We start from the raw sequence: 68,334 nt of genomic DNA, 5'->3' as shown, positions 1-68,334 counted from the left end.
CCTCCCTTTTGCCCCCTCCGGCTCCGAGCGCAGTACAGGCTGCTTTCGGCCCCAGCTGGCTGTGAAGGAAAAAATATAGACAGAGGCGGAGCAAAAGGAAATACAAGTTACAGAACTGAAATTACGTTTGCAAAGCTTAACTGTCCAGTAAGACCCAACAGTGTGCCTTTGTGACCCTGGAGTCGGAAGCCACAGGCAGCCGACCTGGACTGGAATCTCTGAAAGAGACGCCGCAGGAGATTCCAGGGTGTAAGAGAACAGCCCTCCCAAGAGCAGAAGCATGTTGGAAATTCTGGACAAGCTGTATACAGGATAATCTCCCTTCCACCTCTCCCCCTCCTCTGAACATTACACACAGAAGTGGCCAGTCGGGACGTACCTGTGTAAGTATGAAAGGAGCTTCGGGCTTGGGGCATTAATATTTTCCTGAGTGATGTGGGAGCGTTCCCAGCACTCTCCATTGTTGTTTTATTATTTTATTAATGAAGCTTTAAAATTCAGTCATATGGTGTGTTTTCTTTATCTTCCCCCAGCGATCCTGTAGTGTCAGCCTGATCACCTGACACGAGGGATAGATTGGTAACAGAAATTTGTCACAGTTTGGTGAGCAATTTAGAAGGGGGGAGCACTGCAGAATTTACACCATCTATTTGTTTTACCCTTGTTATTTTGTGTTTGCTTTGGTTGGTACTGTTGGTGCTATATGTTGAGAATTGCATGAGTAAAAGTATGCCTTAATAGGATAAGGAAACGCTATTTGGTTCTGGTTCTGTTCTGTTTAACCGGTTACTGTTGTTTTTCTGCTCTGTATACATTTGGGCGTTAGGAGTGTGGGCGGAACTGAACCTCTCGTTCGTAATTCCTTGGAGTGGAAGCCAAGAGTGCGAGGAAGCTCTGAGGTTGAATTGAGATCCTTCTGTCCCGTCCCCTGTAGCGGACAGTGTATAGAAGTGGGAAAGTCTGACTTAGACTGTAATTCCCTCTGCGCTCTGTGTAATTTCTTTTTTCTGTTTAAGTGTCAGCAGACAGATGGGTGGGTCTCTAGGTAAACTCTCTAAAGGGGTTTGGATTTTTGTTCAGGTGGCAAGCCTCATGAAGGAGGACTCGGGTAGTCTTGTGAGTAAGAAGGTTTAAGAAAAAAGACCAGGAGGGGTGGGGGCTAGTTAAAAAGCCCACCCTCCTAGCTAAACTAGTAGTGGAACAAGTTGGTGCCCATGGAAGGGACGGTTCAGCAAGAAAAGCAGGAACGGGCCCAGGCAGGCAGGCAACAGAGAGAGAGATTGGAAAGCAGGTTGGAAAACTTTACGGGTGTAGTGGAAGGAAGGAGTCAGTAAGTGTAAGCATGGGGATTTCAAATACCCAGGACTTACTTGGAATGGTGATTTAAGTTGATAAAAGTGGCTGTTGGGAGACAAGCAAGTGATTTAAGGGAGAGTGAGAAGTTAACTCTCTAGTTGCTGGAGGAAACAGCAGTTGAACTTTGTAAAAATGCTAAAGAAAAGGGCTCTTGGTGTCTGCGAAATGTTTGTAAATAAATTTGGGCAAAGAAATTATTGGATTGCTATTATTTGGTTTGGCTATGAACAATTTAGTTAAATTAGCTGAAGAATGTATACAGTGTTATGTAATTAAAAACCTAGGCTGCTTATGAAACAAATATAAGAAAATATGGGGTAATTCCTCTGTTCTTGCCTGAAGTCAACAAGGGTATTTGTATATTTCAAGCGATGATTGTCTGCCCAGAAGGGGTGGGTAGACCTCTGTTTTTTGTCTTTCAGATAATCAAAGAAAACTAATGCCAGCTGAACAGCATTCAACGTATCATGCATTTACTGGCACAACAGGAATTATGTTTTGTGTTCTATGTCCTGTCTTGTGGTGTTTGTCTCGTGGCCAAAATTGTTGTGTTTAATATTTTCATAGGATAGTCTAGTTAAAATTAAATAAAAGGGTTAAATGCAGATACTTGTTTTATTCAACTTTGGAATACAAGGTGTTTGGATAAATCAGGAAAATGTAATACACTAAAGTCTAATGCATTTGCTTAAGTAAGAAAAAGAAGCTTCATTGGCCAAATTGTTAATTAAAGAAATTGTTGTTATAATTTGCATGCCAACGGTCTTTGAAAGCAAAGACATGAAAAGTTAACCCACTCCCCATATTGTACATGGGATCTTTCTGGCTGCCTCAAATTTCTAGCCAGAGGGCTGGGGATGGTGGAAGGCTATTGGACTAGAGGTTGAATTGAATGAACTCCTCAAAGTGGGTGTGCTTGTTCTAGCTCGTTGCTCCAAAGTTCTGTAATAAGGTTATTTTAGTAAAAAAGTATGTGTGGCATATATTAAATAATAAGACTAATGTACTGTATAATGGCAATGTTTACGTGTTCGTTGCTGGGAAAAGGTGTATAAGTAAAAAGTGAAAGTTTCCTTTGCAGGTTAAAGGAAGCCAAAAAGGGAGAAGAAAAAAAAAAAGAACAGAATGAGTTAACTAAAAAGAAAAAAGAAGCTAGGAGACTGTAGATAAGACACTGTCTCCATTCAAGGACACTGCTCACAGCTAAAACTTGGCTAATAACCAAGGAAAGGGGGGTGGGGCTTGAATGTGCCCAAGCAGCTATGAGATCTGCAAAACACTGCCAGGCACTAATGAAATGTGTTAAGTTTCTTTTCTCACAGGTAAAGAAGCGCTACCCAAAGACCGAATCAGCCCTTGCCTTCCCGGATGCCCTTCAACTAGCCCTGGCAGGCTTTGTGGGCTCCCTGTCCTATCATATTCAGAAAGATCCTCGCCTGCATGCCATTTGTCACATTCCCACTGTATTTTGTAATTTTTGCCAGCAAACCCCCATAATTGATGCGCTTACAGTATTCACTGATGGCTGTCCAACCCGTGGTGTTGTTTCTTGGTGTACTGCCACGCAATGGCACTCGTGGTTTACCACTCCTCAAACAAGCCCTCAACGGGCAAAACTTGCTACCCTTTGTTTAGCCTTTTCTCATTTTTCCATTGTCCCCCTTACTGTTATTACATATAGCCTTTATGTTGCTAACGTTGGTGCCGCTATAGCTGGAAGCTATGTAACCCCACTTATGAAATAACCACTTCTTGCCCTTTTTCTTACCCTCCAACAGCTTCTGAGCTCCCGGTCTCACCCATTTTTTATTGCACATATTCATAGCCATCTTCCCCTCCCCGGGGTTTTGTCTGAGGGCAACGCTTATGCTGATGCACAAGTGCGCATTTCCTGGGTTCACTCCCTTACCTCCAGCCACGCCTTTCATCATCAAAATGTTAAAGCCCTCGCCCGGGAGTTCTCCATTCCCTTGGATGAGGCTAAAGCTGTTGTTCAACAATGCCCACAATGTTCCTCTCTCCGCTCTTACCCCCCCACCGGCGTCAACCCCCGCGGTCTCGGCGCCAATCAGCTTTGGCAGATGGATGTCACACGTTTTCCCCCTTTTTCCCCTTGAAATTTTCTTCATGTTACTGTTGACACTTACTCAGGTTACCTTTGGGCCACACCCCACAAAGGAGAACGTGTTCGACACGTTATCCACCATTTTGTTCGTTGCTTTTCTGTTATGGGCATCCCGGCCAAGCTCAAAACAGATAATGGGCCAGCTTACTGCTCTCAACAAATTGCTGCCTTCTGCTCCCGTTGGGGCGGGCCAAGCTATCGTTGAGCGCGCAAATCGTACCCTCAAAACAGCTCTCCTCCAACAAAAAAACAAAAGGGGGAATCCCGCCCACGCTGCCCGACAAGGAGGTGTGGTTAGCACATGTTCTTTATACAATCAATTATTTAAATCTTGTTTTTGATGGTGCCCATTATATCTCCCATTTACAGAAACACTTTAGGTGCAAGGAAGAACTCCCCGCCCCTAAAGTAACGTATAGACAACTCCCTGGAACCTCGTGGAGTGCCCCAGTCCCCTTGATTACCTGGGAGCGGGGGTACGCAGCCGTTAACATACCTAAGGGGCCTGTGTGGGTCCCAGCCCGTTACATCCGTCCGTGAAAAGAGGACCCCACAGGCGGCCCGCAGCATGGCGTGGCACCAGGGTCTTAACAATCCCATTCCTGATTTCAATCAGTTATTAACAACAACAGTTACGCTGTCTCAAGAACGGCGCCGCAGTACTCCCAATGCACCAGTGACGTGGGTACAAACAAAGTCCCTCCCACAGCAAGCTGAGCGTCTGCTGGAACAGCAAGAAAAGGAGAAAACCCCAAAGAATTTGTTAACTGCTTTTATTGCTTGCCTAAATGCTAAATTTTGTGTGATGTTATGTATAATGCCTTGGCCACCTCCTTGGTTGGCATACCTGGCTTAATAATTAGTAATAGTAAAAATCTTAATTGGTTAGCTTGCTCAGCGGTTAAAGCTCTTAATGCCACGTCTATTGCAGTGGCATTGCTTAATGAGGAGCAAACAGAGCTGCGTCATGGATTTTTGCAAAATAGAGCTGCTATTGATTATCTTTTGCTTCTGCATCATTATGGTTGTGAAAAAGTTAATGATATGTGTTGCTTTAATATTTCTGATCATTTTCATGCTATTGACAATCAATTAGCCATTATTAAGAATCTTACTGCTCAGATTCAAATTGACAGTGACCCCTTTTCATCCTGGTGGAACTGGCTATCTAGCTGGCTGCCGGGATGGGGTTGGCTACATCAGCTAATAACCTATGGAGGACTCTGCCTCTTATTCCTCGTACTCGCCTGCTGTGGCATTCAGTGCATTCCCTCCTTAATTTCATTGTGCACCCAAGGGTGCCCATGGTCCAAACAAAAGCCTGCCTTTTCCTTTTAAAAGAAAAGGGGCAGATGTAGGGATCGGTCCTGGCTGGCAGGCCACCAGAAACTGCCCCCTGCAAAACCCCCTTTTTGCCACGGAATGCTGACTCCATATTATCACAAGATTAGAAGAGCACAGCACGTTCTGCCTACATGCAGCGGGTGAAGGGAAAAGGGGAAGAAAGAGTCCTCCACCAATGCGAAACAAGTAAACAAGGCTGTAAGTTATGCATAACACTGTAACCGAAAGAATAAAAAGGCTGCCACGCCTTGCGACGGCGCGCCTTCCTGAGCAAACAAGCTGTCTGTGTCTGGTTCCTTCCCGCACCTGTTGGTCTTCAGCTTTGATCCAGTGCATGCCCTGCCACTGCGGGGGGGTGACTGCACCTGGACTCCCCGGAGTCCTGCAGGCGAAGGGCCGAATGCCCACACGTGAAGTTGGGCACCTCACTCAGAGACCTGATGCCCAGAGGGGCTGGGCACACGCCCCTCACAGCATCTTCTTGGGAACGGCCGGCCCCTCTGGAGATCTGGCTATGGGTACCCAGGTGTGCAGCTGCCGGAGTCATGCTGCCAAGCTGGAAGTGTTGACCAGGAGCCCAGGTGCCAAGTTGGTGAGCCCTCTACTCCACACCAGGGGGCGCTGTTCCCCTGCTGGTCCCAGGCTGGCCGGGGAGCCATGCAAAGCGGGGCCTGCTCCCATCCGCTTCCCCCCCTGCTGCACCCTCGGGGCTCCTCATTGCCCCCAGCCCTGGCTGCAGGGGGAGTCAGCCCCAGCCCTGTTCGTTCGTGCGCCCCAGAGCTCCTCAGGCAGCCGCCAAGTCCCAGGCCTCAGTGCAGCTCCAGGGTGAACTGTGCCCCCTCTGCCCTCCGACGGCCTGAGAGACAAGGGGTCCCCAGGCACTGGCTCCTTGTGATGGAGTCGGCAACCGCTGGTGCCGGCCTAAGGCAGTGCAGCAGCCGGGGATTGCGTGGGCCCGTGGCACACACAGCATTGCAATGGGACTCCCGAAGAGCGGTGCCCGTGTTGCGTGTGTGTGTTGGTGAACGGGTGTGCATGTGAGCAGGTTAACAAGCGTGCACGTGCAGGGATGAGCACTCCATGGCTGAGTGAGCAGAGCTGAAGGCCACAGGTCGTAACCCTGGGGTCAGCGCTGGTCTGAGGAGAGCGGTTCATGGAGTGTGAGACAGGGACCCGGCTCCCTGGGCCTAGCTCGTTGCCTGGTAACATTCATCTGCTGCACCTTCCGCAGGCCTGTGGCTGGAGCTCTCAGACAGGGTTGCCACGCCTGGTGCCCTGTCCCTGGCTGCTCATGCTGCTTGCCCAGAGGCAGCGCCCGTGACCCAGCCAGTCACCCCAGAGCAAACATCCCCCAGACACGTCCTTAGCGCTGACAGGTGCAGTTTGACCATCATCTCATCTACAGCCAGGGGGTGTCAAGTGCCCAGCACTGATGCCTTCTTTGCAGCAGCCACCAGCCACAGGGAGGGGGTCCCAGAGCTGGCCTCCCCAAGCTGCCCAGCCCCGCTGCTTTCAGAGACACCCGCTGCTGGGAGTCATCCCAGTGCTGCAGCCAGCAACCCACCTGCAAGAGCCGCCGGGGAGCTGGGAATCCAGCGCGGCCGCATTGCCTTGGCTTTGCTGGGAGCAGCCAACTGGGACTGGGATCCCCTCTCCTTAGGGAGATGGACCTGTCGGACCCCACGCATGGCACAGCCAAGTGCAAACAGGGAACGAGCCCCGCACTGGGAATGCGTCTGGAGGGCACCCACTGCCAGTCTCTGGCTCCAGCCCGGGCTCTGAGGCCTGGCCCCCACTGCTGGCCCCAGCCTGGGCTCTGAGGCCTGGCCCCCCTGCTGGCCCCCAACCCCAGCCCAGGCTGTGAGGCCTGGCCCCCACTGCCGGCCCCCAGCCCCAGCCCGGGCTCTGAGGCCCACACCCCCCCGCCAACCCCCAGCCTGGGCTCTGAGGCCATGCACCCGCTGCCGGCCCCCGGCCCCAGCCTGCGCTCTGAGGCCTGGCACCCACTGCTGGCCCCCCAGGAGCCAAATTCCCCTTACAGCCTGCAGCAGAGTCCCTGCTGGGGGAAGCTCTGACATACAACAACCGGCCCTGCTGGCTGGGGCTGCACACGAAGTCCTGAAGCCTTGGAGAGTCAGCGGGTCAGGCCCCAGGCGGAGGGGGGGATTCAGAGTACCCCTCTTGCTCAGAGGCAGGGCTGTATTTTGAGGCATGCCTGGGCTGGCCAGCTCGGCCCTGCAGCTCAGGGAGTGCAGGCTGGCTCTGCTCCCCTCCACGGGAGTGGCTCTGGCGCCCCGTCTCACGCACCCCTGCCCTGCCATGGCCCCAAGGCTGGCTCTGCTCTGCCCCAGCCTTGGGCTCTGCCTGGCAGTGGTGTGAGAGCTGGGGGTGGCGTGTGCCCCACAGCCTGGGCTGAGGGTCTGGGACCCTGCCAGGAGCTCACACCTGAGCCAGCTGCAGGGCGGAAGGGGCTGCTCCTTGTGTGCCCAGCTGGGAGGGATGGAGCCATCCAGGCCTGCGCCTGCCTGCTCCAGTCCTGAGGTCTCTTTGTTGTGGTAATTGCAGGTTGCTGGATGAAAGCGTCTGGCCGGGCCTGGCTGGGCTCTCTGTGATCAGAGAGGGAGCGGAGCTGGCAGATCAGGCCTCATTTCCCTGCTTTTGCTGACTGTGCAGCAGCCCCATTCTTCCCGCCCTGGCCTAGCGTGTGATTCGCCCGGCCATGGGGCACTGACATGTACTGGGGGGGGGGGGTGTGTATGATACGCCTGACCTGGCCGTGGGGCGCTGACACGTACTGAGGGGGAGGGGGGAGAGAGTGTATGATACGCCTGGCCTGGCCGTGGGGCGCTGACACGTACTGGGGTGGGGGGGGAGAGTGTATGATACGCCTGGCCTGGCCGTGGGGCGCTGACACGTACTGGGGGGGGAGCGTGTATGATACGCCTGTCATGGCGGTGGGGCACTGACATGTACTGGGGGGAGGGGGGAGTGTGTATGATACGCCTGGCCTGGCCGTGGGGCGCTGACATGTACTGGGGGGGAGGGGGGGGAGTGTGTATGATACGCCTGGCCTGGCCGTGGGGCGCTGACACATACTAGGGGGGAGGGGGGAGTGTGTATGATACGCCTGGCCTGGCCGTGGGGCGCTGACACGTACTGGAGGCGGGGGAGCGTGTATGATATGCCTGTCACGGCGGTGGGGCACTGACATGTACTAGGGGAGAGTGGTGGAGTGTGTATGATACGCCTGGCCTGGCCGTGGGGCACTGACACGTACTGGGGGGGCGGGGGGAGTGTGTATGATACGCCTGTCACAGCGGTGGGGCACTTACATGTACTAGGGGAGAGTGGTGGAGTGTGTATGATACACCTGTCACGGCGGTGGGGCACTTACATGTACTAGGGGAGAGTGGGGGAGTGTGTATGATACGCCTGGCCTGGCCGTGGGGCGCTGACACATACTGGGGGAGAGGGGGGAGAGTGTGTATGATACACCTAGCCTGGCCGTGGGGCGCTGACACATACTGGGGGAGAGGGGGGAGAGTGTGTATGATACACCTAGCCTGGCCGTGGGGCGCTGACACGTACTGGGGGGGAGGGGGGAGTGTGTATGATACGCTTGGCCTGGCCATGAGGCTCTGAGGCGGCTGTGTCTGGGGTGGTGTGACTGGGCTGGAGTCCACCTGTATAGTGGAGGAGCCAGACAGACAACAGCCACCTGAGGGGCTGGACAGTTCACACCTAACAATGGGACACTGCACAGGCAGGTGGGCCAGTGAACTCAGCATAGCACAGGAGACTGGAGTAAGAGCCCAGCAGAGCCATGGGGCTAGGGGGAGCCCTGCCATGGGCCAGTCTGAACAGTCTCAACCTTGGCATCTCTGTGCTCCCTGAGGCCTGCTCGGGCTCTGTCCGGAGACTTACAACCCGACGGGCTGGAGCAGGCTGCCTGGTCTCACTGCAGACCCCTGTGGAGGTGCACGGATCCCTGGAGGGGAGTCGCTCAGCTGGGCAGAGCTAGGGCTGAAGCCCAGATGCGGGGAGGCTGCATGGGACTGCGGGGACTGGCACCGCCAAGCCACAGTTCAGTAGCCTTGTGGCACTGGTCCCTGTGTAGCCATAGCTGCCAGTTCTCATGGCCACCCAAGCTGCCTGTCTCCTCAGGGTGCAGTGGGGAGGAGTGGAGCAGAGCGCCCCTGTGAACTGTGCGACAGCAGCACTGTGTCCCCGCATCCACACTGGCACTCAGGGGCAGGAACAGGGTCAGGAGGGTCCCAGGCCCTGAACTCCTGGCCTCTGGATCTGGGAATCCCAGAGATGGGGGAAGCAGCAGTGACTCTAAGGTCCCAGATGTGGTGCAGGGATGTCTGGCCCTCCCAGCACTGAGCCCCAGCACAAAGGGGATGGGTCTGTGCCTTGAGAGACCGTGCCCCAGGCCTGCTGAGCTGCAGTCAGCTGGAAGGGAGGGGGCCAGCCAGGCAGGGTCATGTTTGTGCTGGGTCTCTCCAGTCCTGCCCAAGGGCTGCAGCCCAGCCTCTATGATCCAGCAGCTGCCTGTTTTACGGCAGGAGAGACAAGGCGGGTGAGGTAATAAAGGCCCAGAAAAAGATCATCCTCGTTGATGTCATGGTCTCCTTTGAGAACAGGACTCCGGCCTTTTGTGAAGCCCGAGCTCGTAAGCAGGATAAGTACATCCCCCTGGCCGACACGCTGAGACCAAAGGGATACGAGGTGCAGATGGACGCCCTGATTGTCGGAGCCCTGGCTGCCTGGGGCCCCTGCAACAAGCGTGTGCTGCGGAACTGCGGGATTGGTCGATGCTACGCATGGCACGTGCAGCGACTCATGGTCTCAGACACCATCTGATAGTCCAGGGACATCTACATCGAGCACATCACCTGCCACCGACAGTACCAGGAGGTGTGAGCCGGAGCGACATCGTTCTTCGACTATGAAAAAGAGACCAAGAGACTTTCTCCGTTGGATCATATGAACTGGAACCATAAACTCCCTGAACATTAAATCTCACCAAATGAGGGTCAATCCATCCACATAATCATATCCACTCATACTCCACACCTGAACATAGCCACTTTATGAACTTCATACCCTCATATCTCAATGTCTGTACTTTGACTCCTTAACCTTTTACCCCCAGTTGGGGATATTGCAGATTATGTATTCCTTCTGCTACTCAATCTTAAACTGTACTTCACACCCCTTGATAATCTGAACGTTATTCCTTAATAACCAGAAACTTCTATGCTTAAACTCTGTACCCTGCACTTTTTTTTTTTAAACATCATCTGCTATTGGACCAACTTCTGGTGGGGAGGCAGGAAGCTATGGAGCCATCCAGTGCTTCTCCAGGCTGGGGAGAGGTTCTCACAGCCTCTCACTTGGGAAAAGATGGGTTTGCAGAAGTAGTTAGCAAACTGTGGCCTGTTAACATCTCTGCAGTCAGAGGACAAAAAGGAGGGGTCAGTGGGCTACAGATCACGGTCAGAAGCCATAAATCCAGGATCTGTTCGGTCAGTAATTGTCTGTGTCTCGCCAAGGGATGACTTTGAGCCCCCAGGCTCGCCTTTGGAGAGTGTTGGGCAGGTTTCGGGGGTGGCTGAGGACTGAGTGGCAGACAGTCCTCGCTTTGGCTGCTTTCCCCACATAGTTAACATAAGAACGACCATACTGGGTCAGACCAAAGGTTCATCTAGCCCAGTATCCTGTCTGCCGACAGTGGCCAATGTCAGGTGCCCCGGAGGGAATGAGCAGAACATATAATCATCAAGTGATCCATCCCCTGTCACCCATTCCCAGCTTCTGGCAAACAGATGCTAAGGACACCATCCTTGCCCATCCTTGCTAATAGCCATTGATGGATCTATCCTCCATGAATTTATCTAGTTCTTTTATGAGCCCTGTTATAGTCTTGGCCTTCACAACATCCTCTGGCAAGGAGTTCCACAGGTTGACTGTGTATTGTGTGAAAAAATACTTCCTTTTGTTTCTTTTAAACCTGCTGTCTATTAATTTAATTTGATGATCCCTAGTTCTTGTGTTATGATGAGTAAATAACACATCCTCATTTACTATCTCTACATGAGTCCTGATTTTATAGACCTCTATCAAATCCCCCCTTAGTCATCTCTTTTCAAAGCTGAAAAGTCCCAGTCTTATTAATCTCTCCTCATATGGAAGCCGTTCCATTCCCTTAATCATTTTTGCTGCCCTTTTCTAACCTTTTCCAATACCAATACATCTTTTTTGAGATGGGGCGACCACATCTGCACCCCATATTCAAGTTGTTACACCTGGTGGTTAAGGAGGATGGGCATGGTGCGTCGGTGTACAGTGTTGGGGGGTTACATTAGAAGTCCAGGACTAGGCTCCACTCCCATTCCCAGGCAGGCTGCAGGCAGCGTGGGGCACTGGCAGGGGGAGGACAAGTACAAAGGGAGGAGCTTGGGGGGCAGACTGCCTAATGCTCCCCCAACCCACACCAGTGCCTGCGTGGGCAGAGGGGCCCAGAGCTGAACTCCCCTGTCCCCTGCCCTGCAGAGAGGGAAGGACTAAGGCTAAATAGGCAGCCCTAAGGGGTGAGAAGGCAGGTTCCAGGGGTGCACACCAGCATGGGCTCTGCCCGCTCTGCCGGACAGTGGGTGTGTAAGGATAAAACCCCCAGCTCCCTCCTCCCCAGGGCTGCTGGGAAACCTTCCCTGCTCAGCCTCACCCAGCCAAGTGCCACTGGAAGGACACGTGCCTGTTACCTCCTCTGTGGCTGGGGGCTGTGCAGCTTTCTGCAGCCACAGCTGGGGCTAGCGCCTGAGCTGCTGCCTTGCCAGCCCCTGCAGCGAGAGCTCCACAGCTGTGTTCGCCAGAGCCCGGACCGCCCCCGTCAGCCAGGAGCATCATTCTCAGCCAGTGTGACCTGCCTTCTGCAGGCCAGAGACCCCCATGCAGCGGGTCCTGCGCCCAGCCCAGAGCCTGTCATCTGCACACTTCGCCAGCTGTGGTTTTAGGTTTCCTTCCAGGTCATCCAGAAAAATAGTGACTAGCCCTGGACCAAGACCAGCCCCCCGCAGAGCCCTGCTAGCCATGACCAGACTGATGGTGAGTCCCCACTTACAATTACTTCTTGAGAAGTCAGCCAGTTCTCACTCCACTTAACATGGGCTGTATTGATTTTGTACCAGGCTAATTTTGTATTCAGTGTGTTGTGTGGCACCAAGACAGATGCCTGAAGGAACCCTAAGCAATCTTGTGCCAGCACAGTCTCCTTTAGTCCAATGTGTACTCTCATCAGAAAACAACAGCGGGTTTCTTTGACAAGCCGTGTTTTCTATAAAACCATGTCGAGTGGCATTCGTTGTGCTGCCATCCCGAGTGTGTCCCGTGTCAGTTCCACGCTCTGGGATCACTGTCACACTGGCTGGCTAGAATTACCCAGCTTGTCCCGTTAACCCTTTAGAAATATTGGCAGAGTCACTCCCTTCCCGTGTTGCAGGGCTTGTGAAGTCCTCCCAGCCTGGCTCAGAGAGGGACCGTGGGTATCCAGTCCTGCCGATCACAGCATGGTTAGCTTTAGTTGCTGCTGTTTAACATTCTGTCGGAACTGAGGGCCTTGCATTATCGCTGTAGTATGACACCCAGGACCTGCTCTTTGCAAAGCACATGGACAGACCCACCTGCTCACTCCTGTCCCAGGGGATTGCCCATCTCTCCTCCTCCCAGGGAACCTCAGCCCCCCCACCAGCCCAGGGGAGACAAGGGCCTTGTGAACTGCTCTGACTAGTTTGCTGCTCTGAGGGTGGTGCTGAGCAGGACTGATGGCCTACAGAGGGGCTGTTCTGGCAGCAAGTGGGGGAACTCTTTGCAAAGTCTGAGGAGCCAGGATGTCAGCAGGAGGCTCCCAGCCCCCTTAGATCATAAGTACCCGGATCCCCCCTGAGCCCCAGCAACACCCCCTGCCTCCTATCGGCCGCCATTACCACACTCCCCCCCACAACCATGCACTGGGCCCGTGGAGTCAGGACGCAGCCTGCAGCACATCTCGGCTGAGATCTTGCCAACTCAGCCAAATGGTTGGAGGTGGTTCAGCCTTCCCTACATAGAAACAAGGGATTCTGCACATTGCCACAAATGAGTCAGGGCAGCTGGGCTGGCTGGCTGCTCACTCCCCCAAAGCCAGAGCCAGGCTGGGACGGGGAGCCATTCCAGAGCAGCTGCAGGAATCTCCGTACCAGTCCTTTACCTCGCCTGATCCCAAGCGAACATGAACTCTGAGTCACAGGCCTCTGGGAGGCAGGACTCCCCCCAGGGCTGCAGAGGGAACGTCAGGGATGGTGGGATCCCTGGGTACGAGGCCTGTCTCTAACCACTAGACTGTGCTGCCTCCAATGGGCTCTGCAGGCAAAGCTATTTGCTAGAGGTGAGGGGCGGTGCTTTCGGCAGCCGCAGGGCCAGAGAACCAGAGCTGGAACATGAATTAGCTGGGAACAAGCCCCCCTGTGGAGGGAGCTGCCCGTAGGAGAGGGAAGCCCCAGCCTGCAGAGCAGTGGCTGGATTAACATGAACTAGCACAGGGCCCTGGGGGTGCCTGCCAGCTTTAAATGTCAAAAGGTGGGGGGACCGGAGCCAGCAGTGGGGTTCTCTGCTCAGTGTCCCCCTCTGGATCCCTAGTTCTGAACCTGTGACTTACACTCCCCTCCCTGTTATTCCTTAGTTGTCCCCTGTATTCATTTGGATCCCGAGTCCAGTGGTCCCTCCTGCAAGGCTGGGGAAGGGGCCTTTAAAAGCAGGTGAGCTTGTGCCCCCCTGCCACACAGCATTTCCAATAAGGGCTTGTGCACTACAGTCAGCCCAGAGGAGCCTACCCATGCCATGGCAAGTGGGAGGCTCTGGGATGCTGCCTGCCAGCCCCAAGGACCGGATGAGCTGGGCCTGGGCTCTGCTGCTCTGCAGCATGCAGGCTGGGGCCGCTCGGGGTTTCTTACCCGGCAGCTCTGCAGAGGGGTCAGCCAACTGCCCTGTGATGGACGTGCCCATATGCAGGCAGAGCCCTGGCACTGCAGTGACTGGTGCCAGGAGAGGGCCTAGCATGTAGGGTTTGTCCCTCCATCACCCTAAGCCAGAGCAGAGCCTGGGCTGTGCACATCTGGCCCAGCTGCTCCCCCGCCAGCTGCCTGGGAGAGTTCCTTCATTTCCCAGCTCTGCCCGGCCTGCTCCAGCTACACCAAGTGTCACAGGCACCCAACGGTGCCTGCTAGGAACAGGTTCTCCCTGACTCCACCCCGCAAGCCTCAGTGGTATCCCCCGTGAGCACACAACCCCCTGCACACCTTGCTCCCATTGCTGCCCTTGGAGTGGGCACTTCAGCCCTTTACCACCCATGTGGCCCAGTGCCAGAAGCCTCACCCCACCTCATATCCCCGCGTCCCCTGCCCCAGGGCTGCCTTTGCCCTGCTGCTCCCTGCTTTGTCCGCCATGCTGCTGGCTGCTCATAGTCTTAGGATTTAGGTAGAGGGTTTTCCTTACCACTGACGCTAAGAGACAGCGGATGGACCTGGCTCCAAGATCTGCCTCAGAGAGCCCCACGTGCTGCTCTGGCTCCAGGTCTCTGCACTGGGCCACACGCTCAGTGAAGGGCCAGGCTCTGTGGGGTAAATCTGGAAGAGCGAAGGCCTGAAGAGAGCACATGGCCTGCCTCTGCACACTCCCCCAGCTCCCTGTCCATCCTCCAACCCACTTCCTATCTCTAGAGCCATCGCTGGCTCGGGGCTGGTTGCCCCGAGACACCTAGAATCATAGAGCCATGGGGTTAGAAGGGACCATGGGGTCATCTAGTCTAGCCCCTGTCAAGATGCAGGATTTGTTGGTTCTAACCCATCCCAGACAGGTGGCTCCAGACATCTCCTTTTGAAAACCTCCAGTGAAGGAGTTTCCACAGCCTCCTTAGGCCTCTGTTCCATTGTTCCACTGTTCTTACAGTGGGGAAGTTTTCCCTGAGGGTATGTCTACATCTAAAATTTTGCAGCGCTGGTTGTTACAGCTGTATTAGTACAGCTGTATAGGGCCAGCGCTGCAGAGTGGCCACACTTACAGCAACCAGCGCTGCAAGTGGTGTTAGATGTGGCCATACTGCAGCGCTGTTGGGCGGCTTCAAGGGGGGTTCGGGGAACGCGAGAGCAAACCGGGGAAGGAGACCAGCTTCGCCGCGGTTTGCTCTCGCGTTCCCCGAACCCCCCTGCAAACCGCAGGGAAGGAGACCTGCTTGCACGGAGGTTCGGGGAACGCGAGAGCAAACTGGGGAAGGAGACCAGCTTTGCCGCGGTTTGCTCTCGCGTTCCCCGAACCCCCCTGCAAACCGCAGGGAAGGAGACCTGCTTGTTCGGGGAACGCGAGAGCAAACCGGGAAAGGAGACCAGCTTCGCCGCGGTTTGCTCTCGCGTTCCCGAACCCCCTGCAAACCGCAGGGAAGGAGACCTGCTTGCTCGGGGAACGCGAGAGCAAACCGCAGGGAAGGAGACCTGCTTGCTCGGGGTTCGGGGAACGCGAGAGCAAACCGGGGAAGGAGACCAGCTTGATTACCAGAGGCTTCCTCAGGTATGCTGGGATACCTGCTTATTCCACGGAGGTCAAGAAAAGCGCTGGCAAGTGTCTACACTTGATTACCAGCGCTGGATCCTCTACACCCGAGGCGCAACGGGTGTACGGCCAGCGCTGCAAACAGGGAGTTGCAGCGCTGGTGATGCCCTGCAGATGTGTACACCTCCTAAGTTGCAGCGCTGTAACCCCCTCACCAGCGCTGCAACTTTGTGATGTAGACAAGCCCTGAGATTTGATCTAAACCTGCTTTGCTGGAGTTTGAACCCACTGCCTCTTGTCACGCCCTCTGTGGCAAAAGAGAACACATTTCTCACTTTTCCATGGCAGCCTTTCAAGTAGCTGAAGACTGCTGTCATTTCTCCCCCTTAATCTCCTCTTTTCCAGACTGAACATACCCAGTTCCTTCAGCCTTTGCTCACATGGCTGCATTCCTTCCCTTTGGTCATCTTTGTCACTCGCCTCTGGATCCTTTCCAGTTTCTCCACGTCCTTTCTATACATTGGTGACCAATGTTGGACACAGTTCTCCAGCTGAGGCCTAACCAGCGACAACTAAAGCGGTACGATCACCTCCCGTGACTTGTGTGCTATCCTCTGTTAATGCAACTATAGATTGCCACTTATTTTTAGGGGCGAAAGAAAAATGCAGACCTGTTATTTACCAGGCTGCACGTGGCAATAGACTGTATAGGTAAGGGATGCAAGGAGGGTATGGGTCACGATGCAAACTGCAGGCACGCACACAACTAAAATTAATTAATTACAAGTTTTATTGGGGATAGTTACAAGGGGTAGGGGAGCAGCGTATGATTAGCTAATAGGGTTAATGGAACTTAAAACATACAATGGCTAAAGTATTTACTATTAAACAATATTTATAAACAAAGATACAGTAAACAATATTTATAAACACAGATGCAGCATTTAGTAATAACCAATACTTACGAATACAAACCAACTCATAACAACCGGCAAACGTAGAAACTCTGCTTAAAACACGTGAGCTGAGAGAGGCTTTGAGGTGATCAGGCTCGGTTACGGGTGTGCACAAGGTACACAGGATTCGTTTTTCTTTCGCCTCTTCTGCCTGCACATGGCAGACCAGCCTAAAATACCCACTATGACATCATAGAAGTGTCATAGGGGACGGGGCCCAAAAACTGTGTGTGTTCGTTTCTGATAGGTACAAGCAAAGTTTACACCAAGTAGGGGAGCAGGTGCCTAAAAGACTGGCTTCGCCCCAAAAGGTAAGGAAATGCATATAGTTCAGAATGCGTTTAACATTGAATGACAAAAGAAGAGGTCAGGGCAATACCGGTATGGGCAAGTTTTTAGGATGCAGACAGGAACTTATCTTAACAGCAACCTACAATTGCATTTGCTTTTTTTGCAACAGCATCGCATTGCTGACTCATGTTGAGGTTGTGATCCACCACAACTCCCAGATTTGAGCCAAGCCAGTTATCCCCCATTCTGTATTTCTGCGTTGGGTTTTTCTTCCCCCGAAGCGGAGCACCTCACGTTTGTCTTTGTTACATTTCATGTTGTTGTCAATAGCCCAGTTCTCCACTTTATCCAGATCTCTCTGAATTTTAGCTCTAACCTCCAAAGTATTGGCAACCCTCTCCCCACTTTGTGTCACCTGCAGCCTTAATCAGTGTGCTCGCTAGTCCTACATCCAGGTCATGAGTAAACATCTAACATAACACCAGACCCAGAACAGATCCCTGTGGAACCCCACTTGAGGCCTCTCTCCAACCTGACGTCATTCCATTAATAGTCACTCTTTGTCTGTGGTTGTTTAAACAATTACATGACCACTTACTGGTAGTTCTGTCCAGCCGCATTTCTCCAGCTTACTTATCAGAATGTCCTGTGGGACTGTGTCAAAAACCTGGCTGAAGCCCAGCCTCTGTCTTTCTGAACCACTAAGGCAGAGGGCTTTTGGTGGGGAAGCAGCTGTAGAACTCCCTGCCATTGGAGACCTGACTGGGCCAGAGCCTTGCAACCTCGGGTAGTCCATGCAAAACTCACCCCTGCCCTAACCTTCCCCCGTGCCAGACGCTGCCTGGGAGTGACACGGCCAAGGGGCTGTGCGACAAGCTGGAGCCAGGCTCTAGGGTGAGCCCCCTGGAGCTGCAGCAGCATCAGAGAGATGTTCAAGTGCCAGAGTGTTCACTGAACTCAGAATGGAAGTGAGGGACCTGCTAAACCAGTCACTCTGCCCTGTTCTTCATGACCTTCCAATCAGAGTATTTCACACTGGCCCCTGGCTCAGAGCTTTCTGCACACACCACCCACTGGCACACACAGTCTTCGCACCTGTAGAGATGCCTGGAGAAGCTTCCCAGTTAGAGAGATGGTTTCAGGCTCTCTGCAGACTCAGGCAGACTTCCCTCTATTGCTTATAAGTGGGTCATGCTTTTTAACTTTCCTTTGGAGCCACAAGGGCTAGAAATGCTGAAGAGCTTTTGGAGCTGACTGTGCTGCAGGGGGCGAGTGCCATGGGCATGGGGCCCCACGTGGAACCGGAGGGTTGGTGTTGCAGACTGTAAAAGGGCAGAGGGAGAATGACCCCTCCTTGCAAACACCAGCTGCGGCTCATGGGGTGGGCTGGGGTGAAGAGGCAGCCCCAGATGTCTCTGGAGGTAGAGGATGGGGCTGCTGGACCTGTCATGGAGTGACATGGTGGGATAGCTCAGTGGTTTGAGCATTGGCCTACTAACTCCAGGGTTGTGAGCTCAATCCTTGAGGGGGCCATTTGGGGATTGGCCCTGCTTTGAGCAGGGGGTTGGACAAGATGATCTCCTGAGGTTCCTAATAATCTATTATTCTATGACATCCTGCCATGGAGAACCCCTCTTTGGGCTCTCACCTGGACGTGAGATGCCTGCTTTCTGCGCCTCACTGTCCCAGGAGCGGGAGTGTTTGGGGGCCTTCTGCTCTGACATGCTGCTGGCTCCCAGACAAGCCCACGCTTCCTGCCTGCCAGAGCCTGCAATGCTGCTGGCCCCACCACTCCCCGCCCCTTTGTCAGGGGGTCGCTCACGCACCCCCAGAACGCTGGGACATTCCGGTACTGCTGGGAACGCTGCGATCCCACGCCTAGCGCATGACCTCTTGTGCACAGTGGGTGCGAGGTCCCACCCGTGGGGCGCTCTGCGAGGTGGCCTACCCCCAACAAAGCCAGGGACAGGGGACAAACCCGAGGACTGCGGCGGTGCCCAGCTAAAAGTGGGCGAACGCCCTTCTGCCTTGTTACCCTGGCCCCAGCACACAAAGCCCCCCAACCAGCCAGTGAGTCTGCCCTGGGATCCCTGAGCGGAGGTTCGGGACAGAGCCCCCAGGCCAGGGCCCGGGATGGAGGATCCGTCACACGGGACACACGGGCCCATCCAGTCCGGCTCTGCCAGCTCCTGTCCCCAGGGTTCCCGGGGGCAGCGCTCCAGGGCGCCGCCCCCCGCCCAGCTTGGGACGGAGCCCTGCGGGGTGACCCCTGCCTCCCCCGGCCCGGCCAGCCCCTGAGCACGGGGCGGGGCCCAGCCTGGCCCCAGCTGCCGAGGTTGGGGGGCTGGTGAGCCCGGCCGCCCCTCGCTCTCGGGCTGGGGGCCGCGCAGACCCCGCCCCGCTGGGCAGGAGGCGGGTGCGGAGCCGAGCGGAGCCGGGGGCGCCCACCGGGGGACATTCCCGCCCGGCAGCGGGGCCGGAGGCGTCCGAGCTGGTGAGGATCCGGGCGGGGGGTGCCTCGGGGGCGGGGGCAGCCCTATGTGCAAGGCGCGGTGTGTGCGGGGCGCTGGGGGGAGGGGCTGTGTGTGCAGGGGGCTGGTGTGGATGTGGGGCTGTGTGTGCCGGGGTGTGGACGTGGGGCTGTGTGTGCAGGGGGCTGGTGTGGATGTGGGGCTGTGTGTGCTGGGGTGTGGATGTGGGCTGTGTGTGCAGGGGGCTGGTGTGGATGTGGGGCTGTGTGTGCTGGGGTGTGGATGTGGGGCTGTGTGTGCAGTGGCTGCATAGGGCTGGCTGTGTGTGCAGGGCACTGGGGGAGCTCCTGGGGGTGTATTTGTAATGGAGGGCTGTGTGTGGGGCTAGTGTGGACGTGGGGCTGTGTGTGCTGGGGCTGTGTGTGCAGGGCACTGGGGGAGCTCCTGGGGGTGTATTTGTAATGGAGGGCTATGACTGTGGGGCTGGTGTGGATGTGGGGGCTTGTGTGTGCTGGAGGCTGTGTGTGCAGGGCACTGGGGGAGCTCCTGGGGGTGTATTTGTAATGGAGGGCTGTCTGTGGGGCTGTGTGTGCTGGGGGCTGTGTGTGGGGCTGGTGTGGACGTGGGGCTGTGTGTGCTGGGGTGTGGATGTGGGGCTGTGTGTGCTGGAGGCTGTGTGTGCTGGGCACTGGGGGAGCTCCTGGGGGTGTATCTGTAATGGAGGGCTCTGACTGTGGGGCTGTGTGTGGGGCTGGTGTGGATGTGGGGCTGTGTGTGCTGGGGGCTGTGTGTGGGGCTGGTGTGGATGTGGGGCTGTGTGTGCTGGGGCTGTGTGTGGGGCTGGTGTGGATGTGGGGCTGTGTGTTGCTGGGGGCTGTGTGTGGGGCTGGTGTGGATGTGGGGCTGTGTGTGCTGGGGGCTGTGTGTGCAGGGCACTGGGGGAGCTCCTGGGGGTGTATTTGTAATGGAGGGCTCTGACTGTGGGGCTGAGGGCAGTGTCCAGGCTCTGGAAGAGTTCCCCTGCCCTGTGTTCTCGGTGCAGCTGTGACCCTGCCGTGGGGCCCTGTGGTGTGTCTGTCTGTCTAGGTCCAGGGAGATCCCGGGACTTACCCCCCAGCACTCAGCTGATGGTAACCATGGAGACAGCCAGAGAGGAAAGGGGTGGGACTGATTCCAGATGCCAGTGTGTCAGTGCAGAACACCCCCCGCCCCGACACACACACATCTGTACCAGGGCCCAGCAGCCCGATCCCCTCTCCCCTTGTCCTGGGGAGCGTGTCTGAATGGGGGGTGGGGTGCCGGGAGCCCCAGCCGACACGGGGAGCCCTGGACGTACACACAGTAGTTGTCAGGACCTGCGTGTTCCCAGTTTGTACGTGACACTGGTTAGACACAGGACATGACAGCATGAGGTGCAGTGAGTGCGTCAGGCCTGAGGAGTTGCTGACACAGAGTCGCAAACCCATCCTTTGTGTCAGAGGAAGCCAGTGTGGGGACTTGAGGGGCGGCCACAGGCACACAGGCAAGGGGCATGATCTGAGCATCTGATGGGTATTGGGGAGACCAGAGAGCGAGAGGCTACACCCCCAAACAAGGGCAGGACGTGGCTGGGCTGGAGGGTCCCGGGCTCCATGTGAGGCCCGGGGGGGAGGGCAGGATGTGGCTGTGCTGGAGGGTCCTGTGGGACGGTCTCCATGTGCAATCCCAGAGGGGTTTCTATGTGTTTGTTTTTGTGGGTGGAGCCAGTATTGGGGGTGCGTGGGGTGATGTTCCCAACAGGCTCCCTTCCAACATGCAGCTACCATGTTAGCCTCTCCCCAGAGCAGTAGCTGCTGTTTATGAGTGGAAGTGAGTGTGTCCCAGGCGGTGCCCTGAGCCTGGTGAGAGAGCAGTGCCCCAGCATCCAGCCACCCCTGCCCATCTGAACACGAGCCTCTGTGGGGCCTGGCTCAGAGTGCGTTTCCTCTCCTCTTACCCAGCTGCCTGGAAATCCCTCCTGGGCCCCAGACTGACAAGGGGCTGGGGGCTGGAAATTAGCCGAGGCTGCTCTCCCCACCCCTCTCCTCCTTCACCGCAAGTCCCTTTCCACCAGGGAAGGTCATTTAATTGTTCAAATCAAGCATTCCTCATGCTGAACATCTAGCGCTGAGTGTGTGTGTGCCTGTGCACATCTGTGTATGAATGTGTGCATGCATGTCATCTCTGGACACAGGTCCCCGGCGTGTGCACATGTTCCCCCACCCCCGCTAACACCAACCCCACATGGTGGGGAAGCTGCAGCAGACAGGATGGGCAGTGTAGCTGGGTGCACACCCACAAACCATTACCTACGCTGCCCAGATGTGTGAGACTGCGCAGAAACATGTGGCCTTGCAAATGTGTGAGAGAGCCTGGCCTGTGCCGTGCGTGCCGCATCTGTACTGGGAACCCTTGCTCCCGCTGCCTCCCCGCACACAGGGGAGGAGATAAATGGGAGCTTGTGGTATGCAGGCCTGGCTGCCAGCAGCTGGGACCAGCCGGGGCTCAGAGGGAGCGACTTCGAGGTGGGCCTTCCGTGGAGTGTGCCGCAGTCTGCAGTGAGCTCTGGGGGGTAGGCCCCTGCGCCTGCTCAGGTGAGATCTTTACTGGAGTGCACATGGTTCCCCTCCCACGCATAGGTGCTGCCCATCACGGTGCTCAGGCCTGGGCTGGAGGAACAGGGTCTGCAGCCAGCATGGGAGGGAAGGGGCAGGCAACCCCTTGCTTCCTCCCCTGTCCCGTCAACACCCTCCCCCCTTCCCATTGGCTCCCTCTCCTGGCAATCTTTGTCTCCTGCCAATTCTTGCCCCCCCCAGTCCCCTCCCCTTGCTTTCAGGACCAATGTTCCCCAGCCCCAGGGGAGGCCATGGGGAAGGGGTCAGAGGGCAAGGGGAGGTTTGTGGGGGAGGGGGAGGAGGGCACAGGGAGGCCTGTAGCTTCCAGAGGCTGACAGCTGAACAGGCCACAGTGGCCAGGCACACCCGTGTCTGTGATGCTCCAGCTGCTCCCATAGCCATGCGTGATGATATCACACCCGCTCCCATAGCAGCGCATGATGATGTCACACCCACTCCCATAGCAACCTGTGGTGATGTCACACCCACTCTCATACCAACGCGTGGTGATGTCACAGTCCCCAGGTCCCATGGCAGAGGTACTCCCTCCTGGCTGGCCGCTCTTGCTCTCTCTAATAATGATGCCATCAAGGGAGGGGAAAAACTAACAGCAGCCATGGGTGACAATGGGGGGTGGGTCTGAGTTGCTGAGCGTGAAATCCATTCAGTGCCAGGGTCAGGGCCCTGCCCTGACTGGCGTCTCCAAGGGCTGCGCAGGCTCCTGGGGGTTGGACCTCACTCCAGCCTCATGCTCAGAGCTGAACCCCCCACCACACCACCCCCTTCCTCTGCAACACTGCCACAGCCCCAACCCCTTCTGCTGCAGCACCCCTCAACTCTGCGCTGGGACCCAGGCCCCCACTGCAGGGGAGTCAGTCCCTGCGGAATCAGCACCCGCTAGGATGCTGCTGAGGCAGCACCCTCCCCGTGCAGAGCTCCCATGGGAGGTGGGGCAGGGAGGGGCTGAGTAGCCAGTCTCCTAGGAGCGTAGAGCTCAGGAAGGAAGAGAAATAGCTATTTAGTAAACAAAGCAGGTGACCGGGGGAGGAAGGCCCAGATCTGAGGCAGGAGCTGCAGGAAGGACAGGACGGGACTGGCCACACAGCTTCAGGTGCCAAGGCTGTGGGCTGTGCTCTGCCACACCAGGTGCCAGGTACTTCTCCAGGGGGGCTGGGAATCGGGCTGCGACTGAGATTTCCCCTGCCCCCCCGTGTCACTCTGACAGTTCTGTCCTTTGTACCTTCGGGCATTTGTTCCACCTGGGCAAGCCAGCAGTGGCTCCCGCTCCTGTCAATCTTTGTCTCCTGCCAATTTCCCCCCCCGCCACAGTCCCTCCCCTTGCTTTCAGACCAATGTCCCCCAGCCCCAGGGGAGGCCCATGGGGAAGGGGTCAGAGAGCAGGGGAAGCTTGTGGGGCAGGGGTCAGAGGGCAAGGGGAGGTCTAGCAGTGTCCTGATCCCCTGCAGCCTCTGCGAGCCCAGCCCTGGGCTCATCCCACCCACAGCTCTGCCGGTGCCCCCCAGCACCCACCTGCAGCCCCTGCGAGCCCAGCCTGGGATCCTCCCACCCACAGCTCTGCCAGTGCCCCCAGCATCCACCTGCAGCCCCTGCGAGCCCAGCCTGGGATCCTCCCACCCACAGCTCTGCCAGTGCCCCCAGCATCCACCTGCAGCCCCTGCGAGCCCAGCCTGGATCCTCCCACCCACAGCTCTGCCGGTGCCCCCCACAGCCCACCTGCAGCCCCTGCGAGCCCAGCCTGGGATCCTCCCACCCACAGCTCTGCCGGTGCCCCCAGCACCCACCTGCAGCCCCTGCGAGCCCAGCCTGGGATCCTCCCACCCACAGCTCTGCGGTGCCCCCCAGCACCCACCTGCAGCCCCTGCGAGCCCAGCCTGGGATCCTCCCACCACAGCTCTGCCGGTGCCCCCCACAGCCCACCTGCAGCCCCTGCGAGCCCAGCCTGGATCCTCTCACCCACAGCTCTGCCGGTGCCCCCCAGCACCCCACCTGCAGCCTCTGCGAGCCCAGCCCTGGCTCCTCCCACCCAACAGCTCTGCCGGTGCCCCCCAGCACCCACCTGCAGCCCTGTGAGCCCAGCCCTGGCTCCTCCCACCCACAGCTCTGCGGTGCCCCCCAGCATCCACCTGCAGCCCCGCCCTGTCCCCCCACTAGCCTGTTGCTGGTTCTCAGCCCTGACCAACCCCCCACCTCTTTCTCTGCCTGTCCAGTCCTGCTGGCTGCCGCAAGGTCCAGCTCTCGGGATTAGTTTTGCAGTAGGGCATGTGGCTGAGGCAAGATCTGACCCCCCCAGCCATGAGCCCAGATCTCTTGAGAGATGAGCCCAGTGCAGCCCACTGAGTCACCAGCTCCCATGCCCTGTGGCTGGAGCCTCGGACTCGCACCTTGGTCTTTCCTTCTGCCTTTTGCTCTCCTCTGGCCCAGCTCCTAAGCCCACAGGGATGGGGCCTGGGATCCTTGTACCAGCCCGAGCCCGGGAATTCTTAGCAACTACAAATCGAGGTGATTCTCTCACTCATGTTGCCATGGCAAAATGTCACTGTCATTACTAATTTGTTGCCATGGTAACCTCCAGAGGCAACCCAGGTGGTTCTCCAAAGGGCCCCTGCACATTCCCCTCCTCTCCCCCACTGCGCTCCAGCACCTTCTGGGCCTGTGAGTCCCAGCCCCCCATGCCTGAGCCAAGGAGGTGACATGGCTGCAGCAGGGCTGGGCAGCTGGCTCATGGCACAGGACAGTGTGAGGGCTGATCCCTTCCCCTGTCCTGCCGGAGGGGAGCCCAGACCTCACATAGCAGTTTGAAGAGGGAGCCCTGACCCTTACTTGCTGAGGTGGCCCAATGTCTAGGCCCCGGCCCTGACAGCATCCATCTCCTGTCTAGGGCGGGGACCGAGCTGGGCTCAAAGCCAGGGCTCTCTGGGACACAGATGTTGGGTCGTGGCTGTCATGCCCAGGGGCTATCCCAGAGCGGAGCCCCAGTGGGGCTGTGAAGGAACCCGTCCATGTGGGTCCACTGGAACAGGCCAGCGCAGGACGTCTCTCTGTTCCCAGGGAGCTGGTGCTGCAGTACCAGGCCGACACATGGGGCATTGTTGGCACCTTTCAGTGGCGCTCTGGGCCCCCTTAGCCATAACGGCAGAACGCTTCTGCAGGGCAGGAGTTCCTGGGCCCATCCTGGAAGAGGCAGAAACCTGCCCACGTGCAGAGAGGGTAGGGCAGGCGGCTGCCATGCACCTCTCCTCCATCCACACTAGGTGTGGGATCACTGGCGCTGCTGGGCAAGGCCTCAGCAAGGGCAGTCCCAGCTCATCCTCCCCCAGTTGGGCTTGTGAACACGCTGGGCAGCCAGGCCATGGGGCCAGGGCCTCTTGTGATGGATCATTCAGTCTGTATCACAGGCCCAAGAACTTCCCAAAGTAATTTCCGGAGAAGAGCTGGGAGAATCCTGATTTAAACAGCTCTGTGAGGGAGACTCCACCTTGGCCTAAGTAAATTGTCCCCGTGGCTAATTACTCAGACCACTGAAAATGTACCCATTATTTCCCATCTGAATTTGTCTAGTTCAAGCTTCCAGCCATTGGCTCATGTTAGACCTTCCTCTGCTCGAACTGAATCCATTATTAAAGATTGTTCCCCAGGTAAATACAGACTCTGATGCAGCAGAGGAAGGAAAGGGGGACACACAGAATCTGGTCAGTTGTGTGTTGGGGCAAAATTCCTTCCTGACCCCTCCTGGTGACCACCTGAAGCCTGAAATTAGGTTATTGTTATTGTCTGGTGCAAAGCTGTGAGTGTTAGGAGGGTGTGGAGGGCAAGACAGGTGGTCCTGTTCTCCGTAGCTTAGGAAGAAAGGTGCTGAACAGGGGCGCTCACAGATGGCAAGGCCAGAAGAGACCCCCGTGACCACCCAGCCCAGCTTCCCACATGCACCAGTTGTAGAGTGTCTCCAGAAGCTGGATTCAAAGCACAACCCTTTGAAAAGTATCTACTCTCTCTTAAGGACTCCAAGCGGTGGGGAGTCCACCACTGCCCTCAAAGCCGTTTCAGTGTCTGATCACTCTCACTGCCAGGAAATCACATCTCATTTCAACGCTGAGTTTACCCAACTTTCCACCTTCCAAAGGGTCTTGTGTACCTTTGTCAGGAGGGCTGAAGACCTCTGACTCTCAGATCTGCTAGAGAACTGGATCCAGGTGCTTCCCAGCCTTTCCCAGCTCCTTAAGCCACAAGGCTCTTCCAGCCCCCGGATCAGCTTTGTGGCCCTCCTTGGAATCTCTCCAGCATTTCTCCCACTTGCTTGACGTGCAGTGACCAGCACTGGACATCTAGTCCCAGTTACAGCCTCACCAGGGCTGCGTACAGAGGCAAGCTCACTTCACCACTCCCTGCCTGGCTGTTTATTCTCTGTATTGCAGCAGGCCCAGGCTGCAGCTCTGTGTGCCAGGCGCTGCACACTCCAAACTGCTCACAGTCCTGGCCCCCTCCTTTTAGTGGTGGGAAGTGCCCCGGGCTCCCTGTCTGCCTGCAAAGGCACTAGCAAGGGAGTGCTTTCTGGTGAGTGCATGGCCCTGGGGCAGGGAGCTGCATGCTCTGGAGGGCGGAGGGGCCGAGCCAGAGGACTGTGACAGCAGCAGACACTAGCACAGCAGGAGGCAGTGTTAGCACAGTGGGGGAGGTGGGGGGTGGGCCTGGCGGGGATGCAGGGGGACAGAATGGGGTGTGTGTGTCTAGGTTGGTTTCAGCTCAGCCTCAGCCACCCCTGGGAACCGAGTGGAAGCCGTGGCAGGGCTATGGGAAAGGGCACTTCACATCTCATCCTGGCCGGGACAGGGCCTGTGTGGGGCAGGATGCATGTGCTGTTGGGGTGCTGGGAGCATGGGTGTGGTGTGGTGGTGACTGGATGTGTGTTGGGGAAGGGGATGATGCTGTGGGGCAGGGTGTGTGGGCGGTAGTAGCATGGGGCATACTGATGCTGTGGTGGTGGCAGGGGGATGCTGGCACTGGCACAGTCAGGGTGGGGGATGGGTACTGTTCCAGGGGGCAGTGGTGCTCCCACAGTGGGGGCAAGGGGTGCTGGCACTGGTGGGGGGGGAAGGCAGTGGGTGCTGACACTGGGGCAGGAGTGGGGGGCAGGCAGTGGGTGCTGGCACAGGAGTGGGGCTGTTGCAGCTGGCTAATGCTGAGTTCTGTCCCTCCCTAGGTCTGACTGCCTGTGGGGGGCGGCCATGGGGTGGGGCAGGTAGTGGTTCCATGGGGCCAGCAGTGGAGCAGGTGGAGGAGGGACCATGGGGCAGGAGAGCCATGTAGGGCCAGCCCTGCTGTGGGGCAGCCCATGCTGAGTGCTCTCTCCCACTAGGTCTGGCTGCTTTTGTGGGGCAGTGGGTGTGGCAGAATGAGGGGCAGTGGGGGGCCATGGAGCGGGCACATAGGCCATGGTTCTGTGGGCAGGGGGACTCGGTTCTGTGGGATGGGGCATGCCATGGGGCAGGGGGCCAGCCCTGAGGCAGGCTGTGGGGTGGGGTTTCATGGGGCAGGGGGGCTGGCAAGGGGTGGGTGGGATTCCATGGGGTGGGCCATGGGGGCTGGGTTCTATGGGATGGGGCGGGCCATGGGGCAGGGGGTTCTGTGGGGCAGGTGGGGCTGGCCATGGGGGGGACAGGCCATGGGACAGAGGGGCAGGGTTCCATGGGATGGGGCGGGACATGGGGTGGGGTTCTGTGGGGCAGGAGGGCTGGGTTCCATGGGATGGGGTGGGCCGTGGGACAAGGGGGTGGGGTTCTATGGGGTGGGCTTCCATGGGGTGGGGGGGGGCCGTGGGGGCTGGGTTCCATGGGGCCGGCGTGGGACAAGGGGGCTGGGTTCTATGGGATGGGGTGGGCCATGGGACAGGGTTCCATGGGGTGGGCCGTGGGTTGGGTTCCGTGGGGCAGGGAGGCTGGGTTCCATGGGGCGGGCGTGGAACAAGGGGGCTGGGTTCTATGGGATGGGGCGGGCCGTGGGGGCTGGGTTCCATGGGATGGGGCTGGCTATGGGGCGGGGTTCCGTGGGACAAGGGGGGCGGGGTTCTATGGGCTGGGCTTCCATGGGATGGGGCGGGCTGTGGGGGCTGGGTTCCATGGGGCGGGCGTGGGACAAGGGGCTGGGTTCTATGGGATGGGGCTGGCTATGGGGCGGGTGGGTCGTGGGACAGGGCAGGGCTGGGTTCCATGGGGCGGGCTGTTGGGGCTGGGTTCCAGGGGGCGAGGTCCATGGGGTGGGCCGTGGGTGGGGTTCCGTGGGGCGGGCGGGCCGGGTCCCGGGGGGCTGGGTTCCATGGGATGGGGCGGGCCGTGGGGCGGGGTTCCGTGGGGGGCTGGGTTCCATGGGATGGGGCGGGCCGGGTCCCGGGGGGGCTGGGTTCCATGGGATGGGCGGGCCGTGGGGCGGGGTTCCGTGGGGCGGGCGGGCCGGGTCCCGGGGGGCTGGGTTCCATGGATGGGGCGGGCCGTGGGGCGGGGTTCCGTGGGGCGGGCGGGCCGGGTCCCGGGGGGCTGGGTTCCATGGGATGGGGCTGGCTATGGGGCGGGTGGGTCGTGGGACAGGGCAGGGCTGGGTTCCATGGGATGGGGCGGGCCGTGGGGTGGGGTTCCGTGGGGCGGGCGGGCCGGGTCCCGGGGGGGCTGGGTTCCATGGGATGGGGCGGGGCGGGCCGTGGGGTGGGGTTCCGTGGGGCGGGCCGGGTCCCGGGGGGCTGGGTTCCATGGGATGGGGCGGGCCGTGGGGCAGGCGGGGCCGCCCACGCTCAGTGCTCTCTCCCCCCAGATCCGGCTGCCGCAGGAGGCCCCGCCACGCGGGGGGCGGGCGGAAACTTTCGCAGCGGACTGACGGACGGACGGAGGGAGCCGGAGCCGCTGGCTGTGCTGCCCGGCCCGGCCGGCCATGGGGCTCGGGCTCGGGCTCTCGCTCTCCCTGCTGGCCCCGGCGCTCTGGGCCCTGCTGCTGCTCTCGGCCTCCGAGGAGACGGTGCCGCGGGTCAGCCTGCGCTACGGTGAGTGCGGGGCGGCCGCAGCTCGCCCGGGGACCCGGGGGCTCGGGCTTCACGCGGCCACTCCCTGGGCAGGCGCCGCCCGTGGCCCGCCGAGCCCGGCCCTGCCCGGTGCCCGCTGGCTGGGAACGCGCCGGGGCCGGCGGCTCTGCTGGGAGGGCAGGAGGGAGAGACCCCGCAGCTGTTGCAGGGGGTTGTGGCGGGGCCCGGCCGGGCTGCGGGGCCGGCAGGAGGAGAATGGACTGAGCAGGCGGGGAAGCCCCGTGGGAGTTTTCCTGGGGCGCTAAAGGAGCTGAGGCTTGGGGCAGAGATCACTGCCAACAGGTACTCGGTGTGTTACACGCCCATGCAGGCTCTCCTGGGCAGTGCGTGTGCTCAGGTCAGGGGTCTCCAGCCGTGTGCCTTGTGTGAAGGCTCCCAAGCGCAGAGCCTTCCACACACTCCTCCGTGCACAGCAAGCAGCTCTACCCACGTGCTGTCACAAATGGGCCTCTCAGAGGCCTTCCAGCTGCAAACATCTGGCCCCAGGGACGTGTTATCCCCAGCAACCGAGGGGAAGCAGAAGCCCAGACGTGGGCAGGGACTCCCCAAAGCTCCCATAGTGAGCCAGGAACAGAAGCCAGGACCCCTGGGTCTAGTCTCGGGTGTAGGTAAGCTTGGCCTCCACGCAGGAGGCTGCTGGCGCTGCAGGCACACAACTGTGTGGCCCAGGCCCAGAGCACTGGGAGGGCGGCTGGGCTGGGCTGGGCTGGGCCATGGGGATTTGTGTGGAATTGCTCCCAGTGATGGGAACGTGGGAGCCAGGAGAGCAGAGAACCGCCCTCCCCACCCTGTGGTGTGTGATGTACTAGTCTGGCCTGGCTCCCCTGGAGCGGCTGCACTGCAGTGGGATTGGGCTGAGGCTGCGTTTGTGTCTGTGTCTCTATCCCGTAGTCCTGTGCTGGCAGCACTGCCCTTCGGGCTCTTGTCCCACCAGGCTGGTGGAGTGTCCCTGGAAGGCTCAGCACCTGGGATGAGCACCTGCTAAGGGATATGCCCTTGCTCCGAGTCATGCTAGTCGTACCCAACTCACTGACCCCTGTGTGTGGGCCTGGGTTACAGTGGCTTTTGGGAGTGGCTCCTGACTGCTGCTCCTAGGCCCTACCGCTGGCTCCAGGGGCAGGGGAGATGAGGGCAGGGACAGCTTGGTTAGGACCTGTGCACACTGGCTGGCCCCATTCTCTGGAGCTGCAGGGTTTCGACCCATGTTTCCTGCTGGCAGCCGATTCCCAGGGCCCACGTCACCCCTGCCAGCCTTCATTGGCCACAGCAGGAAAGTTATACACTGCAGAGACCGACCTGACCGGTGACACAGCTTGCCTGGGTCCTGCCTCCACCTGTGGCCGGTACTTGTTGCTCAAAGGGAGATGATGCTGTCAGGGGGGAATCCCTGCTGCCCTGAGCTGGGCCTGCAGCTTGAGAGTTCTCTGTGAACTGCAAGTTCTCCAGGACGTACAGTTCTCCGGGACGTACTAACCCTGCCCCTGCCCTTGACTCTGAGCTGAGCGTGAGGACCCTTCCCTCGGCGTGAGACTGAGCGGGGTCTCGGGACGTCTTCCCCGCACAGCTCTCCACAGGGGCTCTGACGTTGCCCTGAGGAGTACAGGGCTGTGCCCCTGTTGGTGCTCCGAGGGGGAGGAATTAGGCGGTGAGGTGGTTGGGGTAGGTCAGCTGGAGGGGTACGGGGCTGGGCTTGGGCAGCTTGGGGGCTGTAGAGCGACGTATTTGAACTTCCCCAGTGAGGCAGCGCAGGGACTCCTCTGTGTAGGTTGGGCCCAGACGTCGGTGGGTTGAACCCACTCCTTTGCAAGCCCTGAGCTGGGCAGAATTGTCCCGTCTGGTGTTCGTTGCTGACCGTGGAAAGCGCCTTTCCCCTGCGCTGAACTCCCTGCTGAGCTGGGAACCCAGGGCCAGCCAGGGACAGTGACTAGCCCAGAGAACCCGGGAGAGTGGAAGGGGCCTGGGCTTGTGAAGGGCCGGCTTGCCCTGCCACATGGCTGCACCTGCCGTGGCTCTGTCCCCAGCTCACGAGGTGATGTGTGTAGCACTTGCCAGCGTCCCTTTGACCTCCCCCAGAGGCCAGTGGGATGGTGCTTGGTTCTGCAACTCCGTGGTGCAATCCTGCAGCCTACATTCTCCCTGATGTTGAAATGCCTCGTGACACCTCTGCTAGGTGCTGAGGCTGCAAAACACCCGTGCCCTGCCTAGCCCCGCAAGCCAGAGCATGCCTCCAAATGGCTCCTGCGTGGCAGGCTGCCAGCCGAGGGGTGCAGCCTGGCAGGCACACGGTACATGCTGGGCTGTGCAGCAGGGCCAGGTTGTGGGTGTAAGTGATGGATGTGGCGAAGCAATGAAAGAGCCGCTCCCGGCAGTGGGAGCCTGGGGAGCTCCGCTGTCAGACGGGTGGAGAGGCAGAGCTGTTCCCAGCGAGGTTGTTCCAGACAGCAGACACTGCAGCACAGGCTTCTGCACCCAGCATGGGAGGGCTGCCTGAAAGCCCAGAGGCCAGGCTGGAGAAGCAGGGGAGAGGGAAAGGCAGGGTCTGTGTATTTGACTGGAGCCGGTCCAGGGAGGGTTGAATAGAGAGGGTGGCTTTGAACTGGGTCCTGGAATGGTGGAGGAGGGGAGGTGCTGGCACTTCCCTGCACATGAGAAGGCAGCCCAGCGCCACCATGCCTGGGGGGGTTTGCTTTCTGCTCTGCTGGGTCCTATCCTGCCTTGTTGCTGGGAGCAGAGGCTCCTCCCCAGGGCATCCTTGCCAGGGTGTTCTGCAGGGATCCCATCCTCTCCATGGGCAGGGCTCTGGCACTTCCGCCCTCCGTGTATCATGCCCCTGCTCTCAGGCTGCACTCACCAGGGCCAGGGGGAGCAGCCTGGTGGTCTGTCCTGTGTGTTGAGCATTCGGGACCCTGCGTGGTTAGTGCTGGGGGCCCTGCCCTGCGCCCAGCTGCTGGGTGATGTCGGCGCCGAAGAAGCCCAGTTTGCCCAGTGGCCAGGGACTAGCCTGGGTTCCATTCTGTGCTCTGGGACAGGTCGCGGTACTGCAGGGACAGCAGCACTGCCCACCCCGGCTGGGCCTTGGGACGGTAGAGCTGTTACCGATTGCAGGAGGCTCAGGGCTGTGGTGCAGGGGCACTGGGCACCTGCAGAAGGGAGAGCACTGCGCCTCAGGTTGGGTGGACAGGCAAGGACCCACCTGCACAGGGATGCTCCCTGCTGCCTAGCGGGGTCAAACTGTACAGCCTTTGGCAGGAGTCTGTTCCCAGTAACACCCCATCCTGCCATCTGGGTTTCCCTCCTGCTCTGCTGCAGCCAGGCCAGCGAACCATGGGTGCTCATGGGGGACTGCCGTGCCCAGTGCTGCCCGGTGAGGTGCTGGTGGGGGGCGCTCCCCTCCTCACAAGCAGCTCAGACTGGGCGCCCTTTGCTCTGGCCGGGTGAATGCAGCTGGTTCTCGCTGGCCATATGCCGCCTGGGGCTTGTTGGGCATGGGTAGGGGCAGTGTCTGGTGTACCTGGTAGCACCCAGACGCCCTGATCAGGATCGGGCCCGTGGTGCTGTGCAGGACAGCTAGATCTCTGTGTATGCCCCATCCTGCCCGTGACGTGCCAGGTCAGTTCTCTAGCTTGTCTGGGCTCAGCCCTGCCTCCAGTCCCTGCCCCAGGTGGACCCATCCTAGCCTCATGTACCCACACTGGTTTATGGGCCCTGTCTCTGTACAGCTCCGCTCCAGTCTGCGGGTCTGGGGAGACTGCTCGGATGGTTAGCACAGCTTGGCCCCTGTGGGCTCCTGCCCCGAGAGAGGACAGCCTGGCCCGTCACCCCAGAGGAGCAGGGGCCTGCCCTGTGCACTGTGCCAGCGGGGAAGAGGGTCCATCCACTGGAGCGCGCAGGCAGGGCAGGGCGAGTTACTCTCATTCACCGCCAACAGGTTTGCCTGGAAGCAGCAGGTCCTGTCCCAACACGTCCCGTTGGCTGCAGTGCAGGCTCCCTGCCAGGCTGCTCAGGGAATGCCTGCCCCTCCTGCTATGGGCCTGGCTGGTGCAGGCTCAGGGAAGGTTGTACTCAGGGAAGGGCTCTGTGCTGCTCTGAGGGCCCCATCCCCGGCCCTGCTGGGGTGGCTGCTCCACTCTCGGGGTGGCAGCAGAGGCAGGATCTCTCAGCTGGATCCGGGTCTGTGTCTGGCACCTGCGTGGGCATCAGAGCTCCCTGTCTCTCCTGCTAGCACAGAGTGGGCCCTGCCTGTGGGCTGGAACGGAGCAGCTGCTCTTGGGGCCCTGCATGTCAAGTGCCCAAAGGAGCCTGTGGGCAGGGCTGGCTGGGAGGTGGGGGCCCTTCTGCACCACAGTCACTGCCCGCTGGCCCAGTCTGTTCCTGGGAGCTTTGGGTCCGCAGCAATTGTGACTCATTCCTGCCTGGGCAGGTGGAGTCATAGCGATAGTACTGGTCTGAGCAGGTGTCACGGAGTCCCCGGGCCATGCTCTGGAACTGCTCCCCACCAAGCCAGGCAGGACTTTGGGGAGCCTCCTCTCCCTTGGAGCAGACTTGTTTAGGGCAAGAAGCTCACACGGCTTCACCTCCTGGATCTCTCCTTGGAGCATTCAGCATCCTCTGCCCCTCCATGTGCTTCCCACAGCGAGTCCGCCCAGGCAGGGTCCTGGGGAAGTCAGAGGGTCCTGCATCCCCACTTCGCAGTCAGACGTAACTCTTAGCCAGCCAGTAAAACAGAGGTTTATTCGATGACAGGAACATGGTCTAAAACAGAACTTGTAGGTACAGAGAACCGGACCCCTCAGCTGGGTCCATTCTGGGGCCCAGCTAGCCAGACAACCCCATCTGCCCTCACTTCCCATCCCCAGCCAGCTCCAAACTGAAATCCCCTCCAGCCCGTCCTTCTCTGCTGAGTTCCTTTCGTGAGCCAGGAGGTTACCTGACCTCTTTGTTCTCCCCCACCTTTAGCATCCTCTTGCAGGGGGAAGGGCCCCGGCCATTAGTTTCCAGGAGACAAGAGTGTCAGCTAGAAACGGAGGCACCCACACAGTATTCAGAGGAAACATTAAGAACAGTCCCACTTCATCACAGCGGGTCATCATCACCTTCCCCCAGCTCTGAGCAGATGGGACAGAGTCACTAACCCGCCCGGTGCACAGAGGGGAACCGAGGCACAGAGACATGGAGGCAGTGGCAGAGCCAGAAAAGGAACCCAGGATTCCTGATCACCAGTTCCCCCTGCTCTGGTTGCTAGCCAGTGGGGGGGTGCCCCCTGCAAGCGGGGGTCCAGCAGGGAGCTGCAGGCAAGCAGTCATCACTCTCCCAGCCCTGTAGGCTCATGCCAGCTGATTTTGTCCTTCCTGGGTGGATAGACCCCTGTGAGAGGGATCTGGGATGGGAACTTGCAGGAGGAGTTGTCATCAGTAGGCGTGTGCTGAGTGGGGAGACAGCGAGGCGGAGGTGACGCTGACCCTCCCTCTCTGAGAGCTGCTGCCTGGGCAGGGAGGAGGCTGGGGCTGTGAGTCAGAGGGCTTCTCGCTGGGGATAGGAAGCACTTCCGGGGCCCGGTTTCCTGCCCACTCATAGGGCAGGTAACTGCAGCTGCTTGGCAGTAAGTCAGCCCTGCAGGAGTCTGGAGTCCTGTCCTGAAGTGCCCTTTGGGAGCTGCCTCCCGGCAAGGGGCAGGGTGTGCCAGGGCTCCAGCCAGCACTTCCTTCCATGCCCCATTCTGTCTGCTCTCGGCTTCCCCCCTGGAATCTCCGAGTCCTCTGCCCAAATGAGATGTTGCCTGGGGTGAATGAGCAAGAACCCCACTCTGCCTGTTGTCTGAACCTGTCCATGCTGCCCCCTCCTGCAGTGCTATCCTCTGGGCCGGGAGGCTGGCATGCCTGGGTGATGTGGGTAGATGGGCTCTGAGCATCAGGAGCACAGGGTTGGGGTCTGAGTGCATGGCCTGAGGTCTTCCCCCTCTAGCAGTGTGCGGTGGGGGCAGGTCAGTCTCTGCTCAGGCTGCTTCTCACAGGGCAGCAGAATATTGTGCAGGTATTCTAGGACTTGAGCATGGCACAGGATCTCTGGGCCTGGCACTCCTCTCCCACCAGCTTGGCTCCATGGTGCTGCTCCTGATTCACCGCAGAACCAGACAGCGGCAGGGGGCTGGACCGAGAATTTGTAAAATTATTTTTTCCCTGCTGAGTTAGTGGCCAGTGATTGAGTTGCTTTGACTTCTGCTGTCTGTCGGGAGATTTTTCCCCTCTGCTGAATGCACAGCTACTGAAGCCAGAACAAACGCTTCCCAGCCCGTAGAGCAGGCTTTAAAAACCAGCCCATCTCAGGGACAGGCCAGCAAACTGGCAGCTGTTCACTCCCCAAGCGTGCCCAGCCTGACCTGGTGGCATCCGGTAGGGATGTGGTGATAGTGTAGAACTGTGATCACACCCATCTGGCAATTTGAATGTCGTGTTCTCTGCAGAGGCCTGGTCTGCACGTAACACGTATGTGACCCCCAGCAGCGCAGTGGTGCCCTCCAGTGTTGTACTTCACAGGATCTTTTCAGGGGGAATAAGGCAAAGTGCCACATTTCTTGGTAATACATGCGTCAACCCACACTGTGTCGTATGCACAGGATATATTACACTCATGCCCGCTCACACACTCTCTCTCTCTTTCTCTGTCTTGTTACCAATTAGTTGCTCCCCTTAACTTCACTGGCCAGGTGATGTAGGTGGGGGAGGGGTGGAGCCAGGCTTCTGCCGATCCGGATTGATGCTCCCATGTTGACAAGATAAGACGCAGAGGACCCTGGGTCTCATCTTGTCAAGACACCTCATATTTATAGCAGCTTCCCTGTCATGCAAATCTGTGCCAAATGCAAAATCTGTATCTGTGTCGGTTGGTCCTTTGTGCTGCTTCTCTCCGGGTGCGGTCCCAATACTGTTCAAAGAGGGTGTTTTCAAAGGAAGGTGCTCGCTTCTAACCCCCGAGGCCGTCAATGTGTTTCTGCTGTTCTTCAGTGAGCCCACTGGACAGGTTTTATTGTTCTTGGGCCTGGCTCCCATCCCCTCTCCAAGGGGTGCAGCTGTCTGGAGGTGCTGCCTTCCAAGCCTGGCTCATTAACACCTCGTTCATCCAACAGGGCAGTTTGTCAAGGGGAGGGGGGAGGGGAGAGCTTACTCTACTGCTAGCAAAAAGACACTTTTTTAACATTATTCCAAGGCTCAGTACAGAGTTTTCTATATAAGGATCTGATACAAAGTTGTAGGAAAATAGAGGCATGATACAAAGTCATATGAAAGTTATGTGAAGATGCTTAATGCAGAGACTTATCGACACTGGCTCCCGGTTCAGACGCAGAAAGGGGATGGAAGAACGCTGGTGTTGCTTGGGGAGGTGGAGGAAACCCCTCCATGGCTGTGGGCTGCATCTGCGTGCCAGGGTTGTGCTGGCAGAGCTGCAGTTGTGCACAGGAGTCCCTGGGCCCTCAACATGGTTCCCTGTTGTCCTTGCTGCTAGGGCAGGAGGAGGCAAGTGCCCTAGGGGGGTCAGCCGGGCGGGGCTGCAGCTAGTGCTTCAAACCTGGTTTGGCCGGAGGAGGCGGAGCCTCGGCCCAGGAAGGGTTGAGCTGGGGAGGCCGTGCTGCTTCCAAGATGTCAGGATCAGGCCCCCCGCCAGATGTGAATCGTCAGCCAGGCCTAGCTGAGCATTGCCAGCTATGGTACGGGGCTGGCAGTTAACCACAGGGCAGGTGGTGGGTCGAGTCTGTGGCATTTCTCGTGGCACCGTTCTGCCCGGCTGCATAAGGCTGCCTGCGGTGCCCTGCCCATCACTGGCTGCCAGAGGGTCTGTCGGGCACTCAGGAGAGCGGTGTCCTCTCTACTGCCCTGAGCTGGGCTCCATTCTTCCTGGGCATCACTCCACCTCACTGACCCTGGACAGCCCGGCAGCCTGCAGTGGTGCGTGTGGGCATTAGTGATTCTGTTGTGGAAATAGACTCCAGCTCCCGGGCCGTGGGCTCTGCGGGGCTGGGGATCAACTCAACCCCTCTCCCCGGGCCGGGGGCTCTGAAGGGCCAAGGAATGACACACCCCCTCCCCCCAAGGGCTCTGCAGGGCCGGGGATCAACTCGCCCCCTCCCCCCGGCTGGGGGCTCTGCGTGGCCAGGGATCGACTCGCCCCCTCCCCCCAAGGGCTCTGCAGGGCTGGGGATCGACTCGTCCCCTCCCCCCAAGGGCTCTGCAGGGCCGGGGATTGACTCCCACCCTATCCTCCTGGTTGGGGGCTCTGCAGGGCTGGGGGTCAACTCCTGGGCAGGGGGTAGCTCCCACCATGCACTGCTCCATGTAGCTAGGAGGGCTGGAGGGTTGCATCTCAGGCTTGGCCATTCTCTGCTCTGCCTCTCCAAGCGCTGCCCGCAGTGCAGAGCAGAGCTGCTGTGAGTCTCAGCACAGCACTTGGTGCGGGTTGAGTGCCCGGCCTGTCCCTGGATCCTGGCAATCAGCTGGCAGCGTGTGTGTGTGGGGGGATTAGTTCTCGCCTGGCTGGGCACTGAGAGGCACTGGGAGCTCTCCAGCCGCTGCTGAGCAACATAACAAGCTCTTAGGACTGCAGATCGAGCCGGTGGGCCACCCAGAGCCGTGTGGGGCACTCAGAGGGGCAGCAGGATGGCTGGGGGTGCAAAGGGCAGGCAGTTTGGCCGTTGCATTAGTGGAGAGACAGGAAGTGGGGGTGGCATTGTGTTGCCGAGGGGTGCGGTGTTGTGGCACAGCCTGTCTGTGAAAGGGCAGGGGGGCTGGTAACTGACTGCTGTGTGAGGCAGGGTGGGGGGCTGTTGAGGGGGTGTTGTAGTGAGGCGGTGAGGGGTGATTGCCAGCGTGGGCAGAGCAGTGCCCTCGGGCTTGGCATGGGGGGTATTGTTGGGGCTGGGCCCTGTGGCAGGGGCACTGGGGGTTGGGAGCTGCCCTGCAGCAGCACCCAGGAGGACAGAGCCATAGCGCCAGGGCAACGCGGCCTGCCGGGTCCCCTGACAGCTGCTGGGTCTAGGCATCGTGGCCTGGGATGGGGGAGGCAAGGGGAGCCGTGCCCAGCGTGATGCTGCGTGGGCAGTGAGTCATGGGGCAGGTGCCCTGGCAGCCCCAGAGTGATACCAGCCTGCTCCCTGCCCACCAACCCTGTGCCAGCCCCCTTGCTCCTACCCACCCATGCACCCCACTCACTGGGAGGCTGGAGCAGCGAAGATGGCAGGGAAATAGGTGGGTTGGGGCCTGTAGCTCTGGCTGCTGCAAAACTCCCAGGAGAATCCAGCACAGACCCAGGAGGGGCTGCCAGGCTGCAGCTCAGACTTCCCCCACACACTGACTTCCCCGGGCAAGGCCTGGGGGGCTGGGCCCCAGGCTGGTGACAGATGAGCCAGCCATGCTCTCCAGCCACTCCAGGGCTCTGCCAGGTTGAAGGGCCTGCTTGGCAGCCAGGAGGTGGGTTTGAGTTAATCCTCACCAGGCAAAGGAAGCCCCTGGGCGTGCCCTGGGGGCAGCACATGGCAGAGACCAGCAGGCCAGGAACCACCAGAATAAAAAGGCTTGACTGTGTGGCTTGGCATTACAGCCTGGGAGGGGAAAGAACCCAATCAAACCAGAAACCAAGGCAAGGAGGTCCCCTTCCAGCCAGAGGGCCTGTCACGGATCCACATGTCCAGTGCTCTGGAACAGGCCTAGGAGACCCCCTCAGTGAGCCAGACCTTTTTACGAGGGCAAGCCACTTGCTTTGCCACCTCCTGGCACTGAACCTCAGCACCTTGGGCACCCTGCAGAGTCCACCTGAGACGGGCACCAGAGGGAGATGCACTCCCAGCGACAGTGGAGAAGCAGCCAGGTTTAGCTGCACACAGCATAGGCAGGCCTGGAGTAGCACAGAACAAAGTTACAGCCTGGTCATAGAATCACAGACTACCAGGGCTGGAAGGGGCCTCAGGAGGTATCTAGTCCAAGCCCCTGCTCAAAGCAGGACCAATCCCCAACCCAGCCCCGGCTTGGTCCATCTTGGTCTGTCCCGAAGCCTCTTTTGTCACCGTTCAGGAGACTCCAGCTTCCAGCAGCCTCCACTTAACAACCCTGCCTGGCCCCTCTCAGTCCTGGTTCTTGTTCCCAGGCGAAGCTGGCTGGCTTCCTGCGGAGGGGGGAGGGGTGTGTGCGTGGGCCATCCATGGTCATTAGTTGCTAGGTACCAAATCTCCGGGCAATTGGAGTGGCCTTTACCCTAGACAGCTAGGTCAGTCACACTTGGCTCTCTGCAGAGAGTGAACATCCTCTTCTGAACTGCTAGTTAATGCAGCATATAGGGGAAACTGAGGCACACAGTGTTCATACAGAATATTACAGAAAAGTCCCATTCTGTCAAAGGGCCTAGCCAGCTTCTTGTCACAAAATGGCCATAGGGTCCTTGTGAGCCCTCAGGGGGTCCAAGAACTGTGGGGAGCCCAGCGCTGGGCTAGCAGAGGCCGCAGGTTGGGAATGGTAAGCAGTGGCAGAGCTGTGGGGGTGCCCAGGGCTGGGCTAGCAGGGGCTGTGGGCTGGGATTGAGGGGCACTGCAGAGCTGTGGGGGTGCCCAGGGCTGGGCTAGCAGGGGCTGTGGGTCAGGATTGAGTGGCACCGCAGAGCTGTGGGGGTGCCCAGAGATGGGCTAGCAGGGACTGCAGGTTGGGATTAAGGGGCACCGGCAGAGTTGGCGGTCTGAGTCCATGTTTCATGACTTGCCATTTGTACCGGGAGGGAGGAGCCAGCCCTGCTGGGGGAGCAGGGGGCAGTGCCAGTGTGTGGATTCTGGAGAGCTGGGGGCTGCCCAGTGCCATGGCGGGGGATCAGGTTGTGCCTTGGGGTGCTGGGATGCCCAGGGGTGGGTCTGACTCTCTGCCCGGGCTCTAAGCATGGAGCCCCAGATACGCTGACGAGTGTGTTGCTGGGTCTCCCCAGACTCCTCCGAGAGACCCGTGTGGTGGTTTGAGAAGGACGGAGTCACCAACTACACAACCTTGCTGCTGAGTCCGGATGGGGGGACCTTGTACGTGGGGGCCCGCGAGTTCCTCTTCGCCCTCAACACCAGCCAGTTCCAGCCTGGCCCGCAGCACCAGCTCGTAAGTCACCTGGCCCGGCCCACACGCACAGGGCACTGCTGGGAGAGCGGCTCGCGGGCGCAGGGGGGGCTGGACCAGCCTCTGGGGCAGGAGCACGCTGGCTGGGCAGGCGGGTGGGCGGGGGCAAGTGCTGGGGATGGGCCTGGTGCAGGTTCCCGTGAGATTCCTTCCCCGGCGCTCCCAGCGTCTCTCCCGAGCCGTGCAAGTGGCTGCATGTTCTGGGAGCCGGCAGGACAGCGAGCTGGGGCTGATGAGTTCAGCACAAAGCCAGGCCCTCTCTGAGGAGCAGGGCGCTGGTTTTCACGCACCCCACGCCCTGCTGGCTCACTGGCCTGGGAGAGCGGGGTATCTTGTCGCCTCTGGGCTCTGAGCTTCCGGCGTGAGAGCTGCTCCTGCACCCAGGCAGCGTTTCCCAGCGTGGCTGGCAGTGGGATGCCCTGGGGCAGCTGACTGCTAGTGGGGGCGCTGCCAGGGAGGGCTCTCCTGATAACTATTCCCGTCGCCCACAGCTGCCCTGGAGCGCGGACGAGGAGAGGAAGAAGCAGTGTGTGTTCAAGGGCAAGGACCCCCAGGTGAGTGCTCCTGGGGACAGCACACAGCCAGCCCGCCTGTGCCAAGAGACCATGGGGATGGGACAGCAGCGCCAGGACTGGGGACACGGGCCCACTGCTGGGGAGAGGCCTTGAACTGAATGTGCTCAGCGGGGCAATTAAAGTTAGCATGGGGCCTGCAGCCAGCCCTTGTCATAGCGCTGCCTGGATGCAGTGCTGTGGACCAGAGGCTCAGCAGGGGGCGCTCTCCCCAGGCTGTCAATGCTGGTCCCACAGTGGCCCTAGGGAGTGCTGTGCTGCAGGGAGTGCGGTGTGGCCAGCAGGGGGCACTCTCCCCAGCAGGCAGTGCTGGTCCCAGGGCGGCGCTAGGGGGCTCTGTGGGGCAGGGAGCGGGGTGGGGCACTCAGCAGGGGGCGCTCTCCCCGGCAGGCAGTGCTGGTCCCAGGGCGGCGCTAGGGGGCTCTGTGGGGCAGGGAGCGGGGTGGGGCACTCAGCAGGGGGCGCTTTCCCCAGCAGGCAGTGCTGGCGCTAGGGGGCACTGTGCTGCAGGGAGCAGGGTGGGGCACTCAGCAGGGAGCGCTCTCCCCAGCAGGCAGTGCTGGCGCTAGGGGGCACTGTGCTGCAGGGAGCGGGGTGGGGCACTCAGCAGGGGGCGCTCTCCCCAGCAGGCAGTGCTGGTCCCAGGGCGGCGCTAGGGGGCTCTCTGGGACAGGGAGCGGGGTGGGGCTAGCAGAGGATGCTCTCCCCGGCAGGTAGTGCTGGTCCCAGGGCAGTACTAGGGGGTTCTGTGCTGTGGGGTGAGGGTGGGGGACTAGCAGGAGTGCTTCCCCCGGCAGTCAGGGCTGGCCCCATTGCCCCAGGATGGCACTAGGGGGCGCTGTGCTTCTGGTGGGGCTGTCTCTCAGGTAAGAAACTGAAACAGGCCCGGGCTCCTGGCCTGTCCCGTGGGGGCTGGTGTTCGTTTGGCCCCGGTCGCTCCATCCATGTCCATAGACCCCACTGGGCTCCCGGGGCTCCAGGGCTGCACTTCCCTGCCAGGCCCAGAACCTGGGCAGAGCAGGGTGGCAGGGCTGGCCCCAGGGCAGGGTGGCAGAGCTGGCAGGGGCTGCGGGTGCTGTGTCTGGGGAGAAGCGAGCCTCCGCATGGGGCAGACTGAGCCGGTGCCTCTCGCCTTCCCCACAGAGGGACTGTCACAATTACATCAAGATCCTGCTGCAGCTGAACAGCAGCCACCTGTATGCCTGCGGGACCGGCGCCTTCAGCCCTGTGTGCACCTACCTCGTGAGTGCTGCACGGGGCCTCTCCGTGCAAGCTCTGCCCGGCCCCTGCCCTGCTGCACTGCCCCACTCCGCCTGCAGGGAGCACTGGTCTGGGGGCTCTCCCTGCACCCGTGGCCCAGGCTCTGAGGCAGCACAAGTCCCTGTCACCCCAGGGACACAGCTCACTATTCCTGCCCCTCCCGAACTGGCTGGGCGACGCTCTGCCGCCCAAGGGAAAGCTGAGCAGAATTAGGGGTCAGCATGTGGGCCCCAGAGCCGATCCCTCCCCAGCATCACCCCTGCACCCAGTTCTCCCTGGCGGGACTCCAGGCCCAGCTCTGAGCCCTGGCAGAGCAGTGGCAAGGGCCTTGGGGTGTGATGGGACAGCAGAAGGGACTTGGATGGATTCAGTAACCTGCCTGGTGAAATACCCTGGGGCGTGAGGAAAGGGCAGGAGACACCACACCTGCCTTCCCCCGGCTCCTTCCCTCCCCTCCCCACCTCACCTGCCCTCCTGGCTCCGCCTCCCCCCCACCTGACTCTTCCCGCTCAGAGCATCCTCCCCTCTGCAGAATGTGCAGAACTTCGGCCAGGCAAGGGAGCTGCTGCTGGAGGATGGGAAAGGCCGCTGCCCCTTCGACCCCCAATACAGATCTACTGCCATCATGGTCGGTAAGGAGGGGCTGGTACCTCCCCTGGATCTCCCAGGGTGGGGGTGGGAGGAATGGCTGTGCACCCTGCGGCCCAGCCCGTGGATGAGGAACAGCCAGCGGAAGCAGAGATGGAGCCAGTGGGATGACACTGGCCCCCTGGCAGAGGGACGCGTGGTGCCCACACCCACCGCTGCCAGGCCGGGCCATAGGAGGCACCTGGGAGCTCTGCTCTCTCTGTCTCCTTCTGGCTGGATCAATATGAGCCTTCAGCTGGATGGCAGCAGTGGGATAGACCTGGCACAGAGCCATCGGCCCTTGTGAAACGCACCCCTGCACAGAGCACTGCAGCACGGCTCCCTGGTGGGGGCTCGGAGAAACCCCTGGTGCAGCCACCCCGAATAAGGGGAGATGGCAGCTGGATCTGCTCCAGACCCAGTGCCAGCAGCAGGGAGGGAGGAACCGCTCCCTCCTTATGCCAGCGGGTCTGTCTTTCCCTGGCAGATGGTGAGCTCTACGCCGGGACCGTCAGCGACTTCCAGGGCAAGGAGCCGACCATCTACCGGAGCCAGGAGAGCCGCATCTCCCTCAAGACCGAGAACTCCCTCAACTGGCTGCAAGGTGCAGGGCTGCTGGGGCAGGGCAGGGTCCCATTCCAGGCACACCCAGACTGGAGTGAGCAACAGGCGGCCCAGACAAGCTCCAGGAGCATGAGGAGGTGTCTGCCAGGCCTGGCGGGGACAGGGTGGGCTTAGGCTGCTGGACCCAGTCAGACTTTGCCCTTCTGTCCCCTCTCCCAGGCTAAATAGGGCTGGCCTGGGTCACTGCTTGGCTGGGAGCCCCCCAAGGCAAACTTGGCTTCTTTCCTTCCTGTCACTGCCACGCTCCTCCCCAGAGGAGGCTGCGTCTCGCCCCCCAGCGATGAATTGCCCAGACTCCAGGATGCTCTGGGGTACCAGGGGGCTGGCACTGAGGGCTCTGTATTTGGGATGCAGACCCAGCCTTCGTGGGCTCAGCCTACCTGCGGGAGAGTCTGCCGCTTGGCAGCTCCGAGGGGGACGACGACAAGGTGTACTTCTTCTTCAGCGAGACCGGCAAGGAGTTCGACTTCTTCGAGAACACCATCGTGTCGCGGATCGCCCGCGTGTGCAAGGTGAGCCGCGTACTGTCCTCTGGGGGGTGGTCACGCGTACGTGCCAGGGAGGGTGCGTGATGGGGTCGGTCACACATGCAAATGGTGCAGGTAGAGTCACACCTGTGCATGTGTCACTGATGGACTCACCTGACGTGCTTGTGGCTGGGCCTGCAGCGCCCCCTGCTGCCCACAGAGCTTGCCTGCTTCTCCAGGCTCTACCGCAACTGCCCCTCTCTGCTGCACGGAGGGGCTGGGGCAGCGCAGGGTGACGCCCGCTCTCTCCTTGGCAGGGGGATCTGGGTGGGGAGCGGGTGCTGCAGCGGAGGTGGACAACGTTCCTCAAGGCCCAGCTCTTGTGCTCGCGCCCTGACGACGGGTTCCCCTTCAACGTGCTGCAGGATGTCTTCGTGCTCACGCCGGACGAGCGGCACTGGAGAGACACGGTCTTCTATGGCGTCTTCACCTCCCAGTGGTGAGCACGGGTGCGGGACAGGGCCCTGCAGCTGGCTCCAGCTAGAGCCACTCAGACCCAGATCAGGGCATCTCCCTGGTGCACTGCCAGCAGAGAGGTTAGCCTGGGTTAGCAGAGGGGGGCGGGGAATGGGACCTGGGGCCTTTCCCTGCTAGGGGGCACTGTCTCTGATATGGCCCCAGAGCAGGGACTGGCTGGCTCAGGGAGGTGGGGAATGGGACCTGGGGCCTTTCCCCGCTAGGGAGTGCCGGCTCTGATCTGGCCCCAGGGCAGGGACTGGCTGGCTCAGGGGGGCGGGGAATGGGACCTGGGGCCTTTCCACACTAGGGGGCATTGGCTCTGATATGGCCCCAGAGTAGGGACTTGCTGGCTCAGGGGGGTGGGGAATGGGACCTGGGGCCTTTCCACGCTAGGGGGCATTGGCTCTGATATGGCCCCAGGGCAGGGACTGGCTGGCCCAGGGGGGCAGGGAATGGGACCTGGGGTCTGTCCCCTCTAGGGGGTGCTCCCTGCAGCTGCTGACAGTTCTTCCCCTCCCATTATGTGTCCAAGCTGTTTGCCTGGTCCAGGTGCTGTGGGAAGCTGTATGTCAGGGTGGATTGTGCCCAGCCTGCAGGGGCTGAGCTGTCTGCTGGGGCCGTGCATGGCCCAGGTGTCTCTGGGTGGTTCCAGGACCCTTTTTAGCTGCTGATTTCCCCTCTGGTGCCAGGAACAAAGGGGGCCCTGGCAGCTCGGCAGTATGTGCCTTCGCCATGCATGACGTGCAGAAGGCCTTTGGAGGGTTCTACAAGGAGGTGAACCGTGAGACGCAGCAGTGGTACACGGACACTAGCCCCGTGCCAGAGCCCCGGCCAGGAGCGGTACGTCCCCCTCTCCAGCACAGCGGGCAGGACTTGCCCCAAACTTGCCTGCTCCTTGGGGCACTGGACTCTCTAGCCTGGTCACATCAGCACAGTGAGCCAATCCACACTGCCACCTTCCAGCGCCCCCCAGCTCCTGGGCGTCTTCCTCGAGCTCCTGGCCAGGCTCTTAGCGGGAGCTGCTGCAGCTTGGGGGTGGGCCAGGAGAGGCTGGTGTGAAAGGTGCCAGCACTCAGCCCCTGTGTATGTGTGTGCGCCTGCCCTCACTAATGCCCCCTGGTGGGGAGGCTCAGCAGCTGCGTGTGCTCTCCCTGCTGGGGGCTGTGCGCTGGGACCGCAGGCCGTGGATCTGTCTCGGTGCTGCAGGGCTGTGCTGTCCGTGTCTAGCTCTCTTCCTCTCCGCCCCACCAGTGCATCACCAGCCGCACGCGGCACATGAAGATCAACTCCTCTCTCCAGATGCCAGACCGCGTGCTGAATTTCATCAAGGACCATTTCCTGATGGACAGCGCCATCCGGAGCCAGCCACTCCTGCTGCAGAGCCGCGTGCACTACCAGCAGATCTGCGTGCAACGCGTGCAGGGCCTGCACCACACCTACGATGTCCTCTTCCTGGGCACAGGTGGGTCTCCCTGGGGAGCTCATGAGAGCCAGCCAGGCAGGGTGTTCCCAGCCCAGGTGAGTCTGCTCAGTGTCCCCGCTTTGTGCATTGCAGATGACGGGCGACTGCACAAGGCCGTGAGTGTGAACCAGAAAGTGCACATCATCGAGGAGATCTGCCTTTTCCATGCCGGCCACCCAGTCCACAAGCTGCTGCTGGACCAGAGCCAGGCAAGCCAGCAAGCATGATGGGAAACTCCTGCATCCTCACCCTGCCCTCCCTCAGCAGGCAACATGGGGGGGCTGGGGGAACATGACCCAGAGTGGACAGGATTGGGGAGCAGGAGCTGTTCCCATACACAGCCTTGGAGCTGCTTTCTGCGTGGCGCTCTGCACAGCCATCCTCCCTGTCCTGCTGCCCTGGGGCTGGGCATGCCCCAAGGGGCCAAGTGCTCTCGGTCAGCCTAGGGGGAAAACTGAAGGAGCCAGGGCGAAGCCTGGGCTCACGTCTACTGTCACCGCCGAATGGCTCCCAGCATGGCTGGCTCCGGTTTCCTCCCTCCCTGGGTAGGGTTTCCTGCACTGAAACAGGCTCATCAGGAAAAACCAACAGCCCCATCTCCGGAGGGAGCCAGGTGACGACAGGGTCTGTGCTGCAGGCACTGCCCAGCATCAGGAACTGAGGCAAACTCCGTCATCCCCAGTTTGGCTTTAGCAACAGAAACTCACAACCAGAGAGCGGCTCGACTCCGCCCTTCTGCCCCCACTGGGCTGCTCAGCCCACACCCTAGAGCCTGTCTCCCCAGAGAGGTGCTGCTCCCCATACCCTGCAGGGGTAACACCCCCCGCCTGGGGGTGTCAGCAGAGCCCACTTAACCTTTCCTGCCTGCCGACAGGGCGGGGATCTCAGACACAGACGACAGGTAAATGTGGGTTTCACGAATGACTCCTGCCACATAGATCCCATCCAGTGACATCTCGGTGACACACGCGTGTGCACACTCAGGCACACGCCCTTTGCTGGACCAGCTCTCGATCTGCTCTCTCCTGCACAGGGCCTGCTTTACGCTGCCTCTTACTCGGCAGTGGCCCAGGTGCCCCTCTCCAACTGCAGCCTGTACAGGAGCTGTGGGGAGTGCGTCCTGTCCCGGGACCCCTACTGCGCCTGGAGCGGGGAGGCCTGCCTTAGCGTCGCCCAGTACCACCTGCAGCTGCCGCTGCACCCCCAGTAAGTGCTGGGCTACTGGGCCCGGCCAGCCCCAGCCCCGCCCCTCTCAGCCGCCGTCGCCAGCCCCAGCCCCGCCCCTCTTGGCCGCCAGCCCCAGCCCCAGCCCCTCCCGCCACCTCCAGCCCCAGCCCCTCTCGGCCGCCAGCCCCAGCCCCAGCCCCTCCCGCCACCCCCAGCCCCAGCCCCGCCCCTCTCGGCCGCCGGCCCCAGCCCCAGCCCCGCCCCTCTCGGCCGCCGTCGCCAGCCCCAGCCCCGCCCCTCTCGGCCGCCAGCCCCAGCCCCTCCCGCCGCCCCCAGCCCCAGCCCCTCTCAGCCACCAGCCCCAGCCCCTCCCGCCGCCCCCAGCCCCACCCAGATGCCGCCAGTCCAGCTTGGCTCAGCCAGCCCCGCCCCACTCAGCCTGGCCAGCCCCACATTCACCCCTCTCAGCTCTCCACCCCCCCCCACGCTCGGCCCTGCTTCTCGCCCCCTCCCTGCACAGGCCACGCTGACTGCGAGTCTCCCCCTGCAGACCCTGGGCCCAGGATATCGAAGACGCTGACACAGAGAGGCTCTGCCAAGCAGGCAACGTGTCCCTGCCCATCCCCCGCCTTCTCCAACCCCCAGGTAAGGAGGCATTGGGGCAGGACCCAGCAGGGGTGGGGTTTGCAAGCCTGCTGTGGGGCGGGAGGGGGGCGGCGGCGCTCTGGGACCTCTGCACAAGGATCCAAGAGGATCCCCCATCTGTCCAGTCTAGCTGCCATTGCCCTCTGAAGGGCAGGTGGCGTCATTGCCAGGGCCTGACCAACTGGGGGCGCCCTAGGAGCACACATGGCTGTCGCCCCCACCCCCGAGTGAGAACACGCCCCTGACATGCGCGTAGACCCTGCCGTTGCCCAGAGCCAGGTCCCCAATGGCCACCCCTTTCCCCCCATCATGGTGACACTGGGCCATTGCTGGCCATTCCCACACCCCAGTCGCTGCCCCGCGGGTGCCCCGGGCCCGGCGTGAGCAGGGGGAGGCAGCTGGCCGGAGCGGTTCCTGACCTGCCTGTGTGGCTTCCTCCGCAGCAGAGGGACCACAGTGCCAGCAGATCCAGCTCCTGCCCAACGCAGTCAGGCCCCTGCCGTGCCGGCTTTTGTCCAATTTGGCCTCGCGACTGTGGGTGCACAATGGGACCCAGATCAACTCCTCCTACCTGGTGCTGCCGGACGGAGCCCTCATCCTGGTGGGCAGCCAGGAGCGCCTGGGCACCTATGAGTGCTGGTCGCTGGAGGAGGGCTTCCAGAAGCTGATGGCGAGCTACTGTGTGGGGGTGGAGGAGCTGCCCCCGGTGCTGCATGTGCCCCTGGACACAGCGGGCAGGTCCCTGCCCGGCCAGGATGCCCTGGAGACCATCAGCAGCTCCCGGAGCACCTCTGCCATGGGCAGCGTCTCCTCCTGGCAGGACGGCAAGAGCTACTGGCCCGAGTTCCTGGTCATGTGCACGCTGTTCGGGGCGGCGCTGCTGCTGCTGGCACTCTTCGTGCTCTGCCGGCACCAGGACAGCATGAAGGCCTTCCTCAAGCAGGGCGGGAGCCACAGGAAGGTGGGGCTGCCCGTCGAGAGCCTGCCCCTCAACGGCAGCAGCCTGCCCAGCACGGCACCCGACCACAAGGGCTACCAGGCCCTGACTGACAGCTCCATCAGCACCCCCCCGCATGCGCCCCCAGGCACCAGCCCAGCCGTCTCCCAGTCGGACAGGAGGCCCCTCAGCATCCGCGAGAGCTTCGTGGAGGTCTCTCCGGCCTGCCAGAGACCCCGGGTGCGGCTGGGCTCCGAAATCCGGGACTCCGTGGTGTGACCAGGCTGGGGACATGAGCTGAGCCGGTGAGATGCACCAGCCCCAGCCCCACTGAGCCTTCCCGGAGACCTGTGCCATCAGGCCACAGCATGGTGGGGCTGCGTGGGGCTGGGCTGCCACCGCCCTGGCTGTAACAACGACCTGCAGACTGCCCTGCGCCAAGCAGGGGAGGGGCGGCCCCAGCTGACGTAGCATGTTCTCCAGAGGTGTTCTCAGGGAGGCTGAGCCCCTCCGTGTATCTGGGGGGCGCTCACACTCCCCTGCAGCTCTCGCCCCAGCTCTGTCACCCATGGGACAGCTCTGGCAACCAGGGGCCATTGCTTGGTGCAGAAGCAGGGCATTCCGGGAAGGCCCAGGGGCTCTGGTGCTGGGAGAGGTGCAGTGGGGACCTATGCACCTTAGTGGGGTGAAGTTGCCCACGTGTGGCACGTCTAACACTGCCATGTGTGAGCATGCTGCTGCCTGCACGTGGAGCCTGTTCTGTGGCCAGGCAGGAGAGTTCATTTGTCTCATATCCCCCTCGTTCCCCATCCCGCTGTGATGTCCTGGCGCCTGCCAGGAGCTGGGTCTGGGCATGTTCTGTGCGTTTGTGCTTTGGGTTGTTTTTACTATGTGACAATGTGAACTGAGCCCCGGTGAGCACGTCTGAGCAGCAGCAGGCGCCGCTATGGGAGTGCTGTCACCGTACCGGCTCACACCGTTTGTGGATGTTCTTGCACAGAAATGAGTTGTTGTCGTCAGTCTTTTTTTATATAAAGTCCACGTGTCTTGGTGAGCAGTGAGTGCACGGTGCCTGGCCGCTGCCCACGCAGGCATGGGGCGTGATAGGGCTGTGAGCAGAAGCCCCGGCTCAGGGAATTGTAACCACACAGACTGAAATTCTCCATGCTGCGGCTGCCTCAGCCTGAAGGCTTTGGGGAAGTTTCAGCCATTCGAGAGACCAGGGACAATCCATTGTAACATTTCTTGTAACCACTTCATTGCGCAGCACTGGAGCTTGCAGGCTTTGGAGCAGAGGGTGAAATTGGGGCAGGGGGTCCCCCTGCTGCCTTTTACTTACCTCCTGGCCAAGTTTTCATGGGAAAGGCTGGAACATTCCCAGCGGGGCCGTGCTCAGTAGCCTGCTGAGAGCTTGGCAGCTTCATTCTCTGAAGATTGGTGTGCAGGGAGCATACTCCAGCCCCTCCGGCTCCTGCTGCAGGCCATCCCGCAGAGCCCCGGAGTGGGCCCCAGCCCAGGGCAGAGGGACTTTCTCTGCAGTTGCTCCTCCCAGGTGCTGGCCTTCAGAGCAGAGAGCAGGTAGACAGGCTCTGCTGTGCTCCTGGCAGCGAGCGGGAGGATGAAGGAGCTTGACCCACAGTGGGGGAGTGGTGCTGGAGAGGCCTGAGTTAGCTGGGAGCGACAGGAGCCATCAGGGTGCGGAGGGGGATGGGGCAGACGGGTGTGTTGTTGCTCGACCACACTCCTGCCCTGAATCTGGAACTGAACACTGCGTTCCTCAGTCTCCGCAGTGCTCGGCAACCAGCTGGGAAACACACTGGCAGATGTGGTCTCTTCTCCCCAGCGGCTGAAAGAACCGCCGACCTCCCAGGGTGTTCTCCAGGGAGCTGAGAACCTGCTCCTCCCAAGCTGCAAGCGTCTGGTGACGAGCCAGAGTGTGAGAGGCTGTGCCCAGGGCCTGCGGCTCTCGGTGAGCGAGGCAAGAGCTGCTCCCAGAAGCTGATATTAAATGAGCTCTCGTGAAATGTTAGGGGTCACATACGGGCTGCTGCTGAAAGCCCCTGGCCCTGGGGAGCCGGCCAGCCTCGGCTGACCTATCAGGCCATGTGTAGTGATGCTGTGGTAACGAAAGGCTGTACGTTCGGTTTCAAACCACCTTTCAGCCAAACGCCCCCATTTGGTTTGCCTGGGCCTGGCCGCTGAGCTGGGCACTGCCCCTAATGCTAGGCCCCAGAGCTGCAGCTCCGTGGCAGGGTGCTTTTCTCTGTGGGGTAGCAGCATTTGGTGCTTTGACAGCTGTCCAGCCCCAGCTCCCCTGGGCGCGCCGCCCACAGATCCTGCGGGTTGGCTGGCCGCGGGGCGCCACAGGCCGTAGGTGCATGGCAGTGCTGTTAGCTCAGGGACGTCTTGGTCAGGGAGCGAGAGGGGATCGTGAGGCACCACAGAATCACACCACAGGCTGGACTACTGCACTGTTCTTCGCCAGAGCCCCACAGCCAGCCCAAGCTGGAGCCCCAGGGCCTTGTGCACCACACGGGACAGGGAAGAGCTCCCCAATCCCTTTGCTCCATTGAAAAGGCCCCCAGCTGCTGGGGGGAATCACTGAGCTGTCAGTGGGCTCCTGCCACCACCAGCACGAAGAATCAGCAGGGCAAAGCTGGCTGGAGTCCCGCTGTGGGGCCAGCTCCTCCAGCCGTCTACCATGGAGGGTGGCCCTGCCACTGCCCCGGTGCTGAGGCTCCTGGGAGATGGGGGTGCTGAATAGGAGGAGGGGGACTGGCTGGCTCCCACCCCCAGGTTGATGGAGCTGTGCCTAGGCACTGCTGGCTGAAGGGAAGAGGAGCCTGTACTGGGAGTACAGGGCCCTGGGGATGCTGAGCAGACTGAGGTATTAGGTGGGTGTACACCAGTGGGGGAGGCTTGGGGTTATCCCCCCCCCAATGTTCTGTGCCCATTTTATCTCTAGCCCACATCCTACACGCTCCTCTCCTGGGAGGCAACAGGCAGCTTCCTGCCCACCCCAGCCCCTGAGTAACCCTCTGGCCAGCCCATGTGCAGGGCTCATTTCCTGATGCTCATTCTCTGCTGCAGCCAGTGCATGGGGCAGATACGGGTACAATAGCAGCATTGGTGAGGCAGGGGAGACGCTGCTGCTGCACCTGTGGCTCTTCTGCTCTGTCAGCCAGCCTTGCTGCAGGGTTTTTGCCGTATGGCTCCTGCCTGCCATACATAGGGTTGGGATTGCTAACTTTCGAACACCCCTGCCCTGAGCACCCTCCCTTCCTTCACTCGCCCCCACCCTCGGGCGGAGTGCAGGTGCGTATGGGCTCTGGGTGGAGCCAGAAATGAGGGGTTCAGGGTGTGGGAGACAGCTCCGACTGGCGGTGCAGGCTCGGGGGGGATGAGGGGTTTGGAGTGCAGCAGGGGGCTCTGGGCTGGGGTGCAGCCACCAGGTCCCTGCAGCCCCATGGCCCCTGTTCAGCCAGGGAAGCGCGGTGTGCTGCCCTCGCAGCTCCCATTGGTCCCAGTTCCTGGCCAATGGGAGCTGCAGAGTCAACACTCGAGGCAGGGGCAGCGTGCAGAGCCTTCCTGGCTGCTCATGTGCCTCTGGGCTGCAGGAAGCTGGTGGCCACTTCCTGGAGCCACATGGGAGCCTGCCTTAGTCCTGGGTCCTCGCTGTGCCAGCAACTGGACTTTTAACAGCCTGGTCGGCAGTGCCAACTGGATGCCAAAAACCAGACAGTTGGCAGCCCTACGTAGGGGCCAGCTGCTTCAGTGCCAGGCCTGGCTTCCCTGTGCTGCTGAGCACCTGTTTTACTGTCATTTCCTCACAGCTGTGTGTGGCTGAGGAGGGTGAATGTGACTTGGCACCACGGTCTGCCCTGCAGTCAGCTGGCCGGGCTGTGCCTCGCTGTAATGTCAGGGCCTGTGTCAGCGTCAGACTGCACTGGGGCGTGCTCAGAGAGCTGCTGTGGCAGCCCCATGTCACCAGAGCTCACAGCACTCTGTGCAGGGAGCCGCTGCGGGTGCCCCAGGGGTCATGGCTAAGGCTATTGCATGGGCAGGCCCCTCGCAGTACCGCCTGCTCACAGGTGCTGCTCACGCTGTTCTGGGGTATACACCTTGGCTGACCTTTGCTCAGCTTGGGCCCAACCTACAGCTTAACTGCCGTGCCGAAGTGGGAATACTTCGTAATATTTGTATGATGCCTGAGTGTGCCTCAGTTTCCCCACACATGCTACAGTTACCCCATGGGTGGGAAAGGACTGTTTGCTCTCAGGGCAGGCTGAGCAACATGGGTGTTGCCCGGCTGTCTGGGCCTTAGTCCCCTATCAGTGCAGCATCTGAGAAGCCAGTGGCAACCAATCGCCAGGACACTGACATCTAGCAAGCAACAACCCAGAGGGATGAGGACTTCCCCACTTCTCAGCAGGGAGGCTGAGCAACATTGCTCTCCTGGAGAAAAAGGACGGGAGGGAGTGCTGGCGGCTGGCCGAATCAGAGCTCTCACAAGCAGGTCGGCCGGAGAGACAGCCAGTGTTTGAACCAAGGGCTGACCAGAAAGGTCTCTGCTTTAACCGTCACTGCCCTAAGGCCTTGCTCTTGTGTGGCATTATCCTGAAAACCTGTTTTCACAGCGCGAGCGAGCGTCACTGCAGCTGCTGGGTGAGGTGCATTAATCCCTGTGGAGTGGCTGAGTGTCCAGTGGACCTCGCTGAACAGAGCTCCCAGGGAGGCTGCAGGCCTACAGGTCCAGCCTGAGGAGGCGGTGATGCTGCGTGGCTGACCCTGGAGGAAGCGGCGACACCATGGGATCTGGCTTACTGAAGGGATTCCTCCTAGAGCCCATGCCAAAGCTGGGGCTGTACCACTGATCCTGTGGATCTGCCACAGTGGCAAATGTAAGCAAACCCCACCTTGTCCACCCCACCCCACCCTTTGTTTTTGTGCAGCTGCAGAGACATGAGAACCAGCGATGCAGGAGTCCATCGCTCTGCTAGGAATAGGCAGGCCCCCAGTCTCATCACTGGATGGGCCCTGCAGCCCCTAGGATATGCTTCGTGCTGCACTCCAATTCACTAGAGGGGGAGGGAGACATAACAGGAACAGTGAATGGACAGGGAGGGAAGAGGACGCAGGGCCCACTAACCCCAGGCAGCAGGGAGGGCAGCAGCCAACCCCCTCCCCTAACTATGGGGAAGGAGAGACTATAGCCTCTATCCCATCTGGCCCGACACAGCCAGCCCAGAAGGCAGCACTGCACCCTCCAGTATTCCAGGTGTTGGAAGCTTGCTGTAGGCTACCCAGAGCCATGGCCCAGGGGGTGCTTGTCCTGCAGGGGTGGGGAGACCAACCCCATACGTCTCCCTGCAGAGAATCAGTTCGCCACACACCAGGGACAAGCCCCAGGGTAAGACTGCAGCTCTTTATTCATTTTCCGTACATGGCCGAGCAGCCCCCCATCCAGTGCAGAGTACTGCAAGTCCTCCGGCCCTCCCTCCCATGGTGGGGGAGCACCTAGCAGAGCAGCACGGGGAAGCCAGCTGCTTTACCACTTGTAAGAAAGGGTAGAAAGAAAAAGAAAAACACCCTGAGTCTTTGCTCCCCTAACAGGCACTAGCAGTGTGCCAGGCAGCAGCAGGCACGGTGGGACTGCAGAGTGGAGCCTTCTGCCTGATGGCCATTGCCTGCCCCTGGCCTGTGGCAGCTGACTAGCAGGGGAAGGACTCCGGGCTAGGCTGCCTGACAACAGGAATCAGCTGCTGCTTCGGGAAGGGAGGTACAGCACCAGCAGATGCACCGACTCGCAGGGCCGGGCAGGGCAGACTGGCAGGGGCACAGGCAGAAGCTTTAAAAGTCAGTTGTGGCCCTGTGAATGCTGTGGCCCCTGCCAGGAGCCCTCGACTCTGGCTGAGCAGAAAGCAGTGCATGCTCTAATGGGAGGGAGTTGGGGACTGGACAGAGAAGTTACAGAAACACCCTGGACAGAGCTGCTGGGCGGCAGCATTTTAAGGTGCCAGTTACATTATTGCATAGTTTAAAAAGCCCTTTGTGCTACATCCCTTTGCCAGACCCCCTCAGGGAGCCAGCCAGGCCCACTGCAGCCTCGGGGGCTCCTTGCCAGAGTCCTAGCTGCCCGTTTGCTCGTGGAAGGTACACAGAGAGGCTCAGGAGGGTGAGCCCCAGATTATCACCAGCCCCCAGCAGGAGTTCCCCTCTCCTGCTCAGGATGTCCAGGGTAGGCCCAGAGGACTGCACCTGGTTTGCATAGGAGTAAGTCCTTGGAGACTAACGATCCCAGCATGCTTTGTGCCACGCTGATCCCAGCAGCCTCTGCTTTGATACAAGTATGGCTTGACAGGCTGGGACCTGTAGTCTCCGAGGGCCAGGAGTTTGTTTGAAGCACAAGGCAGCTGCATTAAGGACCCTGTGACCCTACCCCTGCAGGCCAAGAAGAGTACAGAAGGCACAGCATACTGGGCAGCAGAGGCCTTGCCCCGTGGAGCCCCGCATAAGGCACTATGGAAGGAGTGCTCCAAGACACCGGCCCCCCTAGCACAATACTGGAGTCACCAATATTATTGCATCAGTTTGCCAGAAGGGGAAGGATCCAGATACTGCGCAGAGATGGTGCAGAGCCGCACAGCAGGCTAGGCAGGGACAGGCCATGGGCACAGTCAGCCACAGGACACCTCTGCTAGAAGGGACGTAGCGCCATCACAGCACGATCTTGAAGGAACTGAAAGAGACAGTGACCAGCACATTCTCACATGCTATGCCACAGGGGAGCTACTTGCTGGGGTCTCTGGTGCTGGGCATGGGAAGGGCTGTATGCAACATGGCAGGAAAGAAGCTCAGAGGGGACATGGCAGACCCAAGCAGAATGCAGCTGGTGTTTAAAAGACATGATTCTGGACATCTGCCAATGGCTCAAGGGGGGAGCGTCCTGGATACCCTGAGGATGTCAGACAGCCCCCATCAAACTAGCAAAGAAACAAGCTAGAGGAGTCGAGTGGCCAGGGAAAGGGGCACATGAGCCCTGGAATGGGGCAGGAGGGCAGTCTGGTGCGTGAGGCTCAGGACTAGAAGACAGGAGAGCTGGGTTCTCCTGCTGCCATGATGTGACTGTAGCCAAGCAAAGCCTGTGCCTCTGTTCCCCGTGAAAGGAGAAGGCCCTGCCGCGGCCGGGCGGTGCTCGTTCTGTTTGTGAAGCAGGAAGGATGGGCCAGTGGTAAGGAGACTGGCCTCAGAGCCATGGATTCTACTCCTAGCTATGCTACAGCCTTCCTGTGTGACTCTGGCGAGTCGCTCCCTGCCCCGCCTGCAGCACGGACAGAACAGCCCTTCCTCCCCCTACGCCAGCTGCGTTTTGTCTGCGAGCTCCTTGGGCAGGCACTGGCTCTGTGCTTACATACAGCACGGCTGGAGACCAGACAAATGAGTGGAGCATCTGGGCACTGCCACGATACAGCTCGCTAGGAAGGGATCAGGAGCCAAGCCCCATTGAACTGAGACCTGGGTGCTTCAGGAAGTGTTTCCCAAGCTTTGCAAGGCCTCAGTGGACAGGGCTAGAGATGGGCAAAGGTTCTTCACTGTTATAGGAGACTATTTAGAGCAGTTCTCCACTACGTCTGCGCTTTTAGCCCTGCTACCAGCTCGGAGATCTGTGCCAACTCTGCACAGAGAGTTAAGCAAACCCCCATTCCACCCACTGGCTAGCTTGCCCTGCCTAGCAAGCGCTGGATTTTCTCCAGTCAGACACTGCAGCACGCAGAGGCAGAGGTACCTGGCAAAGTCTGGTGATCGAGAAATGACATGCTGGAACTCAGAGAGGTTAATGGTCCCATCCTTGTCAATATCAGACTCCTCCAGGATCTGTCAGGGAAAGGGAAACACCAGCCCTCAAAGCCTGCTTGAGCAGCCCCACACAGCAGGTCCAGCAAGCCCTACAGACGCAGGGCGTGTGGCACTCACGTTTTGGATGAGCTGGTCCATCTCTGACTCACTCAGCCTAGTCTCATCTCCTTCCCCTGTCAGGCAGTTCACCAGCTTCTCCAGGTCCTTCCTGTCCAGGGTCCCATCGTCGTCAAAATCTTTGGGGGGAAATGTCCAGATTATCATCAGAGGCACTTGCCCATGAGCCCGTTTCCATGGCTGTAGCCTAGCAACACAGGAGATTTACAAGCAGGAGTGCTTCCAGAAAAAGGGTTCTTGGCTGGGCCTCAGGCTTGCCCTGGGGGCCTCGCAGCCTTCCCCTTGGAGCCCTTCGCTGGGGTAGGGCTAGCTACCACCACAACCTGCTCCAAGCACCTCAGACTGCAGCTGGGCAGTCACCCATGGACAGCAGGTTCCTGACATGACCCCCTCCCTGAGAGCAACTCTGAGGCGAGCAGCAGCTGCCCACACTCAAGTCCCACTCTGCACAGAGGGACTGGCGAAGCAGAGCATTCACCCCGGGTCCTGGCTGATCTCTACCGAAGATGCGGAAGGCGTAGTGGGATTTGATCTCTGAAGTGGCTGAGTCGCTGAAGACGCTCAGCATGTCGAGGAAGTCTTCAAAGGACATGCTGCCATCCCCATCCTCTGAGGTGGAGAAGACTCGGCATATCCGGTCCCGGAACGGGTTTGCCTGTCAACACATGGAGAATCAACACTGGACTGAGGCACCAGGACTTCCCAGCAGCAGCGGGGGTTCCAGAGGGGTCAGGCAGATGATCACAATGGTCCCTTCCAGCCTTAAAATCCCTGACTGTACGGAGACCCTTAGAACTTCCTGTGAAATTCCATTTGCTGCTGGTTAGCCCCCTGCCATCACGTGCCTGCAGCACCTGCGTGGCCTGGGAAGCTGGGCACCCATGCTGCTGGACACTTCTTCCCCAGCCCTGGCCGCTCAGCAGGGAATGGGAAGTGGAGCAAGCACGCCATGACTGCACCACCTCCCCAGTCGCAGAGCGCACCCAAACGAACGGCAGCTGTCCACCAGCCAGGATCCAAGTCTTGGCCCAGGACCAAGAGATCAGTGGGACTGACCTGGTTCCTCCTAGGGACAGGTGGGAGGGGGAGGCCAAGCAGCCGGGGGGGGTGGGGGTGCACCATACCCGCAGTTCAGGCAGTGTGAGGATCTTGCTCTTGGGGACTCTTTTCTGCAGGATACTCTCCCTCTCCTCCTTTGACAGCAGCTCACTGAATCTCTTGTGGGCGCTTTGGGAGACAAGAACAATTAGAGCCTGGCAGAGCTGCTAACAGTCTGGGACAGAGGCTGCTGAGCTCAGCTAGGGGCCCACCGAGGTAATTCTTCCCCAGAGCTGCCTGAAGAGGTGACTATTCTCCAGCCCTGAGCATACACCCCATGCTGCACACAAGGGACGAGAAAGGAGGAACAGTGTGAGCTAGTCAGTCCCCGGCAGGCTGGCTCTTTTCTCTGCCCTGAGCATCCACAGCTGCCGCCTGTGCCAGCTTCTAGACACCACACTGTGATCCCCCTGCCCCACACCTGTCCTGTTACAGGGTGGCACTCAGACACTAGCCTATGCCAGGCTGGCTGCAGAGGTTACAGGGCTGAGTGGATGCCAGGAAGGGACACAGCAGGTGGCAGCAGTGACATCTCCACCCAGGACTCCCGTGCAGGACACTTCAGAAGCTGCTGCCTGTGCCAGGCACACATTGCATTATTCGCGCTCAGCCAGGGTGCCACCAGCAACCAGGCTAGGCTGGGTTTGTCCCAACAGCTTCAAACGCAGCAAAGCAGCATTAGGCAAGGCCCCGCACAGAGCCCATGGACATTTGCAGCTGCAGCTACAGCATCACATCACAGCCCAGCCCAGCCCAGCCCATCCAGCTGACACACAGCCCAGCCTGGAGATGTTATTTTTCCTCCTTCGCTTCAAGCAGCCCATTAATGCAGCCAGTAAAACGAGACACCACACAGAGCAGCAGGCTAGAAACACCAAGAAGGCCCCACACCTGAAGCAAAAGTCCAGCGCACAGAGGGCTAGGTGCAAAGTGCCCTTGTGCCAGGGAACACACCAAGATGGGGAGCAAGAGCCGGAAGAGGCTCCAGTTCACAAGGGAAGTGCTACCTGGCCACTGCTGCACCACACTCCCCCCTCAGGCCATGCTCCCCTAGCCAGCTGCACCCACCGCAAGGTGCAGTGAAACAGATGTCAACACCCCAGCAACTTGGAGCAAAGTACCCGGGCACTGCCTCTTGCACTTGGGGCAGGGGAGTGCAGGTCAGCCTACAAGCAGGTTAAGGCAACTCTGACTCTAGGGCCATACTAACAGCTGGGTTTCCCTGGGGCAGCAGCCCCCATGCTAGGAGGCAGCAGGGCAGCACTGTTTGAATCGTGTGTAACTCTCACTCTCCGCCAGGCAGGACCTACAGGGGACCCAGCAGACCCACTCTGGGGCCTCTGCTGCTGCCCTTCCTGATCCAGGAGCAGCAATGTCAGGTCTGGATCCAGTTCCACGGAGACCCCTCCCCATGGAGCTCTGGCACCTTCAGCCTGCAATTGCCCTTCCCCTCCCCATGCGGACTGTGGCTGCTACCCCAAGGGCCAGCATCTGAGCTGCCCCCTCATGTATAGGCCTGGCCCCATAGCTCAGCACCAGCCTGAGCGGTGTGTGGGGCCCCGAAGGAAAGCCAGCCCGAGGGGAGCTTACAGCAAGATCTCCTGCTTGGTCAGGAAGGTCAGCTCCTGGGAAAGAGAGAAGGGGAAAGTTATCCCTGCAGCTTGGCTGAGGGGGGCTCTCAGCAGCAGCACCACCCACAGCCCGCCCAAGGGGTCCCACCGCCGCCGAGCCCGGCAGCAGGGGGGCCCGGACCGGGAGGATCCCACCGCCGCCCAGCCCAGCAGCAAGGGGGCCCGGACCGGGGAGGGGGGGGTCCCCCCGCTGCCGCGCCCGGCAGCAAGGGGGCCCGGACCGGGGTGGGGGGGTGGGGGTCCCACCGCCGCCGAGCCCGGCAGCAAGGGGGGCCTGGACCGGGGAGGGGGGTCCCACCGCCGCCGAGCCCGGCAGCAAGGGGGGCCTGGACCGGGGAGGGGGGGTCCCACCGCCGCCGAGCCCGGCAGCAAGGGGGGGCCCGGACCGGACCGAGGGGGGGTCCCACCGCCGCCGAGCCCGGCAGCAAGGGGGGCCCGGACCGGACCGAGGGGGGGGTCCCACCGCCGCCCAGCCCGGCAGCAGGGGGCCCGGACCGGACCGGGGGGGGGGGGTCCCACCGCCGCCGAGCCCGGCAGCAAGGGGGGCCCGGACCGGGGGGGGGGGGGGTCCCACCGCCGCCGAGCCCGGCAGCAAGGGGGGCCCGGACCGGGGGGTCCCACCGCCGCCGAGCCCGGCAGCAAGGGGGGCCCGGACCGGGGAGGGGGGGTCCCACCGCCGCCGAGCCCGGCAGCAGGGGGGGCCCGGACCGGACCGGACGGGGATCCCACCGCCGCCCAGCCCGGCAGCAGGGGGCCCGGACCGGACCGGGAGGGATCCCACCGCCGCCCAGCCCGGCAGCAGGGGGCCCGGACCGGACCGGGAGGGGATCCCACCGCCGCCCAGCCCGGCAGCAGGGGGGGCCCGGACCGGACCGGACGGGGATCCCACCGCCGCCCAGCCCGGCAGCAGGGGGCCCGGACCGGACCGGGAGGGGATCCCACCGCCGCCCAGCCCGGCAGCAGGGGGCCCGGACCGGACCGGGAGGGGATCCCACCGCCGCCCAGCCCGGCAGCAGGGGGCCCGGACCCGGCGCCCTGGAGGGCCGAGGCAGCGCAGGGCAGCCCAGCTGCAGACCCGGCAATCGCTGGCGGGGGGGGGGCACCTGGTACTCGCCGAGCAGGTCCCGCGGCAGCTGACTGGCCGAGCCCCCCATGGCGGCCGGACCCAACTGCCGCAACCGCGTCACTCTCCGTCCGCCCGGGGCGTCAACCACCGTCTCCAGGAAACCGCTGCATGGCAACGCCCACGGCCCCGAAAGCGAGCCCGGAGCGGGGCATGCTGGGAGCTGTGCCCCTGCCCCCCCCGCCCGGAGCGGGGCATGCTGGGGGCTGTGCCCCCCCCACCCAGTGCCCGGAGCGGGGCATGCTGGGACCTGGGGCATGCTGGGAGCTGTGGCCCCCCCCCAGAGCCCGAGCCCGAGCCCGGAGCGGGGCATGCTGGGAGCTGTGCCCCCCCCGTGCCCGGAGCGGGGCATGCTGGGAGCTGTGCCCCGCCCCCACACCCAGTGCCCAGAGCGGGGCATGCTGGGAGCTGTGCCCCCCCCCCGAGCCCGGAGCGGGGCATGCTGGGAGCTGTGCCCCGCCCCCACACCCAGTGCCCAGAGCGGGGCATGCTGGGAGCTGTGCCCCCCCCCCCCGAGCCCGGAGCGGGGCATGCTGGGAGCTGTGCCCCCCCCCCGAGCCCGGAGCGGGCATGCTGGGAGCTGTGCCCCCCCAGTGCCCGGAGCGGGGCATGCTGGGAGCTGTGCCCCTGCCCCCCAGTGCCCGGAGCGGGGCATGCTGGGAGCTGTGCCCCCTCCCACCCCGAGCCCGGAGCGGGGCATGCTGGGAGCTGTGCCCCTGCCCCCCAGTGCCCGGAGCGGGGGCATGCTGGGAGCTGTGCCCCCCCCACACCCAGAGCCCGGAGCGGGGCATGCTGGGAGCAGTGCCCCCCCCCACACCCAGTGCCCAGAGCGGGGCATGCTGGGACCTGGGGCCCCCGCCCCCCCCAGTGCCCGGAGCGGGGCATGCTGGGAGCTGGGCCCCCCCCACACCCAGAGCCCGGAGCGGGGCATGCTGGGAGCTTCGCCCCTGCACCCCCCGTTCTCCCGTGCCCAGAGCGGGGCATGCTGGGAGCTGGGCCCCCGCCCCCCCCAGTGCCCGGAGCGGGGCATGCTGGGAGCTGGCCCCCCCCACACCCAGTGCCCAGAGCGGGGCATGCTGGGAGCTGTGCCCCCCCACACCCAGTGCCCGGAGCGGGGCATGCTGGGAGCTGTGCCCCCCCCCCGAGCCCGGAGCGGGGCACGCTTGGACCTGTGCCCCCGCCCCCCCCCCCAGTGCCCGGAGCGGGGCACGCTGGGAGCTGTGCCCCCGCCCCACCCAGAGCCCGGAACGGGGCATGCTGGGAGCTGTGCCCCCGCTCCCCCCAGTGCCCGGAGCGGGGCATGCTGGGAGCTGTGCCCCCCGCCCCCCAGTGCCCAGAGCGGGGCACGCTGGGAGCTGTGCCCCCGCCCCACCCAGAGCCTGGAACGGGGCATGCTGGGAGCTGTGCCCCCGCTCCCCCCAGTGCCCGGAGCGGGGCATGCTGGGAGCTGTGCCCCCCCGCCCCCCCCCAGTGCCCAGAGCGGGGCATGCTGGGACCTGGGCCCCCGCCCCCCCCCAGTGCCCGGAGCGGGGCATGCTGGGAGCTGTGCCCCCCCCACACCCAGAGCCCGGAGCGGGGCATGCTGGGAGCTGTGCCCCCGCCACACCCAGTGCCCGGAGCGGGGCATGCTGGGAGCTGTGCCCCCGCCCCCCCTGTGCCCGGAGCGGGGCATGCTGGGAGCTTCGCCCCTGCACCCCCCGCCCTCCCGGGCCCAGAGCGGGGCATGCTGGGAGCTGTGCCCCCCCCACACCCAGAGCCCGGAGCAGGGCATGCTGGGAGCTGCGCCCCTGCCCCTCCCGTCCCCCCGTGCCCGGAGCGGGGCATGCTGGGAGCTGTGCCCCCGCCCCCCCCAGTGCCCAGAGCGGGGCATGCTGGGAGCTGTGCCCCTGCCCGCCCCCCCGTGCCCGGAGCGGGGCATGCTGGGAGCTGTGCCCACCCACACCCAGAGCCCGGAACGGGGCATGCTGGGAGCTGTGCCCCCCCCACACACAGAGCCCGGAGCGGGGCATGCTGGGAGCTGTGCCCCCCCACACACAGATCCCGGAGCGGGGCATGCTGGGAGCTGTGCCCCTGTCCCCCCCCCCGTGCCCGGAGAGGGGCATGCTGGGACTTGTGCCCCCCACACACACCCAGAGCCCGGAGAGGGGCATGCTGGGAGCTGTGCCCCCCCCCCACACCCAGAGCCCGGAGCGGGGCATGCTGGGAGCTGTGCCCCCCCACACCCAGAGCCCGGAGCGGGGCATGCTGGGAGCTGTGCCCACCCACACCCAGAGCCCGGAACGGGGCATGCTGGGAGCTGTGCCCCCCACACACACAGAGCCCGGAGCGGGGCATGCTGGGAGCTGTGCCCCCCCACACCCAGATCCCGGAGCGGGGCATGCTGGGAGCTGTGCCCCTGTCCCCCCCCCCGTGCCCGGAGAGGGGCATGCTGGGACTTGTGCCCCCCACACACACCCAGAGCCCGGAGAGGGGCATGCTGGGAGCTGTGCCCCCCCCCACACCCAGAGCCCGGAACGGGGCATGCTGGGAGCTGTGCCCCCCCCACACCCAGAGCCCGGAGCGGGGCATGCTGGGAGCTGTGCCCCTGTCCCCCCCCCGTGCCCGGAGAGGGGCATGCTGGGAGCTGTGCCCCCCCCCCACACCCAGATCCCAGAGTGGGGCATGCTGGGAGCTGTGCCCCTGCCCCCACCCAGTGCCCGGAGCGGGGCATGCTGGGAGCTGTGCCCCCCCCACACCCAGAGCCCGGAGCGGGGCATGCTGGGAGCTGTGCCCCCCACACACACATCCAGTGCCCGGAGCGGGGCATGCTGGGAGCTGTGCCCCCACACACACATCCAGAGCCCAGAGCGGGGCATGCTGGGAGCTGTGCCCCTGCACCCACCCAGTGCCCGGAGCGGGGCATGCTGGGAGCTGTGCCCCCCCACACACACACACCCAGAGCGGGGCATGCTGGAAGCTGTGCCCCCCTCTCTCCCAGAGCAGGGCATAGATTCACAGACTTTCAGGGTTGGAAGGGGCCTCTGGAGGTATCTAGTTCAACCCCCTGCTCAAAGCAGGATCAATCCCCAGCTAAATCATCCCAGCCAGGGCTTTGTCAAGCCGGGCCTTAAAAACCTCCAAGGATGGAGATTCCACCACCTCCCTAGGGAACCTATTCCAGTGCTTCTCCACCCTCCTAGTGAAAAAGCTTTTCTCAATGTCCAGCCTAAACCTTCCCCACTGCAACTTGAGACCATTGCTCCTTGTTCTGTCATCTGCTACCACTAGGGTGACGAGACAGCAAGTGTGAAAAATTGGGATGGGGGTGGGGGGTAATAGGAGCCTGTATAAGAAAAAGACCAAAAAAATAAGAACAGTCTAGATCCATCCTCTTTGGAACCCCCCTTCAGGTAGTTGAAAGCTGCTATCAAATCCCCCCTGGACTGGAGGGGAGGGAGGAGAAGTGCCTTTCCCTGCTGCAGAAGCTCTGGGGCTGGGCTGGATTGAGGCCTGGGGAGGGGCGCCTCTGCTGTGGCAGGTCCCAGGCTGGGCTGGATTATGGCTGGGGGAGGGGCACCTCTCCCCCCTACGGCTAGGTCTGGCCTGGGTTGGGGTCGGGGCGGGCGCCTCTCCCCTGGCTGTGGCAAGTCCGGGGCTCCGGGAGAGGGAGCTCTCCCTGCTGCAGCCCTGAGCACCTACGTGGCATTTAAGAGGCTGCTGCACGGCCATGCAGCTTACAGGGAACTTAAGGCTTGTCACTGTATTTGCTGCTTTTTTTGTCTGGTGCCTTCCAGGCTTTTTTCTTTACTTTCCACTTAGATTCTTGCCCTCCCATCCTGGCTCTAGGTCTTAAACCTTTTACTCTCAAAGTACAGCATTACGGCTGATGTCTCCAATATCAGAAAAGCCAGTAACTCTTACATAAAAAAGAGCTCCTCTTAGAGAATGTAAGAGGCTAGGAAAAAATGTGACCAAGGAGGTCATCTGAGTCCATTCATACCAAAGGGTATTTGGGGATGTTAATAAACAGCTTCAACTCTACTCCATAGCAGTTTGACATCAATTGATCCTCATTACTGGATTACAGCTATCTTCTGAATTTGTAGGCTTCTGAACTCCCTTAAGCTTTGCAATTGCTTCAGTTCATCAAAGTAAGGATCCATTTTAAACTTGGCATAGTAAAAACAAGCTTCTGCATGAATTGCCAATGTACCTCAACTGTCTTATGCTTTCTGTTGTAAAACCATATTGAAGTAGAAACTAGCCACTGTCAGACTGTATTATCTTGAATACAGATGTGAGGACTAGGATCATACAACTACATTAATTACGTAACTGAATCCCAATTAGATTTTTTTTCTTTCAAGGTCAAAGCTAGTGTGTGCTAACTCAAAGCTAGTGTGTTTTAAATGTATATTGCACACTTTGGAGAAATGACACCTCTGTCATTTGTTTGCCACCTCACTGGAAAACGGACCTTATGTATGTTTTCTGTTTGCTCTTGCCCAAGAAAGTAGCAATCTAATATGCTTGTAACCAGGGCCAGCTCCAGGTTTTCTGCCACCCCAAGCAGCGCAAATTAATTAAAAAAAAAAGCATGGCAGCGCGATTGCGCTGCTCCACTCTTTAGTGGCAATTCCGTGGCTGGTCCTTCGCTCCGAGAGGGAGTGAGAGACCTACCGCCGAATTGCCACCGAAGATCTGGACCTGCCACCCCAATAGCGGTTGGAGGGCCACCCTTCTTTAGCTGGTGCCTGGAGCCGGCCCTGCTTGTAACAAAATTTCTGACAGGTAAATGTGATTTGCCTGCTTTAAGTACACCAGTGGTTCTCAAACTATTGTTCTGGTGACCCCTTTCACATAGCAAGCCTCTGAGTGCTACCTCCCGTACAAATTAAAAACACTTGTTTATATATTTAACACTATTATAAATGCTGGCGGCAAAGCGGGTTTGGAGTGAGGCTGACAGCTCGCGATCCCCCATGTAATAACCTCGTGACCCCCTGAATTACACCAATTTGGACAGCTGGGCTCCTCTGTGACTTCTGCAGTGGCCAGTGTGGCTGGCCTCGGGGCCGCCCGGGCAGCTGGCTCTGTGGCCAGCTGCCCAGGTGGCCCCGAGGGAAGCCACATTGGCCGCTGCTGGAGCAGCTCTGCACCCAGCCACTCGGTGGCCTCTGCAGCCGGCTGCACCAGTCGCTGCTCCAGCTGGCCCCGGGGACCACCCGGGCGGCAGCCCCCAGCAGCTGGTGCCGCTGGTTCTCCCTCTTGCTCCCTCCCTTCCCCCCAGCAGCAGTCCTCCCCAAGATTTAGTCAGAGCCGTTTTTGGTGGAGGTCATGGACAGGTCACAGGCAGTGAACTTTTGTTTATTGCCTGTGACCTGTCCATGACTTTAGCTGAAGATGCCCATGACTCAATCGTAGCCTTATTCATGATATTTAAAGTCCTGTTGTTTACAATCAACCTGTGCATCCACGATGCTGTGGACATGGGTGCCAGGTTTGTATAATTTTGGTGGTGCCCAGAAGAGGTCCAAGCAGAGCTGTCCCATGTCTATGGACAGCTCTGAAAATATAAGCCCAAATACTGGTGGAGTCAGGTCCACATTCCTGAATATTGGTGGCACATAGGCACCACGGGCCAATGTAACTCGCTGCCTATGGCTATGGAGAGGGTGAAATCACCCACCAATTTCTGCCAGTTGGGTCCAGTGGGAAAAATGCTTTGAGTGCAAAACAAGCAATTTGTCAGATGTCCGGGATCCTAAGAATGCCAGTTCTGAGCTGCAACTAAGTGGAGGGAGGAAGTGGTAGTTGGCAGAAGCAAGAGGCTTTCGAAAAGCCAAGGAGAGCTTAAATTAGCTTGTGGGGGCACATCTGAGAGCCAATGGGTGAGCCCAGTCTCCCGTCCTTTGGAAAAGTTGCAGATGGGGGAAGTAGCTCCTTTCTTGCCATAATATGTACTCCATCCCTACGCCTTTTAGGAACTGTTACATCCTTTGCAGGCCAATTCAGGATCCCCCTGTTCATTGCTCTCTCCCATGCATTGCCTCCGTGAAGCCTTGTGGGAGGGTTTACAGAGATGGACTCCACGGAGAGAAACAGTTCAGTAAGATGGAAAAAAAAGGCGCAGGTGACTGGTCAGTGGATTGATCATCTACTAGGCAGATAATACTCTCTCCTTTCTCTGTAGGAGATGTGCAAGGACTCCCAGGATACTGTTAGAACCAGTGGGTTGAAGTAGCAGCAGCTACTTCCCCAAACTACTGAGGTATGGGGGGAGAATTCCTTCAAATCTTATCCAGTCAGTACCAGCCCCATGAATTCAACTGCTATTCCTGAATCCTAGTTGTTAATATCAGTTTTGTCCATATCAGTTTTGTCCATTATTGCTGGTCACTTGCACACAAACATTAAGTCAGCCGGTGGTAATGGGAGCAGTTGGGTTGTGGAAGAGCATGAGTAAAATAGAACTAATCTCTTTTTTCAAGGGTGTATCTTTTGGGAAGACTTACCTCAATATATAGTTTACCTGTAGCTTGAAGTTAGCCAGGGAAGTTGCTTTAAATGTTTCACTCTCCTCAAAAGTGGCTGAAATTCTCATAGAAATCATTAACCCTGAAATAAGTATCTTCATATTGCTTGGACCCGATCCCTGAGAGCGATCACCTCTCTTCTCAGCATCAACTGTCACAGCTGAGTTAAGCAGAGGTGTACAAGTTGGGATATCCCTCATTTATAACGAGGGAGTTACTGGTGGGTTTTCTCTGAGGAAAGCAGCAAAGAGTCCTGTGGCACCTTATAGACTAACAGACGTTTTGGAGCATGAGCTTTCCTGGGTGAATACCCACTTCCTCAGATGCATGTAGTGGAAATTTCCAGGGGCAGGTATATACTGTCTGGATATGTGGACTCTCTACTCAGACCCTATGCCACCAGCATCTCCCAGCTATCTCCGTGACACCACTGATTTCCTGAGGAAACTACAATGCATTGGTCACCTCCCAGAAAACACCATCCTAGCCACCATGGATGTAGAGGCTCTCTACACAAACATCCCACAAACAGATGGAACACAAGCTGTCAGGAACAGTATCCCTGATGATGCCACAGCACAACTGGCTGCTGAGCTCTGTGCCTTTTTCCTCACACACAGCTATTTCAAATTTGATGACAATATATATCTCCAGATCAGTGGCACTGCTATGGGCACCCGCATGGCCCCACAATATACCAATATCTTTATGGCTGACCCGGAACAACGCTTCCTCAGCTCTCGTCCACTCATGCCCCTTCTCTACCTACGCTACATTGATGACATCTTCATCATCTGGACCCATGGGAAGGAGTCTCTGGAAAAATTCCACCACGATTTTCAACAGCTTCCACCCCACCATCAACCTCAGCCTGGACCAATCTACATGGGAGGTCCACTTCCTAGACACCCACGGTGCAAATAAGTGATGGTCACATTACACCACCCTATACCGAAAACCTACCGACTGCTACGCCTACCTTCATGCCTACAGCTTCCATCCCAGGCACATCACATGATCCATTGTCTACGGCCAAGCACTGAGGTACAACCGCATCTGCTCTACACCCCTCAGACAGAGACCAACACCTACAAAATCTCCACCAAACATTCTCAAACTACAATACCCGCACAAGGAAATAAGGAAACAGATCAACAGAGCCAGACGTGTACCCAGAAGCCTCTACTGCAAGACAAACCCAAGAAAGAAACCAACAGCACTCCACCTGGCCATCACATACAGTCCCCAGCTAAAACCTCTCCAACGCATCGTCAAGGTCCTACAACCCATCCTGGACAATGATCCCACCTTTCACAGGCCTTGGGTGGCAGGCCAGTCCTCGCCCACAGGCAACCTGCCAACCTGAAACACATTCTCACCATCACTGCACACTGCACCATAGGAACTCTAGCTCAGGAACCAATCCATGCAACCAACCTCGATGCCACTCTGCCCACATATCTACACCAGCGACACCATCACAGGACCTACCAGATCAGCCACGCATCACCGTTCATTCACCTGCACGTCCACCAATGTAAATATATGCCATCATATGCCAGCAATGCCCCTCTGCTATGTACATCGGCCAAACTGGACAGTCACTATGGAAAAGGATAAATGGACACAAATCAGATATTAGGAATGGCAATATACAAAAACCTGTAGGAGAACACTTCAACCTCCCTGGCCACACTATAGCAGACCTTAAGGTGGCCATCCTGCAGCAAAAAACTT

The 68,334-nt window shown here is 60.1% G+C and overlaps 2 protein-coding genes across 3 annotated transcripts; one reads left to right on the top strand and one right to left on the bottom strand.

Annotated features, from left to right (window-relative positions):
* Positions 1 to 28,603: 28,603 nt before the first annotated feature.
* SEMA4B (semaphorin 4B) lies at positions 28,604 to 49,310 on the top strand. Its single transcript, XM_030577612.1, has 14 exons — positions 28,604 to 28,805; positions 39,798 to 39,958; positions 40,468 to 40,530; positions 41,692 to 41,790; positions 42,341 to 42,440; positions 42,923 to 43,039; positions 43,414 to 43,571; positions 43,844 to 44,025; positions 44,735 to 44,885; positions 45,297 to 45,507; positions 45,601 to 45,716; positions 46,541 to 46,713; positions 47,225 to 47,319; positions 47,763 to 49,310. Exons 1-14 carry the CDS (start codon positions 28,697 to 28,699, stop codon positions 48,533 to 48,535), a joined length of 2,508 nt encoding a protein of 835 aa, XP_030433472.1. The 5' UTR covers positions 28,604 to 28,696; the 3' UTR covers positions 48,536 to 49,310.
* Positions 49,311 to 53,663: 4,353 nt separating this feature from the next.
* Positions 53,664 to 60,260, bottom strand: CIB1 (calcium and integrin binding 1). 2 transcript variants are annotated; one of them, XM_030577620.1, is made up of 7 exons: positions 60,063 to 60,254; positions 58,919 to 58,953; positions 57,355 to 57,457; positions 56,732 to 56,885; positions 56,231 to 56,349; positions 56,043 to 56,131; positions 53,664 to 54,995 (listed from the first exon to the last, which is right to left on the bottom strand). In XM_030577620.1, exons 1-7 carry the CDS (start codon positions 60,111 to 60,113, stop codon positions 54,974 to 54,976), a joined length of 573 nt encoding a protein of 190 aa, XP_030433480.1. In that variant the 5' UTR covers positions 60,114 to 60,254; the 3' UTR covers positions 53,664 to 54,973. The 2 variants fall into 2 exon arrangements, with proteins under 2 accessions (XP_030433480.1, XP_030433481.1); XM_030577621.1 differs by lacking the exon at positions 56,043 to 56,131 and having other exon boundaries at positions 60,063 to 60,260.
* Positions 60,261 to 68,334: the final 8,074 nt, after the last annotated feature.

Source organism: Gopherus evgoodei, chromosome 10 (genome assembly GCF_007399415.2).
Source record: "Gopherus evgoodei ecotype Sinaloan lineage chromosome 10, rGopEvg1_v1.p, whole genome shotgun sequence".
In the NCBI taxonomy this organism is placed as follows: Eukaryota; Metazoa; Chordata; order Testudines; family Testudinidae; genus Gopherus; species Gopherus evgoodei.
This window is presented reverse-complemented; position numbering and strand designations above follow the sequence as displayed.

What these genes read in the sequence shown, in the direction of transcription:
- SEMA4B (XM_030577612.1), top strand. Translation starts at nt 28,697, where the DNA reads ATGGGGCTCGGGCTCGGGCTCTCGCTCTCCCTGCTGGCCCCGGCGCTC. An exon ending in CTGGCCCGCAGCACCAGCTC is followed by an intron (nt 39,959 to 40,467) that starts GTAAGTCACCTG and finishes CGTCGCCCACAG; the next exon opens with CTGCCCTGGAGCGCGGACGA. An exon ending in GGATCGCCCGCGTGTGCAAG is followed by an intron (nt 43,572 to 43,843) that starts GTGAGCCGCGTA and finishes TCTCCTTGGCAG; the next exon opens with GGGGATCTGGGTGGGGAGCG.
- CIB1 (XM_030577620.1), bottom strand. Translation starts at nt 60,113, where the DNA reads ATGGGGGGCTCGGCCAGTCAGCTGCCGCGGGACCTGCTCGGCGAGTAC. An exon ending in CTACGCCTTCCGCATCTTCG is followed by an intron (nt 56,350 to 56,731) that starts GTAGAGATCAGC and finishes TTCCCCCCAAAG; the next exon opens with ATTTTGACGACGATGGGACC. An exon ending in CGATCACCAGACTTTGCCAG is followed by an intron (nt 54,996 to 56,042) that starts GTACCTCTGCCT and finishes TGTCTCTTTCAG; the next exon opens with TTCCTTCAAGATCGTGCTGT.